This window comes from Mobula birostris, chromosome 24 (assembly GCF_030028105.1).
Source record: "Mobula birostris isolate sMobBir1 chromosome 24, sMobBir1.hap1, whole genome shotgun sequence".
Classification (NCBI taxonomy): Eukaryota; Metazoa; Chordata; class Chondrichthyes; order Myliobatiformes; family Myliobatidae; genus Mobula; species Mobula birostris.
The window spans coordinates 19,267,162-19,328,109 of record NC_092393.1 but is presented as its reverse complement, the minus strand read 5'-3'; the positions used below and the strand labels follow the sequence as shown (position 1 = coordinate 19,328,109).

Sequence of the window (60,948 nt, the reverse complement as noted above, 5' to 3'; positions counted from 1 at the left end):
TTTGATTTAATTCGGTAGTTTTGAAAATATGAGTGGTTCCCCACTGGACCCAACGGGAGATCTACACCCGCATTTCAGTCATGTTTCGGAGAATTCATATTAAGCGTTGCATTTACAGTCAATAGCTGTGTTAAGTATGAGCATAATGTTTAGCGGTGTTGCATTTACCGTCTGTTGTGGTGTGTTTTATGGTCTGGGAATTTAATTTGCAATAGCAATATCCACAAATTCTCCGAGAAAGTCTGTGCTGCCGACAGGAGGGTAGAGTGATCGGGGCAGTAAACATCTGAGCGCTGCCGCCCGTGTTACTGGGCGAGCTCAGCTCAGATCCATGATGTGGAGGCGGGGACTCGCTTTCTTACCGGATGTATTAAGCGAAGGTCAGACAGCGCTTTCGATGGCGCTGTCGGTGCGTCTGTGCAGGCGAGCTGCTGCTCTTTCTCGAGGGCTCGGCCGGGAAGTTTGGTGCGAGGTGGCCGGGGCGACCTCGTTCTCCAGGCGTGTCACGGACCGGCGTTGTAATTACCCGGCGGTGCGGGCAGCAAGGACACGATGCGGGGCGGCGGTGAGTTGCGCACCAGGACACGCTGTCGGCCCGAGATGTCGGGTTCACTAGGACTGAACATGGGCAGTGCGGGACACAGCATCGTGAACGAGTTATGAAATGATTTATTATCATTGAGCATTGGGTGTCGAGCTTGGGATCTGGAAAACAATTAACTTACGCTTCATAAACAACAGGAATTCTGCAGATGCTGCAAGTTCAAGCAACACACATCAAAGTTGCTGGTGAACGCAGCAGGCCAGGCAGCATCTCTAGGAAGAGGTACAGTCGACGTTTCAGGCCGAGACCCTTCGTCAGGACTAACTGAAGGAAGAGCTAGTAAGAGATTTGAAAGTGGGAGGGGGAGAATATCCATTCTGGTAAGTCTATCCATGGCCTCCTCTACTGTCAAGATGAAGCCACACTCAGGTTGGAGGAACAACACCTTATATTCCGTCTGGGTAGCCTCCAACCTGATGGCATGAACATCGACTTCTCTAACTTCCGCTAATGCCCCACCTCCCCCTCGTACTCCATCCGTTATTTATTTATATACACACATTCTCTCTCTCTCTCCTTTTTCTCCCTCTGTCCCTCTCACTATACCCCTTGCCCATCCTCTGGGTCCCCCCTGCCCTTGTCTTTCTTCCCGGACCTCCTGTCCCATGATCCTCTCATATCCCTTTTGCCAATCAACTGTCCAGCTCTTGGCTCCATCCCTCCCCCTCCTGTCTTCTCCTATCATTTTGGATCTCCCCCTCCCCCTCCCACTTTCAAATCTCTTACTAGCTCTTCTTTCAGTTAGTCCTGACGAAGGGTCTTGGCCTGAAACGTCGACTGTACCTCTTCCTAGAGATGCTGCCTGGCCTGCTGCGTTCACCAGCAACTTTGATGACTTACGCTTAATGTCTTTTTAAGAATCTCCAGACAAATTCCTGAATGGCGATCACAAGTTCGCGGCATCAAGTTGCCTGTCAGCTTTGCGGGTTCACCAGTTGTTTAGAGGGTTGAAGAATGAAACAAAAACTCCACCTAACTTTGGCTGTCTGTGAAAACTGAAGCTCAAGACCTCCAGCAGGGGAGGTGCTTGACTGGAGGCCTTGACCTTCAGTTTTCACAGACAGCCAAAGACTGGCTGTTCTCACTCAGAGTCAGCACCCAAAATATGGAAAATGGTTGTAAACAGGTGGAATTCTGCCGATGATTGAAGTCCAAAGCAACACACACAAAATGATGGAGGAACTCAGGAGGTCAGGCAATATCAGGGAATCGTCGACTGTGCATTTCCATGGATGCTGCCTAATGTGATTTCCTCCAACATTTTGTACGTGGAAAATAGTTAATGTTTTCCAGTCTAATTGTATATCTTTTATTTTGTGTGTGTAATGTTATACGGTAGGGATATGTTGCTGGAGGAACTTTAGTTGCTTGTTATTGTTCCACATAGGCCTATTGTTTTAGAAGACTTGAAAACGTTTCAAAAGTGTTAATGTTATCCTTATGTTGCAGCTCAATGGCCAGATTTGGAGTTTACAGGATTGAATTTGAACTATTTTCCATTCCTCCGCTAAGTTTAGCTCCTCCCAGTGAGAAGTTTACAAGATACAAGGGACAATATTGACTGAGAGAGGGGTTGGAACAATAAAACAGGCCCTGCTTGATCCCGCACTGCCCTGGGGTGGGTTTATGCTGGATCCATTATCCAGAATCAAAGTTTGCTTGCTTTCATATACGACTTGAATGGCATTGAGTTTTGGGGTGCAGCCAAATTTGAGAAAGATTTTGTTTTTAAATAGTTCCTCCATGGTAGAAGAAGAAAGCCCTTAACTCCGAGTGGAGTCATTAGGACGCCGTCATGACGGATTTTTTGTTTTTAGCAGGCTTTCTTATTTTGACGAGGCTGAGTTGCTAGCTCGGTGCTCAACCCAGCCAGATGGAAGGCGTGCAAGGGAGCTGGCTGGATTCAAACTCGGGAGCCTTTGCGCTGAAGTCTGGCACTGATGCCACTACGCCACCAGCCGGCTGTTCCTCCATGGTGACCAGAGCCAAAGGCTTTTGTAAAGTCACAAAAGGCAATGTATAGTGGACAATGCATTTCTCTTGGAGTTGTCGGGCAGTGAAGATCATGCTTTTTTTATGCCCCTTAATGAATGGAAGGCAGCCTACGATGTGGGGAGCAGCTCTTCTCTATAGGGAGGAAGTTATTTTCAGAGGACCTGAGGGTGGCGCAGTAGTGTAGTGGTTAGCACAACGCTTTGCAGTACAGGTGACCCAGGTTCAATTCTCACCACAGCCTGTAAGGAGTTTGTACCTTCTCCCTGTGACCACATGGGTTTCCTCCGGGTGCTCCAGTTTCCTCCCACAGTCCAAAGACCTATCGGTTGGTAGGTTAATTGGTCATTGTAAATTGTCCCATGATTAGGCTAGGATTAAATTGGGGGCATACTGGGCAGCATAGATCAAAGGGTTGGAAGAGCTTATTCCGTGCTGTATCTCAACAAAATAAAACCAGAAATAAAGACCCTGGCGATGACGTTCACTGTGCCCGACAGCAGGGAGACTGCAGATTGGTACCACAGTGTGCTTGTCTCTGTTCTTCAAGGTGGTCACAATTGTGGCATGTTTGAAGGCATATCGTCGTCGTCTTCCCAGATGAGGGAGGTGAGGCTGGATTTGTGACTTAAGTTCTAATTGAACCTCAGTAGGAGTACTGTCTAAACTAGAGGCCTTGTTGTTTTTTGATATGCAAGTTTCTTCAACATCTTGTTGACTAGGATGACAAAGTTATTCTGTGGAATGTGGTCAAAACAGCTTCTCAGATAAGGAGTTCTTAGAAGTTTTCCTGCTTATCGTCCTCTGCTTTTGGTGATCATTGGGGTGGGACATGAAAGCTTAGGCCAGAGACGCTGTAGTTATCTGCTAATTGCTGGATCTCCTGCACTCCCTCCATTTGATCTTTTGAGTCGCCGATTGGTTTTACCCTAAAAAAATAAGAGCAGGCCATTGGGCCCACTGAGCTTGTTCTATCACTGAGCAAAGTTGTAGCTGATCTTTGACCGTTATACAATTTTCCAGCACTATCCCATATAGTAATGTGTAGAAATGTATTGATCTTTGTGTTGAATGAACATTATGGAGCTTCCACAGCTGCCTGAGTTAGAGAATTCCAAATGAAGAATATTTTGATGAAGAAATGAAGCCTCTTTTAATGAAGAATATTTTTCCTTCCTCTCAGTCCTAAACATTATTTTCAATCTGTTTTCTTGTCCTTGAATCCTTAGTCACGAGTGGCACTTTCCCTGCATTTAACTATTAATCCCTGTAGCCCCCTGGTAAACCTCAGGTTCGCTCAGCTCGCTTTCATCTAGCCTTTGGCCCCGCCAAACTGGGTGATCAGTTTGTGTAGATGCTGTGTGACATACCCCACCCCGCCAAATAACAGACAGTACACCATATGCGATTAAATGATTACGCTGTATAAATCTTACTGGAACTATGTAATTAATAGAGATAAAATATAAAAGGAAAGTAAAAAGTGCCAAACTTATCAGAGTTCAACCACTTCATGCACAACCGTTGGAGCTCAATTAACGGAGTCTTCTTTCCACCATTCGCTCCCCTCTGATCTCCTCGGCCTGCCGCCTGGGACCAACCATGGTGGTCAACCAGACGCTCCACATGAGTCTGTCTTCGTCTCCTCTTCTCGCCAAAGACCCTGGGCCTCGGACTCCCACTCAGGATCCGTTCCGTGGCCCAGTTTACAGCATCGCGTCCCCTCTCTGTCCCCATCGCACCTTCTGCCCCAAAGCCCGCAAAAACAATAGCTTACAGACACACAAGAAAGAATAGCATCTATCCCAATTGGTTAGCAAATGAATACAATTCTCTCTATCAGTAATTATAACCCAAACAAGCTGCTATAGAGAAGCACTTTCTCAGCAGTTAACATAACAAAGAAGCCGTTTTATTCTAACATAACAAAGAAGCCATTTTTATTAGCCTTAGTAGTAACATAAAAGAGGAAACCCCTTACATCCCTTTTAAGAGTTTTGAAAAAGTTTCTGAACACCAAAGAATGTAATCTCTCCATCTCTCCATGTATAGTAAATTCACTGTCTTTGGAACCAGTTTACACAATCATACTGCATTTTTCTATTGCAAGAACATCTTTTCTTGGGTTAAAAGTATAAAACTATACACAGTAGTCTATATACAATGGCCATATGCAGTTTAATGAAGATATGTGTTACCCTCTGGTTCTGTGGGCTGTGTAAACCGAGGGAAGACGATCTCTGGCCCCACCAAACGTATGAGATTGAGGTGCAAAACCTTCTGTATGGGTGGAAGCTGCATGATGTGTTCCCATGTTACAGATCAGTACCACGAAATAGCAGCCAGTACACCATATGCAAGAAAACGACTTAGCTTTATAATTCATTTGACTAAAAGGTTAGTAAAGTAAAACAAAAAGAAAAGGGCCCATTTTAATGTAACAGTCTAATGTGTACGCTGGAGCTCACGGTTTCCCGTCCGTTAGTCCCCTATCGATTTCCCCCGGGTATCGTTAACTCCCGGCCCTACTCCAAGTCCACTCCTTTCTGGTGACTGTGACCTCTCCGTTCTGGCATCTTCTCTCTTCATCTTCCACCGAACAAAAGACCTCGAATAACTCGCTCTCAGGCACAAGATTAAAAAAAAACACTCCTCTCATTGGATGGCACACATTCCAAAGCCCCCGTTATCTCTAGTCATAACTCAATCACTGCTGCTACAGAACAACCATTACATAAGCAGTGAAACCCTTCCCAGGGCGTTACGTATGATTTGTAATCGAACTCTATAAATAAAACCTTGGATACCATTTATCCTCTTAATCACTTTTAGTTGCTGGTTGGCCTTCACCAGATCCTTTTGAAGATCAACACTTCCTAATCTCTGGTGGCTGAATACAAAGACTGTGATTTTGTAATATTCGTCAAAACATATTTGAACAACTTGTACCATAATTCCTTCTGACTCATTCAGCTTGTCCAGATCCCCCTGAAGTCTCTTCTAGTCTTCCTCTGTTCTCACAACCAACCAGTTTAATATTGTCAGCAAATTTGGAAAAATGGCATTTCATCTTCTCAGCCAAGGTATGGGTACCTGAGTCCCAAACTTTGATACCAAGATACTGTGTTAGTCTGGCAATCTGAGAAAGGCCCATTTATTCTCATTGTTTGCCTTCTGTTCAGTAACCAATTCTTTGTTTTTGATCAAACTCTCTCTTAAGATATCTTCAGCGCTTTATGCTCAGGCTAGTTGGATCCTGGCTCTCCTGATCATTCTCTTCAAATTGGCCCCATTGTTTTCTGTTTCATCTAAAATCCTGTTACCTGAATTCCAAATTTTGCCGAGATCTATTCATCTGCAACCCCTTTGCTGCCCTACAATTTTCCACTGAGCAGTATGTGGCTTTGTTTTCAGATCCTTTACATCTTCGCTCAATGATCCAACAGCCATTTCTCCAATTCTAGCTTTGTTTAACTCCTCTGCTATTGTTCCTTGAGAATTCCCTAATTATTCTTCCCTTTCTCCTTACTGTGAGAGTCTACCTTGAAACCTGCCTTCAATTCCCACCGCAGTCTGGAAAGAATTTGTACATTCTCCCTGTGATTGCATGGGATTCCTCCTAATGTTCCGGTTTCCTCCCAAAGATGTACTGGTTGGTAGGTTAATTGATTGTTGTAAATTTTCTCGTGATTAGGCTAGGGTTAAATCAGGGGTCGCTGGGTGGTGCAGTTGGAAGGGCTTATTCCACGCTGTATCTTAATAAATAAATAAACTTTTAGTTTGGGCACGTGGCCAAGTGGTTAAGGCATTCAACTAGCGATCAGAAGGTCGTGAGTTTGAGCCTCAGCTGAGGCTGCGTGTTGTGTCCTTGAGCAAGGCACTTAACCGCACAGTGCTCTGCGACGACACCGGTGTCAAGCTGTATCAGCCCTTTCCCTTCCCTTGGACAACATCGGTGTCGTGGAGAGGGGAGACTTGCAGCATGGGCAACTGCCGGTCTTCCATACAGCCTTGCCCAGGCCTGCGCCCTGGAGAGTGAAGACTTTCCAGGTGCAGATCCGTGGTCTCACAAGACTAACAGATGCCTTTATTTATAACATTTTAGGTTGCTTGCCCTAATGGCTTGGTGTCAAATTTTGTGAAGCATCTTTTAATGTCTTAGATAAATAAGAGTTACGATATAAGTGGAATGTTGATTAATTTTCAAAAAATAGGCATTTTACCCATCTATTTATACCAGTTTACTTTCAGGGACGCAATTATGTTGTTTAAAAAGTTACTTGGTTTAACTGAGAATTCAAAATCCGTCTCATTCGCTAACATGTTGCATTGTTTCCAATGGTCGCGAGCCTTAGGAAGGAAATGTGTATCTGTCTGGTTAACAAACAAAATTGCATTAATATATACAATTTCCTATGTGCTGATTAGCATATACTGTAGGTGTGTATCCCATTTTCCAAATAAGCCTGATGAGCCCACTTATAATTCTGACTCTAGTTATCGATTTGAGAAGGCAGAGGGGATTTACAAGGATCTTGTTGGGATTTGAGGGACTAAGAAAGGTTTGAGCAGGTTGGGACTATTTGAACTGGAGCATTGGAAAATGAGGGATGAACTTGTAAAGGGGTATAAAATCATGAGGAAAATAGGTCAGTGCATACAGTTTTTATCCCAGGAATGCAGAATTAAAAAAGGAGAGGGCTTAGGTTATGGTGAGAGGGGAGAATTTTGATAGGACCTTAGGAGAGAAGTATTTCATCCAGAGGATTGGTATGTGGAAAGAGCTTCTAGAGGAAATTATTGAGACAGATGCATTAACAACATTTAAAAGGTACTTGGACAAATATATGGATAGGACAGGTTAAAGGAATATAACAGCATAAATTCATGAGATATGGGAGCAGAATGAGGCCATTCAGCCCATTGAGACACTACCATTCAATCATGACTGATTTATTTTCTTTCTCAACCCTTAACCTTTGACACCCAAACTAATCAAGGATCTACCAAGGTCAGCTTCAGCTATACCCAATGACATCCTCCACAGTTGTATGAGATACTGAATTTCCACAGGTTCTCCACCCTCTGGCTAAAGTAATTCCTCCTTATCTCTGTTCTGGAAACTAGTGATTCTTGAAAGATCACAATTAATGTCTCTACAGTCTCTGTAGCTACCTCTTTCTGAACACTTGGGTACAGTCCATCTGATCCAGGTGACTTACCTGCCTTCAGACCTTTTAGCTTCTCAAGTATCTTCTCGTCAGTAATTGTGACTACACTCATTTTTGCTTCCTGAAACTCAAATTTCTGTCATACTGCTGGTGTCTTCCACAATGAAGACTGATGCAAAATTCTTACTCAGTTCATTTGCCATCTTTCTGAAAAATCTTTTAGTATCCCATTTTATATTATTGGCTAGTTTACCTTTAATTTTTCATCTTTTCTCTCCTTATTGCTTTCGTAGTTGCCTTCTGTTGATTTTTAAAAGCTTCCAATATTCTTATCTTCCCATTAATTTTTACTGTAAGGGGTTTCTTCTTATATGTTACTGCATAGTCTAATTAAAATGGCTTCTTTGTTATGTTATAATTGAAATGGCTTCTTTGTTATGTTATCTGCGGAGAAAGTCCTCCTGCTAGCAGTTTGTTTGGATCATGTTACTGATAAGAGAGTGAACAAACCAATTGGGATAGATGTTTATTCTCTCTGTGTGTCTGTAAGTTAGTGTGATGCGCGGGTTTTTGTGCAGAAGGCGGGAGAGAGAGACAGAGGATGGACAAGGTGCTGTAAGTCCGCTAACGGGGTCGAACCCCGAGCAGGAGTCCGAGGTCCAGGGTGTTTGGCGAGGAGAGGAGATGGACTCGTGAGGAGCGTGTGGTCGACTACTGTTGTTGGTCCCAGGCAGCATGTCGAGGTGGTCCAAGGGGAGACGCAGGTTGAAGAAAAAGGGTCCTGAGCTCCAACTGTTTGTGCACGATGAGATTGAACTTTGATAAGTGTGGCGCCTTTTATTTTCCTTTTATATTTTATTATCTATTAATTATCAAGTTCCAGTAATATCTATAAACTGAAACTCATTTAATCATATCTGGTGTATTGTCTGTTATTTGGGTGGTATATCACACAGCATCGACACAAACTATTACTCAGTTTGGCGGGGCCGAGGGCTGTTTCCCTGAACGACAGTGAGCTGAGCGACCCTGAGGCTGGCCGGGTGGCTACATTACTATATTGTATTCCATCTCCTTTGTTTTTATTCTGCCCTTGACTTCCTTATCAACTATGGTTGCCTCATCTTCCTTTTAGAATGCTGCTGCTGCTTCGCACCTTCTGAATTACTCCCAGAAACTCCAGCCACTACTGTCATCTCCTCCAGTCAACTTCAGCCAACTCGTCTCTTATTTGTAGTTAACTTTACTCCTCTGTAATACTGATACATTGATTTTATCTTCTCCTTCTCAAACTACAGGGTGAATTCTATCATGATCACCTTAAGCTCCCTAATCAAATCAGTTTCATTGCACAACACCAGATCCGGAATTGCCTTTTCTTTATGGGCTCGACCACAAGCGGCACCAAAAAGCTATCTCATAGGCATTCTACAAATTCCTTCTCTTGGGATGAGGTACCAACCTGACTTTCCCAGTCTACCTGCATATTGAAATCTCCCATGACCATCATAAAACTGACCATTGTAACAATGCCCTTTCTATCTCCCATTATAATTTGTACTCTACCACTTGACTACCGTAATTCCCATCAGGGTGTTGCAGTTTCTTAACTGTACACACAAGGATTCTACATCTTCTGATCCTATGTCACTTCTTTCGTAGGATATACCTTTGCTATATGCTCTTCTACCTCATTTCATATACCGCATGCATTCAAAAATAACACCTTCAGTCCTGTATTTACTACCCTTTTCAATTTTGTTTCCATGTCCCGTGAAGATAAATTCTTACCCCTTTCTAAACTTTCTCTCTTCTATTTCATTCTCGAGATGTCTGTAACCTCTCCTGCATTCTTCTTATTTTTTTAATTTTATCCTTCATTTCCAAGTGGTTGGACCCAACCACCCTACTAGTTGAAAATCCTATCCACAGCCCAAGTTATGCAGTTGGCCAGGACTTTGGTCCCAACATGGTTCAGGCGAAACTTGTCCCATCACATTGCACCCTCTTCCTCAATACTACAGCCCACCTCCCACAAATTCAAACCTACTTCTCCCACATTAATCTTTGAGCCACGCATTTACCTTTCTGAGCTTACTAACCCTGTGCCAATTCGCAATTGGCTCAGGTAACAATTCAGAGATTATTACCTTTTTTGGTTCTGCGTTTTAATGTAGTCCCAAGCTGCTCAAATTCCTTCAGCAAAACCTTTTGTCCTTCCAAGACATTTGTACCTACATGGACCATGGCAACTGAGTCTTTTCCCTACCACTCCAAATTCCTCTGCAGGTCAGATGAGGTGTCCCAAACCCAGGTACCTGGCAGGCAGTACAGCCTTTGAGACTCTCATTCCTTGCAACTGAAAGTTGTATCAATTCCCCTGGCTATACTGTTCCCAATTACGACTACATTCATCTTGTCTCACCCCCCCCCCCCCCGAATGGCTTCTTGAAATGGGATACCATGGTTTGGTTGCTCATGCTCCCTGATGCCCCCACTCCCATCTGCACAGGGAACAAAAATCTCAGATCTGTTGGACAAGGATTTGTGCCAAAGGCAGGCAGGTGGGACTAGTTTAGATCGGAATATTGGTCAGCAGCAACCAGTTGGGCCAAAGACCCCATTTCTGTGTTATATGACTCTTAACTGCTTCAAGGCTTGACCACAGAAATAGTGACTCCAAAACCTAACGCTGCATAATCAGAGGTGCTGTCTTTCTTGTTAGATTTAAACTGAAGTCTTCCTGGTAAAATGAAAGGGGAAATTTTCAAAACATTCTTTAAAGAATTATTTATGGTGTCAAGAACAGTTTTAATCCTTTAAAATTATCAAGACTTTGTCAGTCTCTCATCACATTAGCTATCTGGATTTGAATGAACAGCAGGTACGACAATAATTTACTGTGCTTACTAATTCAAAGTTTATTCTTTTTGTGTTGGAACAGTTAAGGGATGAGCTTTGCCCAACTTGGGCAATATCGTTGCCCAAATACACCAGTTTCCACTACTTCAGTACAATGCCTCCACCACCAACGGGAGCAAAAAGAAACCCTAGGACCAAGAAGGATGGGGTAAATAATTCAGTGTTAATGAGTAAAGTAGAAAATGTTGTTATAGTTGTAGCAACATAGGAGGAGGAGGAGGAGGAGGCTGTGTCAAGTATTTGAAAGGAACAGTTTCACTCTATTTATACAGTATATTAAGACTGATTACCAAATATTATTGAGAAAAAGATCATTAACAGTTTCCTACTTTACTATTCAATAATTGTGTGGTCACCTAATATCAAAACATAATGGTTCTAACTAAGCCTATGTTCCAGTGTGTGGTATTGTATCACATTTATTTAGACCATAAGATAGGATCAGAATTAAGCTATTTGGCCCATCCAGTCTGCTCTATTTCATCAGGGCTGATCCAATTTTCCTCTCTGCTCCAATCTCCTCCCTTTTCCCCATTACCCTTCATGCCCTGACCAGTCAAGAATCTATCAACCTCTGCCTTAAATATATTTATAAGACTTGGCCTCCACAGCTGCCTGCGGCAAAGAACTCACTGCTCACAAATTCACCACTCTCAGACTAAAGAAATTCCTCCTCATCTCTGTTTTGAAAGAATTGCCCCTCTATTCTGAGGCTGTGTCCTCTGGTCTTAGACTCTCCCACCATAGGAAACATCCTCTCCACTTCTACTCTATCAAAGCCTTTCACCATTCGATGGGTTTCAATGTGGTCACCCCTCGTTCTTCTGAATTCCAGTGAACACAGGCCCAGAGCCATTAAATGCTCTCATTTTCACCTGCTTCACGGAAATAATTTTAAAACTGTCTTGTTTATAATTTGTTCAATGTCTTTGTTCCTGAGACATTTTTTTTTCTCCTTAGTAGCCTGTCACATGGAAATCTTTAGCAGTCACTGTTGCTGTAGGAGGAGCACTGCTGGTCGTCATGAAATACATGAAGAAAGAAAAAGAAGAAAGTAAGCATTCTTATACTACTTTGGAACTGGAAATGGTACATTAGAGTACTTCCAAAATGGTGAGAGAAAAGAAACAGTGGATGTTGAAAGAGACTTGATGTGTATGTGCAAAGGAGGGGAGGAGAAGACGCAGTGCGCGCGGCCGCTCCGAAATGATATCGGCATTTGTTAAGTAGGTACTGTGCACAATCCTGATTTGATGGAGACGGACGTGAGAAGCACGGAGGAACATCTAGAGAAACTTCTGAAGTGCCTGCTTTGCTGCCGCTGCTACTGTGCGATCGAGAGTCTCCGGAGGGGAAGGCTCCAAATCCCCGGCTTTGTCAATTGCCTGTTGCCGGGGCCGGGGTTGAAACGCTTGGCAGAGATGGTGCTTGGTGTCAGAGGGCTGGTTGGAGGCTCGAAGTTTTCGGACGGACTGGAGTTGGCTGTGGTCGGGTGCTTCCAGGGTGCTCCATCGGCAAGTTTGTGGCGCTGGAGGTTCATGACAGGAAGAGAGGGCTTCTACCATCTGCGTGAGATGATGGGACTCGAGAGACTTTGAGACTTTTTTTTTTACTGTGCCCATGGTCTGTTCTTTATCAAATTATGGTATTGCTTTGCACTGTTGTAACTATATGTTATAATTATGTGCTTTTTGTCAGTTTTTTTTAGTCTTGGTTTGTCTTGTGTTTCTGTGATATCACACTAGAGGAACATTGTATCATTTATTAATGCATGCATTTCTAAATGACAATAAAAGAGGACAGCGTGGCCTCATAATCTAATCTAATTATCATTAGCCAGATACAAAGTTCAAGGTAAATTGTCAACATGTACCACCCTGAGATTCATTGTCAATATATCAACATGTACTATCTTCAGATTCATTTTCTTGCAGAACAAATAAATTCAATAGAATTAATGAAAGACTGACAAAAAGCCAATGTGCAAAAGAAGACAAACTATGCAAATACAACCCACCCCCACAAATAATAATAAATATATAAATAATGAATAGTATTGAGAACCTGTTGTTGTGTCCTTGAAAGTGGGTCCATTCTTTGTGGAACTAGTGCAGTGTTGAGGTGAGTGAAGTTATCCACGCTGGTTCAGGAGCCTGATGGTTGAAGGGTAATAACTGTTCCTAAACCTGACGGATGGGACCTAAGGCTCCTGTACCTCCTTACCAGTGGCAGCAGTGAGAAGAGAGCACGATGGCCTGGATGGTGGGGGTCCTTGACGATGGATACTGGTTTCTTGTTGTGGCAGTGTTCCTTGTAGCTGTGCTCAACGGTGGGATATGCTTTCCCTGTGTTGGAGTGGGCTTTATCTCTTACATTTTGTAGGTTTTCCGTTTCTGGGCTTTGGTATTTCCATACCAGGTCATGATACATTCTGGGGAGAAGCTGACAGCGATGCAGGTGGATGTTTCCCTGGTGTCATGGATTCTTGATTACCTGACTGGCAGACCACAGTACGTGTGCTTGTAATACCGTGTGTCTGACAGAGTGATCAGCAGCACTGGGACTCCACAGGGGACTGTCTTGTCTCCCTTTCTCTTTACCATTTACACCTCGGACTTCAACTACTGCACAGAGTCTTGTCATCTTCAGAAGCTTTCTGATGACTCTGCCATAGTTGGTTGCATCAGCAAGGGAGATGAGGCTGAGTGCAGGGCTACAGTAGGAAACTTTGTCGTATGATGTGAGCAGAATTATCTGCAGCTTAATGTGAAAAAGACTAAGGAGCTGATGGTAGACCTGAGGAGAGCTAAGGTACCAGTGACCCCTGTTTCCATCCAGAGGGTCAGTGTGGACATGGTGGAGGATTACAAATACCTGGGGATACGAATTGACAATAAACTGGACTGGTCAAAGAACACTGAGGCTGTCTACAAGAAGGGTCAGAGCCGTCTCTATTTCCTGAGGAGACTGAGGTCCTTTAATATCTGCCGGACGATGCTGAGGATGTTCTACGAGTCTGTGGTGGCCAGTGCTATCATGTTTGCTGTTGTGTGCTGGGGCAGCAGGCTGAGGGTAGCAGACACCAACAGAATCAACAAGGTCATTCGTAAGGCCAGTGATGTTGTGGGGATGGAACTGGACTCTCACGGTCGTGTCTGAAAAGAGGGTGCTGTCCAAGCTGCATGCCATCTTGGACAATGTCTCCCATCCACTACATAATGTACTGGTTGGGCACAGGAGTACATTCAGCCAGAGACTCATTCCACCGAGATGCAATACAGAGCGTCATAGGAGGTCATTCCTGCCTGTGGCCATCAAACTTTACAACTCCTCCTTTGGAGGGTCAGACATCCTGAGCCAATAGGCTGGTCCTGGACTTATTTCATAATTTCCTGGCATAATTTACATATTACTATTTAACTATTTATGGTTCTATTACTGTTTATTATTTATGGTGCAACTGTAATGAAAAGCAATTTCCCCCGGGATCAATAAAGTATGACTATGATACGACCAGTCAGGATATGCTCCACTGTGCATTTAGTGAAGGTAGTCAAAGTTTTAGATGGCAGGCCGAAGTTGCGCAACCTTTGAGGCTTTGATGTACTTTCGATGTAATGGCACTTACATGCGGTTCCTAAATATGATAACACCAAAGAATTTAAAGTTACTGACTCTTCTGATCCCCTGATGAGGACTGACTCACGGACCTCTGGTTTCCTCACCCTGAAGTCAATAACCAACTCTTGTTTTGCTGATGTTAAGTGAGAGGTTGTTGTTGTGGCATCATTGAACCAATCTTTCAATCTCCCTCCCAAATGCCAATTCATCACCACCTTTGATTTCACCAACGGCGATGGTGTCGTCAGCAAACTTGAACGCGGATTAGCCTCACAGTGATAAGAGTGAAGTTAGCAGAGCAGGGGGCTAAGCACACAGCTTTGTGGTACACCTGTGCCGATGGTGATTGTGGAAGAGATGTTGTTGTTAATCCCTACAGAGTAGGGTCTGCAAGTGAGGAAATTGAAGATGCAGTCACAAATCAGATTCAGTCAGGAGAATGTAATACTAAGTTTGTTAAGGGAACCAATTAGCCTAGGTTGTTTATTTCTGAGCACTATACCTGAAGCAGGAGTGTGGTGGTCTTGGGAGTGGAGCAAAGGATTTAGCAGAATGACACTTGGATGCTAAAGGTTAACTTGTGTGGGGATTACATGTGCAGGGTTCTATTCCTGGAAATTCAAGTTAAAGAGAATTTAGTTGTAGTTTCCAACTGATGGAGAATGACTATATTTCTAGTGGCTGCACCTCTGGAAACCTAACATTGTAATTTCGACACAAACTGTATACCCGCCTCTTCATGAAAAATGTATGGACAAAGGGAACTCTATTACAAATGGGAATTGATGTCAGTTCAGTTGTGAAGTTTATGTTATATTAAACAAAGTGATTAAATTATTTGAAGCAAAGGATGGACTTGGAGTTGAATGCCATATCTGCCGTGATCCTATCAGACATAAGTAGTGCATACGGAGATGTACTCTTGAACTCAAAAAGAAGAAAAGAGATTCTTTTGACAATATGTTTTTGATTGCAGTGCTGCTGTACTGATGTTAAACATCTGGGCTTGACTCCTTTAAGCAATCTGAGTCCCCTGCCTTGTACAAGTTGTGATAATGAGATCCTGAGAATCTACCTGATATCGCTGATAATATACTCATTTCTGATGAAGAAGGGAGCAAGAGTGATACAAAGGTGTGGCTGCAGTCAGCAGGAGTTGCCATTCTAGCAACTTGGGAGATCTAAGTGCAGTTTTTTTTAAAACTTGTGTTATTTGCTCCTGAAGATGTTTGAGGATGTAAATAAATAATGTTTAATAAATGGTGAGGAGAGTGGTTGCAATATGATGTAAAATCACATTCAGTCAGAACACTAAGGCTACGTCCATACTACGCTGGATAATTTTGAAAACGCCAGTTTCGAGTAAAAACAACAGGCGTCCACACTAAGCGTTTTTCAAAATATCTCTGTGCACATTAGAACGGATATTTGGGTGAATCTCCTCCTACTGGGCATGTGCAGAACACACAGAAAACAAGCGAAGAGGAAACGGTATACTTGGTGCGCGTTTGTCCAGTTACAGAGTAGAAAAACTTAAAAGGAATTGCTCTTGGTCTTGTGCAGGAGGACTTAAAACTGAGAGAAAACAAATACTGGAGCGTATGGAGGCAACCGACAGGGAGTTCACAGACAGTATGACCCAGCTGACGACGAACATTGAAAAACTGACTAACTCTGTTGCATTAATAAAGCACCTTGTTAAATGTATAAAACATGTCTGCATCAGTGTTATCTTGTATTTCCATACAATGTTACATTAGGCTGTTACACATCTATTGTCAGAGAAGTACTTGCATAAATAGGTAAACCACCTTCATACAAGCAAGGACAGAAAACAGGGCAAAGTGAGTGTACTTATTTATTCAGTAAGCTATGGGTCAAAGTATTTGGTGAGTACATTTCTAATTCTTCTAGCTTCAGTCCCATTGCTGTCTGTTCTGAAATTGTTAGGTTCTGCGAAGTGCAGAATCAAATATCACTGTGATGATTGTATGCTCTAGTATCAATTATTTGGCGACAATAAAGTAATAATAATAAGAAGAAGAAAACAATGAAATGCCGCACTGCCACCATCTGTTTCGGCACGTCATGACAGCATTTTTAAAAATCTCCGGTTTCCCCGTCCACACTGCAACAGGTATTAGGCGTTTTCAGATTTATTCACTCTGGAGACCGTTTCTGAAAATCTCCATTTTTGGGGGGATGAAGACGCCATTTTAGTGTGGACAGAGGGTCAAAACAAAGAGAAAGCTTCGTTTTCAAAATTATCCAGTGTAGTGTGGACGTAGCCTAAAATAAGATGGAGGAGTAGACGAGTTGGTCCCTTAACCATGCTCGTCCTTGAGTGCAATCACAGTCTCCATACTCCTTAATGTTAGTGTTGTTTCATTTGCTATTACGCTAATTGTTTAAATTTATTTAAAAGTAATTGCTTTGAGCCCTGTAATGAAAGTATACAAACTTAACTAATTGAGTCTGTGAGATAATGTAATAATGTGTTAATCTTTCTTCAATTGACTGTTAAGAGATTGAGAAGGAGCGAACTCGTAGCATTGGAAAAGCAGCACTTGGAGGACCCTTTTCACTGGTTGATCACAAAGGGCAACCCAAGACAGACAAAGACTACCTTGGACAGTGGGTATTGATATACTTTGGATTTACGCACTGTCCAGACATTTGTCCTGAAGAGCTAGAGAAGATGGTTGCTGTCATGGATGAAATAGGTAAAAATTTCCGCCTATCAAAATGATTTAAAATGTACATCGGCAGTCTGAAAAGACACTACAGTTCCAAGTGATTTTATTTTATGAGCTGCAAATTAGAGATGATCATATTCCCAGATAAATGAATTTGTAATTCCATTGCCTGTGCTAGAGCACAGGGCATAGAGTATGGGAGTTGGAATGTTGCAGTTCTATAAGATGTTGGTGAGGCTGTACTTGGAGTATTGTGTATAGTTTTTGTTAAGATTGTGGTACTGGGAAGCTGGGTGGCCATGAATAACACACACGAGAGACAAGAGGGGTGAGGAACAAATGTACTGTTATTTATTTTCACTTGTAAATCATCTACTCAGAGTGCCCTCTCACATTATGTTCAGTACATAACACGGAGGCTTGACGGCAAGCTGTAAAGGTCAAAATATATGTGAATGCATAACATATCCCTCCTTCCCCCCATTATTTTAATGATTTCTCCCCCTTCCCATACACAGACCAGCTGCTGGACTATTAATCTTCAAATTCAACCAACAAGAAAAAAACATTCTTTTTTCTAAACTACAGAAAGAGAGTCAACTGTTCCTATTGCCAGACATAACCCTGGGGATTATTCTGCCCCATGGGCTAAGGGTTAGTCACTAAACTAGAGATTCAGCCTGTCCAGAGGCTGCCTGTTCCTCTGAGGGTACCAATGACCTGGGGGTGATCCCAAAATTACTTTATCTGTTGGTGGTGCATGTATAGATCTTGGCTTGGGTACTGCATTGTCTATAGGGGGCACTTCAGAAAGCACAGATGATGGGGAAAGCACTGGCTCTGTCATTTGATCTTAACGAAGCTTCTGCAGTCGTTGTCTCAGAATCCTATCCCATTTCTACAACTGGATCTGAATTGGCCAGTTCGTGTTGGTGTTCATTAGTTTTCGAAGTGGACAGCAGCTGATCAGCACGCCTTCTCCAGGTGTTGTGGTGACTGGTTTGCCCTGTGTATGTCACAGGACCAGCTTATGCCACCACCATCACAGGTATCACTTTACTTCAGAAATGTAGATCTGGGCAAGTACTCTCTCCTGCTGTGAAACCTCTGTACTGCAGTTTGGCACATCTCTGTGCTTGGGTTTTCTGTTCATTTCGCACAAACTGTTTTATATTTGGGGGTCTAAGCAAGTCAAGCCTGATGCAAAGCTGTCATTTACAAGGTGTTGAGGAAGCACAAAACAGTTCAAGATGGAATGGACCGTAGCTCCACAATGCATTTTTCAGAAGTGGTGTTCATGATGGCAACCTGGAGCCATTTGCTGTGTGTGCCTACTACAACCAGGAACATGTGGCCTTCCACAGGTCCTGTAAAATCTACATGAATCCTCTGCCGTGGTTCTTCAGGCATTTCCCATGGATGCAGAGGAACAAGTTGGCTAAAAACTTGGGCAAGCTTTGGCTTTCTCTTCAATGGTTACATCCAGTCCCGACCAGCAGAATTAGCTGCATGCGATTTCTTTCATGTGCACCACGCCACAGCGCCTGCATTTAGCTCATCAAGCACTTGCTTTCTTAATGGTGGAGGAATGACAACACGGTAGCCCCATAGTGAGCTCCTTCTACTGAGCCTGGTAAAGTTTCACATCGATGGTGGCTCTCCTTTCCATTCATAACTTACCATATCCACCACAGGGTCAGTAAGCGAGCGTGTGCTTCTGGACTTGTGCCGCTGTAGTTATTTCCTTGAAGTGAAAGATCTCTTTCAGCGATGGCTGTGGAGCTGAACAGCTAAGGGGGGTTTGGACAGTCTGTCAGCGTTCGGATGGTGCTCGGACCTCCTGTGCTTTATATCGTACTGATACGCAAATAGTAACTGAGCTCAATACTGTATACAGCTAGCAGTCAAAAATTGACATCAATAGGCGATGATTTATCGGTAGTGTAAATCATCGCCCAAAGAGTATGAAATTTCTTAACTCCAAAGACAATTGTGAGTGCTTCCTGCTCAGTCTAGGCATAGTGGCTTTCTGCCTCGCTTAATGTCCTTGATGCAAAAGCGACTGAACACTCTTCACCCAACTGCATGATATGTAAGGTAACTGCCCTCACGCCATAGGGTGATGTGTCGCAGGGCAACTGTATGGGCAATGATGGGTGGAAGTGTGTGAGTGCTTCAGGCTGAGATAAAGCTGTTCTGGCCTTTTACAGTAATCTGTCCACTGCCAGTGTATTGCTTAATTTAAAAGCTCATGAAGTGGTAGATTAGGAACAAACTTTGCGTAGTATGTTAGTAAACCTAAGAATGATCTCAATTGACTTACATTCTTTGGTGATGGAGCCTCCACAGTTGCCTTCACCTTTGATGGTGCCTTGTGAAGCCCTAAGCTGTCGATCACATAGACCAAGTATTCAACCGAAGGTTGAAAGAACTCACACTTGTCCTTCTGTTCCCATTGCCCATATTCCTTGTGTCTTTGTTGTGTAGCATCCAAGTTTTATAGGTGTTCATGCTCATTTTTCCCAGTAATGTGTAAGTCAGATCTGCAAGTATGCTTGACACAAGTCAACCTTGCTAAATGTCTGTCCTCTGACCAATCCTGCAAAAAAGTTATCAGTGAGGATAAGAACCAAATTAACGGTTAACTTGAATTCTCCACAATGCCTTAACGACTCCCTAAAGTTGCCCATTTACTTCCACACACTGGTTCCAATACCTTACTGTGGACTAATTTTTCCAATTCAACCTCTCCCTATAGCTTGAGGGCAGATGGAGCAGGTCTTGCCTTCAAGCATTTGGGTGTTGACGGGTTTAACCACCAGTTTAGCAGTGATTCTATTCATACTACCCAGTTCTCCATTAAATACTTCTGTGTCTTTCTTCAATATCTCTTGTAGACGAGTGCTCCCAACAATCAAGTGCATTTTATGCCAGTTGAGTTTCAGCTGCTCCAACCACAAGTGGCCCAGAGGCACTGGATAACTACCTGTAACAATGTAGAGTGGAAGTTTCTTTCTCTGTTCGTTGATCTCCACTGTGACATGTAGTATTCCCCTCACTAAAATAACCTCACCAGTGAAAGTCTTAAAAAAGCCAGTCTCGTTCCTTCTGGGGTGAGATGCTGCAATTTCTCCTTGTAAGCTGTCTCCAACCCCAGTGATACTACAGCACCCCTGTCCATCCACATCCTCACTGTGGCACCATCCAACCGCGGAGCCACCCAATAGCCGCGGGGGCACATTAGCAATATTTAAAAGTCATTTGGATATGTATATGTATGAGAGGGCAATACGACTGGCTCGCTGGGCAATAAAGTCAGTAAGAAGGAATTGGTCTGAAGGGTTGTTTCCGTGCTGCCTGACTGTCATACTTTCCGTAATGGAAAGCCCTGAGTAGCTGAGATTGAACTAAAGCAGATCATTTGTAGTCAACTATTCTGTAAACTCTGCATTTCATTGGTGAATTTGTCAGGAGCAGGTATCATAGTTTATTTATTGAGTTTGGTCTCCTCATTTTTTTAAAAATAGACTTTTTCTAGTTAATTGGTTTTGTTTGCTGTTGGTCTGGGCATACAGCCACCACATCTGACTCATTGGCTGCCAGTGTGTAATTAAAAACTAGGATATGGTAAATAACCAACTTCAAAATGTTACAGTTGATTTACATTGTTGCACTGCGGATCTATAAATAGCTGCCATGAATTTATTCAAGCTACAGGACATATCTGGTTTACAAGGGATTATGTTCCTAAAGAAATTCTCATTAAATGAAGCATCAGATTAAATAAAACCTTTTGTTGTAGCAGAGATATAATAAGTGAATCAAGTATATTTTTAAAAGAAAGCTGGGCACGCTCAGCAGGAAAACACTTAGCATTTGTGGAAAGCAAAATGGTAATGTTCCTGATCAAAGAACTGACTGAAGAGGCACTGATGAACTTTACTGGGGTTGAGAGAGGCCGTGTGTGTAGGTAAACTTTTAGGAGCCAACTTCCCAATTTAATTGGGTAGTGGAGTGAGAAGTGTCTGCTTAAACCACATTATTGCTGCTGCCTGGAAAAATACAGCAACCGAGGAAAGTTGTGGGGTGGGGAAGGGATGCTTTTCTTGCCCAGCTATATAAAGAGTAAAAGAGAGTTAAGAGTGGACTTCATACCTCTGGGAATTGACACTGGAGAGGAAACAAAGGAATGGTGGATGAACGTAATAAGTATTTTGTGTCAGTCTTCACTGTGGGGAAAATGCCAGCAGCATGCCAGAAATTTGAGAGCGTCAGGGGACAGAAGTCAATGTAGTCACTATTACTAAGGGGGGGGGAGGAGGAATTTGCTTGAGAAGCTGAAAGGTTTGAAGGTAAATAAATCACCAACCAGATGGACTACACCCTAGCATTCTGAAAGAGGTTGCTGAAGAGACTGTGGAGGCATTAATAGTGATCTTTCAAGAATCAATAAATTCAACAGTAATTCTGGAGGACTGGGAGATCTTAGATGTCACTCTCCCCTTTAAGAAGGGAGAGAACCAGAAGATAGGCCAGTTAGCCTGGTTGGGAAGATGTTGCAGTTCATTATTAAGGATGAGATTTTGGGGTAGTTGGATGTGTATGTTGAAGTCACCATGATTCCTTAAGGGGAAATCTTGCCTGACAAATCGGTTAGAAATCTTTGAGGAAATAACAGGCAGGATAGACAAAGGAGAGTCAGTAGATGTTGTTAGGTGGATTTTTAGAAGGCCTTTGACAAGGTGCTGCTCACAATTCTGCTAAATGAGTGAGAGCCCATGGAATTTCAGGAAAGATAATGGCATGGACAGAATATTGGCTGAACGGCAGAAGGCAAAGAGTGGGAATAAAGGAGGCCTTTTCTGGTTGGCTGCTGATGACTGTTCTGCAGGGGCTGGTGTTTTATACTGCTTTATATGGGCTGAAGCTTTATAGAGGGTCAGACTACATTTGGAGAATTGTGAGCAATTTTAGAGCCCATATCTAGGAAAGGAAGAGATGGCATTGGAGAAGGTCCAGAGGAGGTTTACTAGAATGATAATGGGAATGAATGATGGGTCTGGACCTGTACTCACTGGAGTTGCCAAAAATGGGGATGGGGGTATCTCATTTACTGAATATTGAAAGGCCTGGATAGAGAGGGCATGGAAAGGATCTTTCCAGTCATGGGAGAGGCTAGGACTAGAGGGCATCAGAATAGAAGGATATCCCTTTAGAACAGAGATGAGGAGAAATTGCTTTAGCCAGAGGCTAGTGTGGAATTATTGCCACAAATGGCTATAGAAGACAAGTCATAGGGCATATTGAAAGCAAAGGTTGATGCATTCTTGACTAGTAAGGACTTTAAAGGTTATAGGGAGAAGGCAGGAGAATGGGGTTGAAAGGGGAAAATAAATCAGCCATGATTGAATGCTGGAACAAACTCGATGGACCAAATAGCCTAATTTTGTTCCTACGTATTAAGATCTTTTCGAGCAACTAATAGCACTCCTTTTAGACCATGAGAAACCATCACTCTCTGCAACATCACTCAAATTTCTGCTCTATCAGATCCCTCTCCCATCCAGTGGTGTCAAGGTGTTCTGCAGTTTCCACTCCTCCCCACAAGCCTGATTCTGATACCTATTCCCGTTTATAGCTTACAGGGCTAGAAGTTCACTGATAAATATGTGATGATCCTGTCAGGCCAAAGCCTCCAAAGCACAAGCACTTTTCCAAACCTAGCTTCCCAGTATTGCCTCTCATCCCTTTCTTAATCCAGTTATAGGCATGTCAGTTGCAGCAATTTTACCTCTTCTGTGTTTTATTTTACAGACAGGATCCCATCTTTACCAAATCTGACCCCTCTTTTGATCACAATTGATCCAGAGCGAGATAATGTCGAGGCCATGGCAAGATATGTCCAAGGTAAATTGGTTAGATATTTTTTTGAAGAAATTAAAATCCTGGGATTAGATAACAGACAAGCTAGTCATTAATGTTTTTGGTATCAACTCTCTTTACAGCTGTTCCATTTTTTGATCCTTGGCAAAATTTTTCTTTGTATCATTTCTTTTGAAAATCAGTTGAGATCTGAAGAAATAAAACAGGCATGCAGTTAGGTGAAAAATTTTTTAAAAACTACAGAATCTCTCCAAAATGGTAGAAATACTCAACAGATCAGGCACTATCTGGCAAGACAACCAGTTAAGTGTTTCAAGACCAAGACCCTTTGGAAGAGAGAAGAATCAAGTTAGCTTTCAGTAGTTGAGAAGGTTGTGGTTGAATTGAATGGAAGAATAGGAATACCCCTGATAGGGTGAGACCATATAAGTTAAAGAAGTTATGTATCTTTCTTTGCTTCTAACGTCCATATTAATTCATTTGTTCTCACTCTATCAAACATATTCTGTGTTGCTTAAAGTTAATTGGTATTCTAAATAACTTCTAAGTGATAAACTTTAATTATTCTGTCCAGTGTTTAAGAGTGAAGGGAAGAGGGATTGTTGCATTAGTGACCCATGTGATAGCTACACACATCAAAGTTGCTGGTGAACGCAGCAGGCTAGGCAGCATCTGTAGGAAGAGGTGCAGTCGACGTTTCAGGCCGAGACCCTTCGTCAGGACCATGTGATAGCTTTCTCTTCTGTTGAGGTTTCATGGAAATGTTGTGTTACTGTGCAGGAAGATGTCATGTAAAGCGGTAAAAACCACTATTGTGTTCCAATAGTAACCATACTCTGAGCTTGCTACTTTTAAAGTTTCTGTGTTTTCTTTCAACTGAATACCAAGGATGTGAAAAACAAACAATCACATTTGCCTCTTATAAAAGGAAATTATTGATGAATAAAAGAGTATCTCTTCTCTGAATATCTTCCGGGTGCAAATTATTAGTACTCTTAAATACAAATGCTAGTTTTCCAGTTTCACATTTCTAACATTTTCTGCTCAAAATTTGAGATGAGAAACTACTCCATTCTTGATTAGTTTCTTAACATGTGTGAATTTGTAAAAGTAAAACACTTTAATCATCCTGTGGATAGGAAAAGCGTTGTCTATGTGCAAGTTCTTTGTTTCAACATACTAGCTTTTGTTTTTAAAAGAGTGAATGTTGTAAGTGATTAAAATAAGTGTTTGATTATTCTCCAGAGTTTTCTCCAAAGTTAATTGGTCTGACAGGCTCCCAAGAGCAAATAAGCCAGGTGTCGAAGGCCTACAGAGTCTACTATAGCCAAGGGCCCAAAGATGATGACAATGATTACATTGTAAGTAAATTTTTTTTGTATTGGCAATTGGTTGTTTTGTTTTACAAAAAGTAGGGAAATCACTAGCTTGTACATTACATGCTCCAAGGGCCCAGTTCCTGTCACTTGCTAGGAAATAGACACCAATAGCAACAGGATATGATTGGAGAAAGGCAAGTCTTGCCTCCAGTCGCTGGTCTCTACAGCGTTCTTCCTAATCCTTGTGTGCTTCTGCTGGATGTCATCACAAGACACTCCTTTCAAGAAGTCGAGTCTGTCGTGATAATCCTCAAAGTGCCTGCAGCTGGCTCAACAAAAGTGGTGAAGGACCAGACATGACAAGAGCTCATCTCACAGAATGGGGTGTGTTTCTGGTTTGCATGGACTCTCCCTGCTGGCTGGATCACTTTTGTACTACAACCTGATAGGCCTGAAGCAAGGAGGCTTGTTTGCCTGCAGGTTCAGCAACCCCTCACTATTTTCCCCCCACTGCTTTTGCAAACTATTTGAAAAGCAAACTGCTTTTGATTACTTAATAGAAAAGTATTGTTTTTTTGTTGTTTGTCAGCTGGAGTCCATTTTTATTAAAATTTTCCTGTGTCCCCAATGAATGGTTGTTAAAATACAAAATTGAAGCATGGCAACAGGAAAGGGAGAGGCCTCTGGGTAATGGGTATCCTGGATACGGGTGAGGTCACAAGGCAGTTTCCTTGCTCTGTTATTCTTGTGTGTCTGCTTTCCTACAACGCATCCAACAAGAGCTTTTACGGTAATTTTTGAGATAACGTAATTCATACTGCTGTCCAAATAATTATAAATTATTTTCTTCATTGTGGTGATAATATACATTTATTTACTCAATATAAACTGTCCATTATCTTACTCAGCGGGGTCTGGGCCTTGTTGGGAATACCTCCATTTATTTCCTATTTTTACTTGCCCTTTGGAGGGTAGTAAGCAACCTGCTTAAACTTCTCCAGTCCTATAGTATTGATCGATTAGCTTCAGGATTTTGACCCAGTCACGATGAAGGAGCAGTGATATACTTCCAAGTCAGGATTGCGTGCGAGTTGGAGGGGAGCCTGGAGATGATGGTGTTCTCTGCTGTCAGTGTCCTTGATGTTAGAGGTCTTGAGTTTAGGGTGTGGTACTGGAAGACCCTGGCTGGGTAACTGCAGTGCATTTTGTGAATTTTTATGCTACAGAAAGTGGAGAAATAAATTGTAAAAGTACTGAATGATCAAGTGATCCTGCTTTGTCCTGGATGGTGTCGAGCACCTTGGCTGCTGTTCTTGGCAGTGCTCATCCAGACAAGCGGAGAGTATTCCAGGACTGTCTTGCCTTGTGGTTTTAGGAAGTGAATTGCTTGCTGCAAGAACAGGCCCTTCAGCCCATCATGTCTGGGCTGACCATAACTCAATTTAAACTAACTGTACTGGTATGCCTGTATTCTGTGTCTCCTGTCTAAGTGCTAGCTTGTTGAGATAAGGTATTTATGCAGTTTGTCTAGTTGAATTTTGGATCACTGATGATCCCAGAATCTTAATCTGTGGACACAGTGATCCTAATGTGATGATAACACAGTGCCAGTTATCGTTGTTTTGGAGACTTATACAAACATAGAAAACCTACAGCACAATACAGGCCCTTCGGCCCACAAAGCTGAGCCGAACATGTCCTTACCTGAGAAATTACCTCGGGTTACCCATAGCCCTCTATTTTTCTGAGCTCCATGTACCTGTCCAGGAGTCTCTTAAAAGACCCTGTCGTATCCACCTCCACCACCGTCGCCGGCAGTCCATTCCATGCACTCACCACTCTCTGCGTTAAAAAAACAACAAACAAACTTACCCCCTGTCATCTCCTCAGTACCTACTTCCAAGCATCTTAAAACTGTGGCCTCTTGTGCTAACCATTTCAGCCCTGGAAAAAAGCCTCTGATTATCCACATAATCAATCCCTATAATCATCTTGTACACCTCTATCAGGTCACCTCTCATCCTCTGTCACTCCAAGAAGAAAAGGCCAAGTTCACGCAACCTATTCTTATAAGGCACGCTCCCCAATCCAGCCAACATCCTCGTAAATCTCCTCTGCATCCTTTCTATGGTTTCCACATCACTCCTGTAGTGAGGTGTCCAGAACTGAGCACAGTACTCCAAGTCAGGTCTCACCAGGGTCCTATATAGCTGCAACATTACCTCTCGGCTCCTAAACCCAATCCCATGATTGATGAAGGCCAATGCACCGTATGCCTTCTTAACCACAGAGTCAACCTGCGCAGCTGCTGTAAGAGTCCTATGGATTCGGACCTCAAGATCCCTTTGATCCTCCACACTGCCAAGAGTCTTACCATTAATACTATATTCTGCCATCATATTTGACCTACCAAAATGGACCACCTCACAATTATCTGGGTTGAACTCCATCTACCACTTTTTAGTCCGGTTTTGCATCTATCAATATCCTACTGTAACCTCTGACAGCCCTCTACACTATCCACAACACTCCCAACTTTTGTGTCATCAGCAAATTTACTAACCCATCCCTCCACTTCCTCATCCAGGTCATTTAAAAAAATCGCAACGAGTAAGGGCCCAAGAACAGATCCCTGAGGCACACCACTGGTCACCAACCTCCATGCAGAATAAGACCCGTTACAACCACTCTTTGTGTTCTGTGGACAAGCCAGTTCTGGATCCACAAAGCAATGTCCCCTTGGATCCCATGCCTCTTACTTTCTCAATAAGCCTTGCATGGGGTACCTTGTCAAGTGCCGTGATGAAATCCATATACACTACATCTACCGCTCTACCTTCATCAATGTGTTTAGTCACATCTTCAAGAAATTCAATCAGGCTCGTAAGGCAGAACCTGCCTTTGACAAAGCCATGCTGACTATTCCTAATCATATTATTCCTCTCCAAATGTTCATAAATCCTGCCTCTCAGAATCTTCTCCATCAACTTACCAACCACTGAATTAAGACTCACTGGTCTATAATTTCCTGGGCTATCTCTACTCCCTTTCGTGAATAAGGGAACAATATCCTCAACCCTCCAATCCTCCGGATCCTCTCCCGTCCCCATTGATGATGCAAAGATCATTGCCAGAGGCTCAGCAATCCCCTCCCTCACCTCCCACAGTAGCCTGGGGTACATCTCGTTCTGTCCCGGTGACTTATCCAGCTTGATGCTTTCCAAAAGCTCCAGTACATCCTCTTCCTTAATATCTACATGCTCAAGCTTTTCAGTCCGCTGTAGTCTTCCCTACAATTGCCAAGATCCCTTTCCATAGTGAATACTGAAGCAAAGTATTCATTAAGTACCTCTGCTATCTCCTCTGGTTCCATACACACTTTTCCACTATCACACTTGATTGGTCCTATTCTCTCATGTCTTATCCTCTTGCTCTTCACGTACTTGTAGAATGCCTTGGGGTTATCCTGTCTGCCAAGGTCTTCTCATGGCCCCACCTGGCTCTCCTAATTTCATTCTTAAGGTCCTTCCTGGTAGCCTTATAATCTTCTAGATCTCTATCATTATGTAGTTTTTTGAACCTTTTGTAAGCTCTTCTTCTTGACTAGGTTTACAACAGCCTCTGTACACCACGGTTCCTGTACCCTACCATCCTTTCCCTGTCTCATTGGAACATACCTATGCAGAACTCCACGCACTGACCCCTGAATATTTGCCATATTTCTTCCGTACGTTTCCCTGAGAACATCTGTTTCCATTTTATGCCTTCAAATTCCTGCCTCGTATTTCCCCTTACTCCAATTAAACGCTTTCCTAACTTATCTGATCCTATCCCTCTCCAAAGCTATGGTAAAGGAGATCACTATCTCCAAAATGCTCTCCCGCTGAGAGATCTGACATCTGACCGGGTTCATTTCCCAACAACAGATCAAGTACAGCCTCTCCAAAATATGTAGGCTTATCTACATATTGTGTCAAGAAACTTTTGACAACACCTCTTGCCCACCTCACCCCTTCCACATACAGTACTCAGTTATTTTGTACCAAGAACTGCATGCAATAAGTATAGATTTGTTTTGTATTCTTGAATTGGAGCCGAGCACTATTCCCTTCGATCCCAGATGGTTAGGGTTTTGTAACTACAACAGATCAATTTAGAATTAACTTATATGCAGGATGTGGAAGCTTTAGAGAGGGTGCAGAGGATTTACCAGGATGCTGCCTGGATTAGATGGCATGTCCTATGATGTTAGGTTGGGTGAGCTGGGCTTTTTTCTTTGGAGAGAAGGAGGATGGGAGGTGTAGATACATTAGAGACATTTAAGAAGCTCTTGGACACATGAATGAAAGAGAAATGGAAGGCTATATGAGAGGGAGTGGTTAGATCTTGGGAGTAGGTTAAAGGGTCGGCACAACATTGTGGGATGAGGGGTCTTTACTGTTCTAATTTATAGCATTAAGTGTTTTTAGGAGGCTGAGATCACTTTGGAATGTGATTCATCAGGCAGTGTTTGAATTCCCTGTAGAATATGTTTGAAGACCTCTACCTTAAATGTGACACATATCCTGGGAAGGTGCAGGCCAATGAGGGAGCAATATGCATGTTTTAAAACACAGTTACGTGTGTTAGAGATCAATTCATGCTACAGGATTTACCTTAGGTCTTCATGGTTTACAGTTCCTCAATAAATAGTGCATTTAACCACCAGGGGAATGGTTGATATGTAGATTGTTTTAACAGTACATCCTATTCCTACCTCCAAATGATGATTCTTCAGACTGTTACGTACCCCGTAACTGGGTTGACAAACCAGCAGAAATGGACCAATTAGTTGGAGTCTGGATTACTGGAACTAAGAAAGTTTTATTAAAGAAATAAGTAACACAGTACTCTAATCGTAAGGATATAAATGCAACGGGTTAGCAATGATAAGACCATAAGACAAAGGAGCAGAAGTAGGCCATTTGGCCCATTGAGTCTGCTCCACCATTTTATCATGAGCTGATCCATTTTCTCCTATTTAGTCCCACCCCTCTGCCTTCTCACCATAACCTTTGATGCCCTGGCTACTCAGATACCTATCAATCTCTGCCTTAAATACACCCAATGACTTGGCCTCCACTGCTGCCCGTGGCAACAAATTCCATAGATTCACCACCCTCTGACTAAAAAAATTTCTTCGCATTTCTGTTCTGAAAGGGCGCCCTTCAATCCTTAAGTCATGATAAAACACACATGTACACAGAACTAGGATAATAGGAATCAATCAAGCTCTATCGCAGTCTAGGGGTAAAATGATCAGTCTCAAGTGACGCAGAGTTCAGTTCAGCTGAGTACAGTTCGCAGTAATCGCTGTTCTGCAGTTGGAGAGAGAGAGAGCGAATGATGATATGCAAATCGAATTCAGACAGACCTTGATGTTCCTCCGCAGTTAGCTTTCGGGCGAACCCTTTTTATTGTCTTCTGAGGTCACCGACTGTGACCCCTCCGTTCCGGATACGATCGTTCTTCCGCGGTGAACCCGGCACCCAGGCAAGGTCGGACACACACACCAGGTTCCTGCCGATTGTACCTTTTCACCCTGTGCATCTATAGTCGGTCCCACGATCAGCCCTCCAAAACTCCCACCAACTTGTGGGGGCACACTGCACTTCCAGGGTCTCGTTATCTCGTGATCTCGTGGTGTCTGTCTTGCCTTAGCGAACCTGTTCCTTTTATCCCCCTGCTGGGGTATCGCCTGTCCATCAAACTTCAAACAGTTCAGGTTCAAAGCAACTGGTCTGTCAATACTCGGAACTGTGTCTCTTTTCGTTAATCTCTCTCGTCTCTCATTAACATGTCTGAATGCTGCTCCATTGTCTCACTTATCTCTCTCATTAGCATCAATCTTCTGATAACTTGGTCTTTCGTCACACCCCTATCCTTCAAAGGATTTTTACCGGGGTAAAAATTATAGGCATGAATACATTATTAGATACACACTAATATACAGGGTCATCAGCTATTTGGCTAATACAGAGAACTTTAAGTTGTCAACACCTTGACAGACAGTCAGTAATCACCTTTCTGTTCCTTCTATATGTGTTATTTTAATAATCCTCTAAGACCAGACTCCAATTTAGCAAACTTCATAGTGGCCAAAAACACTAATGAGTTGTGATCAGTGTAACTTCTCAGAGGTTTCCGTCCCGGACAAAGATAACAAGGGTCGTCCCACACCAACTTAGCATTCTTTGGCAAGAGCTTAGTAAGAGGGAGGGTAATATCCGCAAAGTTTTTTTTTTGCAAAACTTCCGATAGTACCCCACCATCTCCAAGAACCTTCTCAGGGCTCCCTTGTCTGTCGGGGTGGGGACTTCAGAGATAGCCCGCACCTTAGCCTGCATCGGTGCCAGCTGCCCCTGTCTTCCCACAAATCCCAGATGTGATCTTTCCATGGCTGAATTCACTTTTTGCGAGGTTTACTGTCAGGCTGTCTTCAAACAGCTTTTTAAACAGCTCCTCCCATGTGTCACTCCTGACCACTACATCTCCAATATACGCTTCTGCATTCTTCAGCCCTTTTGTCACTGAATTAATCGTCCTATAGGGGTGTTGCTCACTAGGCTGACCTGATGTGACAACAACACCATGTCCCGGCTCTTTGCGTCGCCTCGGGACATCCGGACATACGTGTGCGTGCAGTTTAATTGGCTTTATCGGCATCTCGCTTTGTTCGGGGATTAAGTGAGAGAACTCATCAGCAAAGTTGGCCAACACAATAGAGTTCTCCCATCTGGTCGGCACCATACTTAGCTTTTCAAAATGGGTCTTCCCCTTATCAGGTGGCACCCTAGCCTCATTAATTTTCATGATAACACCGACTAGGTCTGCTTTCTGATCGTGGCAAGCTGTTAGCATATCAATAGCCTGTAATTGTGTTAGCTCACATCTACAATAGTCAATGGCATCCTTCCTCCTGTGAGGCCAGTAAAACTCTTTCATGATTCTATCGACTGTCTTCTTCACCCCAAAATGTCCACCGGAAGGTAACTTGTGGGCCAGGTTAAGAATCTGATCCCCAAAAATTTTTGGCACCACCCCCCGTTCCTCATCTGCAGGCACGGTACTTAGTCTCCATTTCCTCCTTAGTACTCCCTCCTCCACATAATAGCCCATTGGCCCCCTTTTTAATTCTGCTTCAGAGAGAGCTGTCTCCATCAAAACCATCAGCTCCTTGTCTCGCTCCTGTGCCTGTACAAATTCCTTCCTTGCTGATGGTAAGTCTACCTTAATTTCCGTTTCACTACACTGCTTCTCACTTTCTAACCCCTTCTGATACAAGGCTGGTAAAAACGTCTCAGCCAAATCCATATTCACTTCGGCAACCTTTCTGGACACAAGCCGAGTCACTGCACAAATGGGATAAACCTGTGAGTCCATGGGCGGGGCCTCAATGCTGGCAGGCTGGCTTGTCACTCTTACTGCTGGGTACACTTCTCCGCCGGCGAGGTCATTACCGAGTAAGACCTCCATGTCTTCCATCGGTAGTTCGGGCCTCACCCTGATTGTGACCAGTCCGGAGACCAAGTCGCTTTTTAGGTGTATCTGGTGCAAAGGTACTGCTTCAGTCCCTTTCCCAGTGCCTTTTATCACCTTGACCTCCCCAGTCTGGGTCTCTGAACTAAAGTCTAACATACTCTTTAATATCAATGACTGACAAGCTCCAGTGTCTCTCCAGATCCGTACTGGAACTGGGCTTAACCCCTCCTTCACCGACACCAATCCGGCCGAGATAAACCTCTCGCTCCCTTCCTGAACTTTATCAGACCTCTTCTTCCCTAGCGGTTTGTTTACCAGCTCAATACAGCCAGTCGGAACCGTCGTTTTCCCTTTCCCCGCCTCCTTCTTTGGGGCAAAGCACCTGGATGCAAAGTGTCCGACCTTCCCACAATTATAGCATATGACCCCAGGAGACTTCCTACCAAACTGCTCCCGGGCTACCTTATCCTTCTCACTAGTCCCCGGCTTACTTTCTGACTTTTCTGGCGGACTCTCTCCGCCGTCCTGACTACCCTTCTGGTAGCCTTTACTCGGGGCAAACTTCGTTTTATGTGTCAACGCGTACTCATCCACTAACTTAGCAGTTGCGGCTAAGGTGTCTGCCTCTTTCTCATCTAGGTAGGGTCTCATACTGTCAGGGACACAACCTTTAAACTGCTCAATCAGGATTAGCTGTAGCAGTCTGTCATAATCCCCATTGACCCCTTTTGAGGCGCACCAACGCTCACAATACATCTGCATCTCACGGGCAAACTCTAAATACGTGCGGTCCCACTGCTTCCTCACGTTCCGGAACCTTTCCGGTATGCCTCCGGGACCAACTCATAAATCCTGAGTATGGCCTCTTTCACCACATCATACCTCTGGGCATCTTCTGCAGACAAGGCCGAGTAAGCTTGTTTGGCTTTTCCTTTAAGTACACTCTGAAGCAAAACAGCCCACTTATCCCTTGGCCAGTCCTGACTTGCAGCAACTTTTTCAAAATGGAGAAAGTACCGATCAACATCGGTCTCGTCAAATGGGGGAACCAGCCTAACCTCCTGGGTCGCCCTGAACCCTCCACCTTGGTTCGGCATGGGCCCCTGCGCTGCCGTCATCTTTAACTTCTCCAGCTCAAATTCCCTTTCCCTCTGTTTCTCTCTCGCTTCTCGTTCCAACTGCCTGTCCCGGAACTCGTGCTCGAGTCTCAGTTTTTCAATCTGCAGCTGTACTGCGTCTCCACCAGGTTTTCCAATAGATACCACCTGCAGCTCCCCTTGGGGAAACACACCTTTAGATACATAATGCTCTATGATAGCTCTGTGCATCTCCACTCTCCTCATTGTCGACTTCCCTTTGAAAAGATTCAACCGTTTGGCCACAGCTGACAATTCCGCTTTCCTGGCATCCTCTAATGCCTCCAAGGTCGGCGCCTTTAGAAATTCCTCAATCTCAATTTCTGCTGTTTGCCTTTTCTTTCTTTCGGGAATATTAACCCAATCAATTTACCCCGTCCCAAATTTAGCGTTCGAAATCGCGGACGAGAACCCCACTTATGTTACGTACCCCGTAACTGGGTTGCAAACAAGCAGAAATGGACCACTCAGTTGGAGTCTGGATTACTGGAACTAAGAAAGTTTTATTAAAGAAACAAGTAACACAGTACTCTAATAGTAAGGATATAAATGCAACAGGTTAGCAATGATAAAACACACATGTACACAGAACTAGGATAATAGGAATCAATCAAGCTCTATCGCAGTCTAGGGGTAAAATGATCAGTCTCAAGTGACGCAGAGTTCAGTTCAGCTGAATACAGTTCGCAGTAATCGCTGTTGTGCTGTTGGAGAGAGAGAGAGCGAATGATAATATGCAAATCGAATTCAGACAGACCTTGATGTTCCTCTGCAGTTAGCTTTCGGGCGAGCCCTTTTTATTGTCTTCTGAGGTCACCGACTGTGACCCCTCTGTTCCGGATACGATCGTTCTTCCGCTGTGAACCCAGCACCCAGGCAAGGGCGGACACACACACCAGGTTCCTGCCGATTGTACCTTTTCACCCTGTGCATCTATGGTCGGTCCCGCGACCAGACCTCCAAAACTCTCACCAACTTGTGGGGGCACACCGCACTTCCAGGGTCTCGTGATCTCGTGGTGTCTGTCTTGCCTTAGCGAACCTGTTCCTTTTATCCTCCTGCTGGGGTATCGCCTGTCCATCAAACTTCAAACAGTTCAGGTTCAAAGCAACCGGTCTGACAATACTCGGAACTGTGTCTCTTTTCGTTAATCTCTCTCGTCTCTCATTAACATGTCTGAATGCTGCTCCATTGTCTCACTTATCTCTCTCATTAGCATCAATCTTCTGATAACTCGGTCTTTCGTCACAAGACATTTTTGAAATGAGATTTTATACAAATTAGCAAGATCATCATGTCTCTGTTTATTTGATTTTATTTAAGAAATAAGCTTAAATCTGCTTAAATCACTTTAATCTGTCATTCTATTGTCTATTTGTTTCAGGTTGACCATACAATAATCATGTATCTTATCAGCCCCAGTGGAGAATTTTTGAACTACTATGGTCAGAACAAGAAGAGTACTGAGATTTCTGCGTCTATAGCTTCACATATGAGAAAATTTAAAGCTCAGTAGTGCAAATATCTAGCTGCACTAATAACTGCTAAAACCTGGCTCTGCAATTTCTGTAAACATGTGCAGTATTTCAATTAAAAGAAATGATGCAAAGTTCTTTGGGCTGGAATGTAAGTTCATACATGTGCCTCCTGTTTATGGCAATTTAAATGTGGATCAAAGATAAAATTTGGATAACGATATAAGAATTATAAGAAGTCAATATCAGCAAAGAGAAGATACGATGCTTCGGGTATGTTTCCTTCATCAGGGCTCAAAGATTACAGTTCAGATGTCCCAAAGAATGTTTCACCAGTGTTACTACCCATATGAATGTTTATTTACTTACTGAGATACTGAGTGGAATGGGCATTTCCCGCCCTTCAAGCCAAACCATCCGACAATCCCCCAATTTAACCCTAGCCTTGTCACAGGACGATTTACAATGACCAATTAACCTAGCAGTGGACTGTCGGAGGGAACCCATGAGGTGACAGGGAAAACGTACAAACTCCTTATAGGCAGGGGCAGGAATTGAACCCGGGTCGCTGGTACTGTAGAGCATTGTGCTACTGTGCTGCCCCATATATCTCATTGAATTCATCTCTTTGCCCTCATTCGAGATATATTTTCCAAATGAACACTTAATTTGCTTTTAAAGGAAAGGATAGGCTTTGTTGTGATTATTGGTTCTGGCAGAGAATTCCTATTACTTGGATGAACTTGTGACCTCAACCAGCAGAATGAAGCTGCTTCTCTTTTTGTTTCCCTAAGGTATTACAAACATAAAAATGTTGTCGTGTCAGATTACTTCTTGTCTAGTCAAATGGTTTCAGTCTAAATACAAATCCTTACTTGACACCTCCACTTGTATCCAGATGATTTGAATACCTGCCACCGTAGCTACTCTTTTCTACCAATCAGCCATTTTTCTAAACGGGTAAGTTGAAAAACAGGGCTTCGATTATAATTCAGCTGTGTGCTTGAACCTACTTTGGAGTTTGAACCAGTAGCCTTCTGATTCTGCAGCACAGAAGAGACTGAGTTAAAGTGATGCATGATAACACTGAAACAGAAAACCTTCAGCACAATACAGGCCCTTCAGCCCACGAAGCTGTGCCGAACATGTCCTTACCTTAGAAATTACTTAAGGTTACACATAGCCCTCTATTTTTCTCAGCTCCATGTACCTGTCCAGGAGTCTCTTAAAAGACCCTATTATATCCGCCTCCACCACCGTCGCCAGCAGCCCATTTCACACACTCACCACTCTCTGCGTTTTTAAAAAAAATACTTAACCCTGACATCTCTGTAGGTACCTCCAAGCACCTTAAAACTGTGCCCTCTCATGCTAGCTATTTCAATCCTGGCAAAAAGCCCCTTGACTATCCACACGATCAATGTCTCTCATCATCTTCTACACCTCTTCCAGGTCACCTCTCATCCTCCAATGCTCCAAGGAAAAAAGGCCGAGTTCACTCAACGTATTCTTGTAAGGCATGCTACCCAATCCAGGCAACATCCTTGGAAGTCTCCTCTGCACCCTTTCTATGGTTTTCACATCCTTTCTATAGTGAGGTGACCAGAACTGAGCACAGTACTGCCAAGTGGGGTCCATTATAGCTGCAACATTACCTCGTGGCTTCTAAACTCAATCCCACGATTGATGAAGGCCAATGCACCGTCTGCTTTCTTAACCACAGAGACAACCTACGCAGCACCTTTGAGTGTCCTATGGACTTGGACCCTAAGATCCCTCTGAATCTCCACACTGCCAAGAGTCTTACCATTAATGCTATATTCTGCCATCATATTTGACCTACCACTTCACACTTATCTGGGTTAAACTCCATCTGCCACCTCTCAGCCCAGTTTTGCATCCTATCAATGTCCCTCTGTAACAGTCCTCCACACTATCCACAATACCCCGAACCTTTGTGTCATCAGCAAATTCACGAACCTGTCCCTCCACTTCCTCATCCAGGTCACTTATAAAAATCACGAGGCACACCACTAGTCACCGACCTCCATGCAAAATATGACCCGTCTACAACAACTCTTTGCCTTCTGTGGGCAAGCCAGTTCTGGATCCACAAAGCAATGTCCCTTTGGATCCCATGCCTCTTACTTTCTCAGTAAGCCTTGCAGGGGTACCTTATCAAATGCCTTATTCCTTGCTGAAATCGATATACACTATATCTACCGCTCTACTTCATCATCACCTTCATCAATGTGTTTATTCACATCCTCAAAAAATTCAATCAGGCTCTTAAGGCATGACCTGCCTTTCACAAAGCCATGCTGACTATTCCTAATCATATTATGTCTCTCCAAATGTTCATAAATCCTGCTTCTCAGGATCTTCTTCCTCAACTTACCAATCACGGAAGTAAGACTCACTGGTCTATAATTTCCTGGGCTATCTCTACTCCCTTTCTTGAATAATGGAACAACATCCACAACCCTCCAATCCTCCAGAACCTCTCCCATCCCCACTGATGATGCAAAGATCATTGCCAGAGGCTCAGCGATCTCCCACAGTAGCCTGGGGTACATCTCGTCCAGTCCCAGTGACTTATCCAACTTGATGCTTTCCAAAAGTTCCAGCAAATCCTCTTTCTTAGTATCTACATGCTCAAGCTTTTCAGTCTGCTGTAACTCATCCCTACAGTCGCCAAGATCTTTTTCTTTAGTGAATACTGAAGAAAAGTACTCATTAAGTACCTCCGCTATCTCCTCCTGTTCCATAAACACTTTTCCACTGTCACACTTGGTTGGTCCTATTCTCTCACGTCTTATCTTGCTCTTCACATACTCGTAGAAAGCTTCATGCTTTTCCTTAATGCTGTCTACCAAGACCTTCTCGTGGCTCCTTCTGTCTCTCCTAATTTCTTTCTTAAATTCCTTGCTGCTAGCCTTATAATCTTCTAGATCTCTATCTTTACCTAGTTTTTTTGAAACATTCGTAAGCTCTTCTTGACGATTTATGACAGCCTTTATACACCGCGGTTCATTTACCCTACCATCCTTTCCCTGTCTGATTAGAATGTACCTATGCAGAACTCCATGCAAATATCCCCTGAACATTTGCCACATTTCTTCCACACGTTTCCCTGAGAACATCTGTTCCCAATTTATGCTTCCAAGTTCCTGCCTGATAGCCTCATATTTTCCGTTACTCCAATTAACGCTTTCCTAACTTGTCTGTTCTTATCCAGATAGAATTGTGATCACTATCTACAAAATGCTCTCCCACTGGGAGACCTGACTCCTGACCAGATTCATTTCCCAATACCAGATCAAGTGCAGCCTCTCCTTTTGTAGGCTTATCTACATATTGTGTCAAGAAACCTTCTTGAGCGCACCTAACAAACTCCACCCCATCTAAACCCCTCACTCTAGGGACATGCCAATCGACATTTGGGAAATTAAAATCTCCCACAACAACCCTGTTATTATTACACCTTTCCAGAATCTGTCTCCCTATCTGCTCCTCTATGTCCCTGTTGCTATTGGGTGGTGCATAAAAAAAGCACCCAGTAGAGTTATTGACCCTTTCCTGTTCCTAACTTCCACCCACAGAGATCCGTAGACACTCCCTCCATGTCTTCCTCCTTTTCTGCAGCCTTGACACTATCTCTGATCAACAGTGACACGCCCCCACCTCTTTGCTTCCCTCCCTGTCCTTTCTGAAACATCTCCAGCCTGGCACTCGAAGTAACCATTCCTGCCCCTGAGCCATCCAAGTCTCTGTAATGGCCACAACATCATAGCTTCAAGTGTTAATCCATGGTCTAAGCTCATCCGCTTTGTTCATAATACTCCTTGCATTAAAATAGACACATCTCAAACCATCGGTCTGAACGCGTCCCTTCTCTATCACCTGCCTATCCTCTCTCTCTCGCACTGTCTCCCAGCTTTCTCTATTTGTGAGCCAACCGCCTCTTCCCCACTCTCTTCAGTTTGGTTCCCAGCCCCCAGCAATCCTAGTTTAAACTCTCCCCTATAGCCTTGGCAATCTTCCCCACCAGGATATTGGTCCCCCTGGGATTCAAGTGCAACCTGTCCTTTTTGTAGAGGTCAAACCTGCCCCAAAAGAGGTCCCAATGATCCAGAAATCTGAATCCCTGCCCCCTGTTCCAATCCCTCAGCTATGCATTTATCCTCCACCTCACTCTATTCCTATACTCACTGTCACGTGGCACAGGCAGTAATCCTGAGATTACTACCTTTGTGGTCCTGCTTCTCAACTTCCTTCCTATCTCCCTGCAGTCTGCTTTCAGACCTCCTCCCTTTTCCTGCCTATGTCATTGGTACCAATATGTGCCACAACCTCTAGCTGTTCTTCCCACTTCAGGATATCATGGACGCGATCAGAAACATCCTGGACCCTGGCACCTGGGAGGTAAACAACCATCCATATTTCTTTCCTGCGTCCACAGAATCACCTGTCTGACCCCCTAACTATAGAGTCCCATATTACTGCTGCCATCCTCTTCCTTTGCCTACCCTTCTGAGCCACAGGGCCAGACTCTGTGCCAGAGCTGTGGACACTGTTGCTTCCCCCAGGTAGGCCGTCCCCCCCAACAGTAGTCAAGCAAGAGTACTTATTGTCAAGGGGTACAGCCTCAGGGGTGCTCTCTAGCCTCTGACTCCTGCCCTTTCCTTTCCTGACTGTCACCCACTTATCTGTCGCCCCAGGCCCCGGTGTGACTACCTGCCTATAGCTCCTCTCTATCACCTCCTCACTCTCCCTGATGAGATGAAGGTCATTGAGCTGCATCTCCAGTTCCCTAACGTGGTCCCTAAGGAGCTGCAGCTTGACGCACCTGGCGCAGATGTGGCCGTCTGGGATGCTGGGAGTCTGCTGGATTTCCCACATCTGACCCTGAGCACAGAACACCGGCCTCACACACATACTTCCTGTCTGTATTCTGCACAGATAACCTACCCCACCTCAACCGTTATCGCCGAAGCCCCGTTGAGCCAAACCCTTCCTACTCTGTCTCCCTCCTCTCTGGTGCCCGCTCTGTAAAGCTGTCTCCTTTTAAACTCTTCTCGCTGTTCTCTCTGGCTGACGTCCATGCGTTTGTGCGATCATACCCTGATAACATTTTTAGTGTTTGCTTCTCTTTAGTTTTTCTCTCTTGTGAAGACGTGGCATCAAATCAGATTGCAGCCCAGAATGAAGAAGCACTCCAAGGCTACCTGTTGTCTCACATTAGCAGCTTTAAGCAATGTTACAAGCATGAGTTGCTGCAGTTCAGCTCTTGGACATCAGGTTTACTGCTCTCTACTCCCATGTTGTAGCATTGAGTGTACAAGTACTTGGAGAGTCCCTGATCTTTGGGCGTGCTTGAATTAATGATGTCTTAAGACCTGAACTCAGATGCGGATGAGCAAGCATACATTGCGGGGAATGAGAAGTCTGTGGCAATGGCTCCATCATGATGAACTGCACCTTTGGAAAACAGAATCCACTTTTATTTTGGAAGATGATAGAACTCCAAAGGTGCAGAATGTACCAGGTAGACATTGATATTGCACAGTCAATGCAAGCTCTGCTGGTCATGTCTTGGCAAAGGGGACTATGATAACTTTACCACTAAACATATATTTACCCCTCCCCCCACACACACACCCTGCTCCTCTTTCCGCAAGGATCGCTCCCTCCATGATTCCCATGTCCATTTATCCCTCCTCACTAATCCCTCTCTTGGCATTTATCCCTGCAATGACCTAAGTGCTAAATTTGCCCAACAGCTCCTCCCTCACCCCCATTCAAGGCCCCAAACGGTCCTTCCAGGAGAGGCAAATCTTCACCTGTGAATCTGCTGGGGTCGCCTATTGTGTTCGGCGCTCCCAATGTGGCATCCTCCACTTTGGTGGGCCCCGTCGTAAGCTGGGGAACTGCTGCGTCGAGCACCTCTGCTTCATCTGCCTAAAGTGGAGCCTCCTGGTGGCCAAGCATTGTAATTCCCATTTTCATTCTGACATGTCAGTCCGTGGCCTTCTCTTGTGCCAAGATGAGGCCACCCTCAGGGTGGAGGAGTATTTCCTTGTATTCTGTCAGAGTAGCCTCCAACCTGATGGCATGAATATTGATTTCTCCTCATTCATTTCTATGGATGCTAACTGTCTTGCTGATTTCCTCCATCATTTTGAGGGTGTGGCATATGATAACAGTGTCTCAGTTTAGTGCAAGCTGAAGTTATGCGTGGGTAAACTGAGATGTTACTGCCAGTCTTTAGGCACTTTAGGATGCTTTAGCCTAAATGACTGAGAACACTTGCTGTCCCTTTCTCTGGTGAAGATACCCACAGATCCTGCATTCTACCTGATGCTGAGTTTGTCCTCATTCTTTCAACTTTGTGGGTACCTGTTAGCACTGTGAAATGTGAACGTTGTTCTTTTCTTGGTGGCTAGAAAATATGGGCCACTTTCACTACTTTTGATTACAATTCCAAAGCGTCAGCACCATTTTGCAATTAAGTGCATTATATTGCATCAAAATTAAATTCAGATTTCTCCAAATTCCTACATGATATGAATAGTCTGAAATAATATTTGTGTTCAGCATCAAGTGGTCTACCATAACCACAAAAACATTCTGAGGAAGCAACACTTCTGAAAATTTTGCTGTTATTTTTTAATTCATGACTATTGTTTCTTAAATTTCAGATTTATTTAATAATTATTTAAATTCCACTACTGGGATGGTGGGTTTCGCACACATATGCTTTGAAATAAGTATTACTTTATTAGAATTTTTTTTGAGTTGAAATGTGCTTTTAATGATTTACTTGTCTGTATCCCAAGAACCATTTACTCCTATATTTCATACAGACTTTCGTTTTCCTTAGCATAGAAGATAATTCTGTTTCAAGCTCACAATTTTGCATTCATCTGTTAATCGCCATTTCATACTTAACCATACAGTCTGCAAGTGGTCTACTGTCTTCCAATGTATGTTCCTTAGTTAGGCTACCAGTCTGGATTGCCTGCAAATTTTGAAATTGAAACATTGATGGTAATTCAAAATATTTGACCTGTGTGCAATACCTCCTTCATTTTCAATATTGCAGGAATGATTAAGTCAGAAGTCAAAGTTGAGTTCATTGTCGAGTACAGTACACAAATACATGTATGCCCAGGCGTAATGAAAAACTTGTCAATAGCATCATAGGCACATGGTATTATATAAGCAGATTCACAAGACAATTTTTTTTTACAATAAAGAACATTATTTGAAGAAAAAGATCCATTTTAGCACAAAGTAATTAAAGTGGTCATACCGTTGCTAAACTGTAATAATTAAGATTGCTGGTTGGCTCAAGAACCCAATATTTGAAGGGAAGTAGCTGTTCTTAAACCTGGTAGTATGGGACTTCATGCTTCTGTACCTCCTGTTAAATGATAACTGTGAAAAGATGGCATAACCTAGACGGTGGGCATCTGATGATGGATGTTGGTGCAGATACCACGAAAGAAGGCAAAGATATTGTCGATGACAATGCTAGTGTCTATGCAATGCTAGTGTTACCTTTGGAACAAAGGTTAAGGAGTAACTTAATGGAGGAGCCAAGAGTTAAGAAGAACCAAGTTTCCTTAACAGCAGAGTCAAATTCCAGAGCAGAGGAGTGTCTATCTGTCCATCTAAAGTTAAATCTCACCAATGCTGTTTGCCCAAAAAACAACAATCTCAATTTCCCTGCATAGTGACAACGTTGAAGGAGGTCTCTATTTACCCAGGGAGGTTGCTGTGCGTTAGTCCACAAAATAGTTTCTGGAAATCCTTGAACCTAACATAGATTCAATTTGCTGTCGACTGTAAAACACATGACATGGAAATTGAAAAGCATGAGAACGTAAGCAATAGGAGTGCACAAAGGCAATCCAGCACTTCCAACCTGCTCCACCACTTATTAGCACTAGTGTTGGAGCCATTGCATCTGTTCTCTATTTGCTTTGTATTCTGTGTCGCATGTTTATTATGGTAACTAGTGACATGAGTGGGGATGTGGTAAAAGCAAAGAGAATAAGTGGCATATTCTTGCTTATTTCGTGGCAGTTTGTGGCTTGGGACTGGCAGAGGTTATATCTTTGCTGACTACTTAGTATCACTTCAGATTGTATGCCTGCCAATTGCTAATGGAGGATCAAAGTAAGGAATTTGACTCTTTGGGGCAATCATTTCATTGGAGCTGAGGGTGCATCATGCAAGCATTACAACCCTGTGGCAGTCGCAGGCCGCCACGTTTGATTTTGGATTAGTCTTTGCCACTACATTTAGGCTTAATCTCTTGGAGTAGTACCATTTATAGCACTATTCCAATAACATCGGATTCCCTTAATAATCAGGAATCTATCTATCTGTACACTGAATACACACACAGATTTATTATCACACAAAATTTATTGTTTTGTGGCAGCTGTACAGTGCAAAGACAAATCTATAAGTTAGAAGAGTGTGTGTGTGTGTGTGTATAGTTAAAATGACATATTGTTCATGGGTTTATGAACCATTTAGAAATTTATGGTGTTGGTCTTCAGACTCTTGTACATTCTTCCTGATGGTAGTAACAAGAAGAGGGCATATCTGGGATGGTAAGGGTCCTCAATGATGGATGCCATTTTCTGGAGGCACTGCCCTCTTGCAAATGTGCTGAATGGTGGGATGTTTTGAGTCCATGTTGCAATTGGCTGTGTCTACAGCATTCTGTGGTCTCTTGTGATCCTATGCATTGGAAGCTCCATCCAGGCTCGAAGCAACCATTCAGAATGCTCTCCATCGTACAGCTATGGAAATGAGTAAGAGTCTCTGGTGACAAACAAAATCTCCTCAAACTCCTAATGAAATATGATTAAGTACGACTAAACCTCCACATCCCTCTGAAGTATAGAGATCCAAAGGTTTATCACCCTATGAGTGAAGCAATTTCTCCTCATTTCAGTCCTGAATAGAAAACCATTATACTGAAACTGCTCCCTAGTCCTATACTCCTGTTTTCCTGCTGGTAAGTCCTTCAAAGAATCTTGCATATTTCAATGAGATTTTCTCTCATTCTTCTAAATTCTAAAGAATACAGTCCCATTCAATCTTGTATCAATGACAAATCATTAACTCCAGAACCCATCTATAAAATTTTACTGCATACTTTCTGTAGCAATTGTATCCTTTCTTAGATAAGGAGAGACCAAAACAGTATGTAATACTCCATGTGTAATCTCAATGATTTAGTATAGAATCACAAAGACATTTTCTTCTGTATTCAAGTTCTGTCTAAACACGGGCTAACAACATACCATTTTACCTCTTAATTGCCTCTGTACCTGAATGCTGGTCTTTCAAGACTTGTATCCAAGCCCACCTAGGTCCCTTCAGCAATATCCAGTCTCTTTGTTTTTCCATTATGTGCATCAGACTAGATAGCTTCATATTTTCCCCCATTAAATTCCATTTGTTATGTTCTATGAACAAATAATAGATTTGTGGACAGCATCTTCACACCCTAAAGTGATGCAGTGGGCCTGACACTCCTCAAGACTTGCCTTTTCTACACCTTGTAATATTAGTGTCTGCAGAAGATGATCTAGCCTGAAATAGTTTCAGATCAGATTATCATGGATTTTTAAGTAAACTTCGAGATAAAATAAACTTGAACCCTCTTCTTTGGCTTAACTATGTATTTTTCATGCAAGACATATCCACATTGATCTGGAATTCAGGAAGTTCATCACTGGGGAGGTTTTTTGTCCTTTCAAGATCTGAAGTTTATGCTCTTGTTGACAATGTTCTGGTGGTATCTCTTACAGACAGTGGTAGATTTGGCCCTCCATTACATCTTTGGAAGACGTGTACTACTTGGCCTGCTGCTGGAATTTAAATTCAATATTTAGCTATAATTGGGAGAATACAATCAAAGTATTATCCGCAGTTGTATCTTAGCTGATTGAGTATAGAGATAGGAGAGTCTGAGGAAGACATCAAGCTCCTATAGAATCCAATAGTCTTCAGTGTGACTTATCTGAGTGGCATGTATGGTGAGTTTCATCTACATGGGAGCACCTCCAAGAAGTGAAAATGGACTTTGGACTAACATTTCTATTATTGCTTCTGAAATATTTATTGTGATTTCTGTTGCCCAGTAATAATGTACTACCTGTGTGTGTGTGTGTGTGTGTGTGTGTGTTTGTGTGTATGAGTATATATATATACATATATAAAACCTAGTAACATTATGGAAATACTTGAGCACAACAAGTTCTTCCCAGGCTGTGCAAAAGCATCCAGTTCCTATGAACTGCATCTACAGACTGAGATTTCCCCATAGCAGGAGATACCTGCAGTCCCGCAGTAGGGCAACCCCATCCTTTTTATTTCTTTTCATTGAGATGACAGTACAGAATAAGCCCTTCCTGCCCTTCAAGCTGCGCTTCCCGACAATCCCCCAACTTAATCCTAGCCTAATCACAGGACAATTTACAATGGCCAATTAATCTACAGTATTAACCAGAATATCTTTGGACTGTGGAAGGAAACCATAGCATTTGGAAGAAACCCCCACGATGACAGGAAGAATGTACAAACTCCTTATAGACAGCAGTAGGAAATGAACCCGGGTCGCTGGTACTGTGAAACCACATGCTAACTATTATGCTCCCGTGCCCATCTCCCAAATGCTCTCTTATATGGGTGTGCTGCACATAAGTTAAGGCTTCATAACCAGGGAAGGATCTGCACTGGCATGTGGGTAGCACCCCTTTAACTCCATGGTAATTGGTTTATCATTGTCATATGTACAAGTTACAATTTAAGTTCTGTATGCCATCCATACAAATCATTTCTAAATGCAAGTACATCAGGAAGTATAATAATAGAATGTAGAATATAGTTACAATCACTGTTACAGAGTAGATAATTAAAGTGCAAAGATCATGATGAGGTAGACTGAGGTCAAGAGTTCAGCTTTCTCATATGAGAGGTTTGTTCAAGAGCCTTATAACAGCAGGAGAGAAGCTGTCTTTGAGCCTGGTGACATGTATTATCTATCTTCCAGTCTTTCAGCACCTCTATTCACTCTTATCTCCCTTTTATTTTTTATATACTTGAAAAAGCTTTTTCTATCCACCTTAGTATTGTTTCCTAGCATGCTTTCATATTTCATCTTTTCCCTTCTAAGGACTCTTTTAGTTGTTTTCTGTAGGTTTTCAAAAGCTTCCCAATCCTCTATCTTCCCACTAATTTTTGTTTTGTTGTATACCTTTGACATTAGCTCTGACTTTCCTGTCAGCCACAGTTGTACTATTTAGATATTTGAGTATTTCTTTGTTTTTCAAATACTTCTATTCTGCACTTTTCTAATTTTTTCCTAGAAACTCAAGCCATTGCTGCTCTGCTGACATCCCTGCCAGCATCTCCTTCCAATTTACTTTGGCCAACTCCTCTCTCATACCACTGTAATTTTCCTTACTCCACTGAAATACTGCTATGTCAGACTTTACTACTTCCCTATCAAATTTCAAGTTGAACTCAATTATATTGTGATCACTGGCTCCAAAGAGTTCCTTTACCTTAAGCTCCCTAATCACCTCCAGTTCATTACATAACACCCAACCCAGTACAGCTGATCCCCAGTAGGCTCAATGACAAACTGCTCTAAAAGGCATTCATAGGCATTCAACAAATTCACTCTCTTGAGATCCATTACCAACCTGATTTTCCCGATCTACCAGCATGTTAAAATCTCCCATGACTATCGAAACATTGCCCTTTTGACACACCTTTTCTATTTCCTGTCGTAATCTGTAGTCCGTATCCCAGCCACAGTTTAGAGGCCTATATATAACAGCCACCGGGGTCCTTTTACCCTTGCTGTTTTTTAACTCAACCCACAAGGTTTCAACATCTTCCCATCCTCTGTTCATCTTTCTATTGATTTGATGCCATTCTTTACCAGCGGAGCCACACCACCCCCTCTGCCTACCTTGCTATTCCTCTGATACAATGTGTAAACTTGGACATTCAGCTCCCAACTACAACCATCCTTCAGTCACAATTCAGTGATGGTCACAACATCATACCCGACAATCTATAAAAGTGCAACAAGATCATCCACCTTATTTCTCATACTTTGTGCATTGAGATATAACACTTAGAGTACACTATTTGCTACCCTTTTTGATTCTGCACTGATACTCACCATGATGGCTGCAATTTTGTCCTATTATCTGCCTGCCCTTTCTGACAGTCTGACTGCACACTATCTTTACTGTTTTACCACCTGTCCTATCCTGAATCTCTTCGTTTTGGTTCCCAACGCCCTGCCAAATTAGTTTGAACCCTCCCCAACAGCTCTAACAAACCTGACCAGGAGAATTCTGGTCCCCCTTGGGTTCAGGTGCAACCCATACCTTTTATACTTGTCATACCTCCTCCAGAAGGGATCCCACTGATCCAGGAACCTGAAGCCCTGCCCCCTGCATCATCTTCTCAGCCACACATTTATCTGCCAAATCATCCTGTTTCTACCCTCACTGGCGTGTGGCACAGGTAGCAATCCAGAAATTACTAGCCTGGATGTCCTGCTTCTCAGCTTTCTGCCTCGCTCTCTTCAGGACCTCTTTGCTTTTCCTTCCTATGTCATTGGACCCAATATGTAAGAAGACAGCTGGCTGCTCTCCCACCCCTCCTGCGGGCACGATCCAAGACGTCCCTGATCCTGGTATCTGGGAAGCAACATACTATCTGGCTGTTCCAATCACATCCACAGAATCTCCTGTCTGTTTCCCTGACTAACAAAGACATCCGTTAGTCTTGCGAGACCATGGATCTGCGCCTGGAAAGCCTTCACTCTCCAGGGCGCAGGCCTGGGTAAGGTTGTATGGAAGACCAGCAGTTGCCCATGCTGCAAGTCTCCCCTCTCCACGACACCAGTGTTGCCCAAGGGAAGGGCATTAGGACCCATACAGCTTGGCACCAGTGTCGTCGCAGAGCAATGTGTGATTAAGTGCCTTGCTCAAGGACACAACACGTTCCCTCGGCTGGGGCTCGAACTCACGACCTTCAGGTGGCTAGTCCAATGCCTTAACCACTTGGCCACGTGCCCACTCCCCTGACTACAGAGTCCCCTATCACTACTGCTCCCCTCTTCTTCTTCTTTCCTTTCTGCACCACGGACCCATGCTCAGTGCCAGTAACCAGGTCTCCATGGCATTCCCCTAGGAGGTCATCAGTATCCAAATCGGTATTCTTTATTATTGATGGGAATGGCCACAGGAGTGTCCTGGGTCTAAAGTAGTGCTTTCCTACTAGTTAATGCCTGGGAAGCGAATGTGACAGTCTGACAACACAGGACCCAGGTAACTGTGGCTGGCCATGGCGGTATCTATAACACAGTGGAAACAGGCACTCATTCATGTACCCCATTGTCTTTCCTGAGTAATTTGACTTCCATTTTGGCTCATTCTCGTACTGAATATGAGAAGACAGTGGAGTCCAACATGTATATTTAGTGGTGTGGATTGCACCAATGGATGGACAGGGGTATAAGAAGAAATATGCACAAAATTTGGTTGGCCTCTGATGCACAACTGACAGTACTATTGGTTCATGTTACAGTCATGCTGCTGGCTTGCTACAAAGTCTGGTCCTTGATGATTTGTGCTATCAGGTTGACTATACAAATTATATTGATATTTTTAGAGAAAATAGTTGTAAAATCTATTCTAAACACTTTTAATGACTGAATATGGATGCCACTGCATTTTCAGCATCAGTCAAAACGATCCATCTTACTCCATTTTACACAGCCATCCTGAATTTTGGCTGCATCAATAAACTTTAGGAGTAGCTGTTCTAAAGAACTCAACGAGTGTGAGAAGGAACAAACTGAAGTACAGAGCAAACTGTTTGATGCCAGAATATTTTTGACTTCAAACCGACCCCAGTGTAGTGTTCATAAAACGGAAAAGAGCCACGCATTAGAGTTACAGGTGGAAAAAGTGGATGAATATGGCGCTGAATTGCAACAAGTTTAACCTGTTTGAATGCCAGCTTTAAAACAAAAAATAATTACTTTAATTATGTTAAATATTTCAGAGAGTCATTGTAAAACCTCTTGAAGTTTTCCCAAGGAATCCTCCAAAATATGTTAATATTAGCAGTAGGCCATGACAACTCACCTGAATGAGCATGTTTTTTGTATTTCTCAAAGAGCAGTACTGAATTAACATCACAAAGTTCTCATATTGATCAATTCTTATTTTCATTTAAGACCTTTTCCGGCTTGTTCTTTGTCACCGTGAAGCCGTACAAAAGTTACAGACACAAAAGGCCGGAGAAACTCAGCAGGTCACACAGCATCAATGGAAGTTAATAGATAGTTGATGTTTTGGGCCGAGACCCTTCTTCAGACCGTACGAAAGTTGTAAATGCACAATGTGGAGACTGTGGCTGGTTACTAAGGGAAGGAACAACAGATCTTCCCTCAGCTTCTCAATCTCTGATTGTTTATCAATTCATGTTATCGTTTAATTTGCTATATAATCTATAGAATATTTTTATCCGCAATGGAAAATGTGCAGTGGAATATTTCTTCTAACAATGGCTCTCCCTTTAATGGCTTACTTTATTAAATGTGAAAGCTAGTTTGTTCTGGTTAAGTGAGTGAATCAGTCATAAATATGGATAAAGGCCTCTTGCCATTGATCACTGCTGATTACACTAATCACATTTTATTCTTTTCACATTAGCATCAACTCTCAGCCTTCTCCCACTTCTTCCACCACTTACCTACAAACTCGTGGCCAACCTACATGTTCTTGCAATGTGGGAGCACAATGCAGCACCCAAAGGAAATCCACATGTTACAGGGAGAATATGTAAACTTTGCAAAGGTAGCACTAGAGGTTCGGGTTGAACCTGAGCAACTGATACTCTGAGGTCGCAGCTCCACTTCCTGAACCCTTCCTTACTTTAAGATGATCCTTAAAATCTGTTGTGGTGCATCTTCTATGTTCCTGACACTTGTGACGTTCTTGTGATATTTTAAAATGTTAAAGCTACAATATCAAAAAATGCATTGTAATAAAACTGGATTCCCAGCAATTGCAAGAAAATTTGAACAAATCAATGTTTTTACTTTCGGGATGACCAAACTGAAGAGCTCAGTTAACTGTATGTTCACGGTTTCTGCCCAATCTGCAGAGCTTGAGCCGGAGATTGAAGATGAGCATACAGAGCTTGCTAAGGCGGCAAGCAGAGGTCTGAGAAGTTCAGTGGGAGACTGGAAAAAGTTGGTGGGGCAATTGCAGCTCAGACTGAACTAAATAAGAAATGAGAGGGCCAATTTCAGAAACTGCGCCGTGGTCCGGAAGAATCTACCTTCCTGCATGAAGTCACAGTTGCTGCTCTTCACAAGGAGCAGGCTGACTGTGTTGCAGAACTAGGGGAACAAATCGACAATTTGCAACATTGAGAAGGAAAGTGGAAAATGGAAATTGATGGCCCTGTCAGCAATATGGAATTAGAACTTAAGCCAAAATAGGAGCAAAATTATTCATTTATTATATATAGAAGATGTGATTTGATGAACTCATCTGATGTGTGCTTCAAAGTGTGCCAGCGTTCTATTGGAAATAGAAAAGGCCAGCTATATTCTGGCAACACACATCAAAGTTGCTGGTGAATGCAGCAGGCCAGGCAGCATCTCTAGGAGGAGGTACAGTCGCCATTTCGGGCCGAGACCCTTTGTCAGGAGGGTCTACACTGAAGAAGTTTAAATCTTCTCTTCAACAGATGCTGCCTGGCCTGCTGCGTTCATCAGCAACTTTGATGTGTGTTGCTTGAATTTCCAGCATCTGCAGAATTCCTCGTGTTTACATTTTTAAATTCACTAATGCGAAGCCTCTTCCGTGATGCCTACACTGAAGAAGTTTAAATCTTCTCTTCCTCTTCCTAGAGATGCTGCCTGGTCTGCTGCGTTCACCAGCAACTTTGACGTGTTGCTTGAATTTCCAGCATCTGCAGAATTCCTCGTGTTTAAGCTATATTCTGGGTTTTGTTTTGGCAAACATGAGTTCTCACCAGTGAGCTAATTATTTACAGGGATTTTCTAAACTGGCTTTGATTGATCTCAGGATACTCCAAAAAATGCTCTAGTTCTGCACATGGATTCCATGAGCACCACCTGAGAGAGGTAGACCAAGTTAAACAGAGCTCTGACTTGGTATTAAAATATCACACCCCTGCTTCAATTCCTGCTCATGAACTAATACAATGGGACTTCTCATAGCACTAAGCTTTCAGTGCAGGTAAAACTACATCAAAGAGAAAGGTTTACTATGAGAATTAGTAGAGAAAGAGTGCCATCTAGAGCCATCTAACAGCAATACAACAATTGTCAGCAAGGTCTTTTCAAGTTTCCTGAACTTATTAGAAATAATATTACTTGTTACACCACGGCCTACACTGCACCAGCTCGCTTCTAGATCTGCTACATTTTCAGTGCAGCAAAGATCTGGTCTCCTCTAATTTATTCACATTGTCCAAGTTCAAGGGGAATATTAGAGGAAGGTTTTTTACTCAGAGAGTGGTTGGTGCGTGGAATGCATTGCCTGAGTCAGTGGTGGAGGCAGATACACTAGTGAAGTTTAAGAGACTACTAGAGCCATCTAACAGCAGGTAGGGGCTTATATGGGAGGCAGGGTTTGAGGGTCAGCACAACATTGTGGGCCGAAGGGCCAGTACTGTGCTGTACTATTCTATGTTCTATGTTCTATATCTACTCAAGCTACTCTCTGCTTATAGGCTGACCTTGAGTGAGCACCAGGTTTTTACAGATGAACAGAAGTTGCTTTTATCAATAAGTCAGAAAATACACAAAAGTCATGAAATGTGGTGACCACACTTTCAATGCATGGCATCTGAAAGCAGACAAGACTGATAAAAAAACAATTACTAAAACTGGAAAGAACAAGAGATGAACCAGTTTACCACTTGTAGGAGTGAACATATGAACATGCAGTACATATGTTGAATTTTTGAATTTAATAATATTTTGGAAGCTTTGGAAGATTTAAAAGGGCAGAAATCCTGCTTCGGGTTTGATTCGAAGAAGGAAGTCTGAGAGCCGGAGTGGGAGTGCCGAGAAAGACATTTTTGAAATTTTCGTTTTTTTTTCTCCAACGGCGTTCAGAGAGGCGGGACTGTGCAGGCGTGTGACGTCGGGCAGTGCAGCGCGGCAGATTTAAAAGGAACAGAGCCTCATAGAGCGGGCAGCGTAGTTTGCGGGCGGCGGAGTGAGCCGGGAGCAGAGTGAAGACTTAAGGGTTTCAGCTCAACGGGCTTAGGCGGAAACGGGCGAGGCGAGGAAGGTTTGGCATTCATTCTCTGTTGTTATTTGAGGAGAGGGGCAGTATGAGTGTGAGGGCAGTTTGCTGTTCTCGGTGTCGGATGTGGGAGGCCCTGGAGTCTTCGAGCCTCCCGGACGTCTACATCTGCGCCAAGTGCATCGAGATGCAGCTCCTAAGGGACCGCGTTACGGAACTGGAGCTGCAGCTCGATGACCTTCGTTTGGTCAGGGAGAGTGAGGAGTTGATAGAGAGGAGTTGCAGGCAGGTGGTCACGCCGGGGCCACGGGAGGCAGACAAGTGGGTCACGGTTAGGAGGGGGAAGGGGAAGAGTCAGGTAATAGAGAGTACCCCAGTGGCTGTGCCCCTTAACAATAGGTACTCCTGTTTGAGTACTGTTGGGGAAGCGACAGTGGCCGTGCCTCCGGCATAGAGTCTGGCCCTGTAGCTCAGAAGGGTAGGGCAAGGAAGACGAGGGCAGTTGTGATAGGGGACACGATAGTAAGGGGGTCAGATAAGCGATTCTGTGGACGCAGTCCAGAGACCCGGGTGGTAGTTTGCCTCCCTGGTGCCAGGGTCCGGGATATTTCTGATCGTGTTCAAGATATCCTGAAGTGGGAGGGTGAGGAGCCAGAGGTCATGGTACATATAGGTACCAATGACATAGGTAGGAAAAGGGATGAGGTCCTGAAAGGAGAATATAGGGAGCTAGGAAGGGAGTTGAGAAAAAAGACCGCAAGGGTAATAATCTCGGGATTACTGCCTGTGCCACGCGACAATGAGAGTCGGAATGCGATGAGGTGAAGGATAAATGCGTGGCTGAGGGATTGGAGCAGGGGGCAGGGATTCAAGTTTTTGGATCATTGGGACCTCTTTTGGCGCAGGCGTGACCTGTACAAAAAGGACGGGTTACACTTGAATCCTAGGGGGACCAATATCCTGGCAGGGAGACTAGCGAGGGCTACTGAGGTGACTTTAAACTAGAATGGTTGGGGGGTGGGAATCAAATTAAGGAGGCTAGGTGAGAGGAGGTTAGTTCACAACAGGGGGATGGGAACGAGTGCAGAGAGACAGAGGGGTGTAAAGTGAGGGTAGAAGCAAAAAGTATTAAGGAGAAAAGTAAAAGTGGCAGGCTGACAAATCCAGGGCAAGCATTAAAAAGGGCCACTTTTCAACATAATTGTATAAGGGCTAAGAGAGTTGTAAAAGAGCTCCTGAAGGCTTTGTGTGTCAATGCAAGGAGCATTCGTAATAAGGTGGATGAATTGAAAGTGCAGATTGTTATTAATGATTATGATATAGTTGGGATCACAGAGACATGGCTCCAGGGTGACCAAGGATGGGAGCTCAACGTTCAGGGATATTCAATATTCAGGAGGGATAGACATGAAGGAAGGGGAGGTGGGGTGGCGTTGCTGGTTAAAGAGGAGATTAACGCAATAGAAAGGAAGGACATAAGCCGGGAAGATGTGGAATCGATATGGGTAGAGCTGCGTAACACTAAGGGGCAGAAAACGCTGGTGGGAGTTGTGTACAGGCCACCTAACAGTAGTAGTGAGGTCGGAGATGGTATTAAACAGGAAATTAGAAATGTGTGCAATAAAGGAACAGCAGTTATAATGGGTGACTTCAATCTACATGTAGATTGGGTGAACCAAATTGGTAAAGGTGCTGAGGAAGAGGATTTCTTGGAATGTATGCGGGATGGTTTTTTGAACCAACATGTCGAGGAACCGACTAGAGAGCAGGCTATTCTGGACTGGGTTTTGAGCAATGAGGAAGGGTTAATTAGCAATCTTGTCGTGAGAGGTCCCTTGGGTAAGAGTGACCATAATATGGTGGAATTCTTCATTAAGATGGAGAGTGACATAGTTAATTCAGAAACAAAGGTTCTGAACTTAAAGAGGGGTAACTTTGAAGGTATGAGACGTGAATTAGCTAAGATAGACTGGCAAATGACACTTAAAGGATTGACGGTGGATATGCAATGGCAAGCATTTAAAGGTTGCATGGATGAACTACAACAATTGTTCATCCCAGTTTGGCAAAAGAATAAATCAAGGAAGGTAGTGCACCTGTGGCTGACAAGAGAAATTAGGGATAGTATCAATTCCAAAGAAGAAGCATACAAATTAGCCAGAAAAAGTGGCTCACCTGAGGACTGGGAGAAATTCAGAGTTCAGCAGAAGAGGACAAAGGGCTTAATTAGGAAGGGGAAAAAAGATTATGAGAGAAAACTGACAGGGAACATAAAAACTGACTGTAAAAGCTTTTATAGATATGTAAAAAGGAAAAGACTGGTAAAGACAAATGTAGGTCCCCTACAGACAGAAACAGGTGAATTGATTATGGGGAGCAAGGACATGGCGGACCAATTGAATAATTACTTTGGTTCTGTCTTCACTAAGGAGGACATAAATAATCTTCCAGAAATAGTAGGGGACAGAGGGTCCAGTGAGATGGAGGAACTGAGCGAAATACTTGTTAGTAGGGAAGTGGTGTTAGGTAAATTGAAGGGATTGAAGGCAGATAAGTCCCCAGGGCCAGATGGTCTGCATCCCAGAATGCTTAAGGAAGTAGCCCAAGAAATAGTGGATGCATTAGTGATAATTTTTCAAAACTCGTTAGATTCTGGACTAGTTCCTGAGGATTGGAGGGTGGCTAATGTAACCCCACTTTTTAAAAAAGGAGGGAGAGAGAAACCGGGGAATTATAGACCGGTTAGCCTAACGTCGGTGGTGGGGAAACTGCTGGAGTCAGTTATCAAAGATGTGATAACAGCACATTTGGAAAGCGGTGAAATCATCGGACAAAGTCAGCATGGATTTGTGAAAGGAAAATCATGTCTGACGAATCTCATAGAATTTTTTGAGTATGTAACTAGTAGAGTGGATAGGGGAGAACCAGTGGATGTGGTATATTTGGATTTTCAAAAGGCTTTCGATAAGGTCCCACACAGGAGATTAGTGTGCAAACTTAAAGCACACGGTATTGGGGGTAAGGTATTGATGTGGATAGAGAATTGGTTAGCAGACAGGAAGCAAAGAGTAGGAATAAACGGGACCTTTTCAGAATGGCAGGCGGTGACTAGTGGGGTACTACAAGGCTCAGTGCTGGGACCCCAGTTGTTTACAATATATATTAATGACTTGGATGAGGGAATTCAATGCAGCATCTCCAAGTTTGCGGATGACACGAAGCTGGGTGGCAGTGTTAGCTGTGAGGAGGATGCTAAGAGGATGCAGGGTGACTTGGATAGGTTGGGTGAGTGGGCAAATTCATGGCAGATGCAATTTAATGTGGATAAATGTGAAGTTATCCACTTTGGTGGCAAAAATAGGAAAACAGATTATTATCTGAACGGTGGCCGATTAGGAAAAGGGAAGGTGCAACGAGACCTGGGTGTCATTATACACCAGTCATTGAAAGTGGGCATGCAGGTACAGCAGGCGATGAAAAAGACGAATGGTATGCTGGCATTTATAGCAAGAGGATTCGAGTACAGGAGCTGGGAGGTACTACTGCAGTTGTACAAGGCCTTGGTGAGACCACACCTGGAGTATTGTGTGCAGTTTTGGTCCCCTAATCTGAGGAAAGACATCCTTGCCATAGAGGGAGTACAAAGAAGGTTCACCAGATTGATTCCTGGGATGGCAGGACTTTCATATGAAGAAAGACTGGATGAACTGGGCTTGTACTCGTTGGAATTTAGAAGATTGAGGGGGTATTTGATTGAAACGTATAAAATCCTAAAGGGATTGGACAGGCTAGATGCAGGAAGATTGTTCCCGATGTTGAGGAAGTCCAGAACGAGGGGTCACAGTTTGAGGATAAAGGGGAAGCCTTTTAGGCCCGAGATTAGGAAAAACTTCTTCACACAGAGAGTGGTGAATCTGTGGAATTCTCTACCACAGGAAACAGTTGAGGCCAGTTCATTGGCTATATTTAAGAGGGAGTTAGATATGGCCCTTGTGGCTACGGGGATCAGGGGGTATGGAGGGAAGGCTGGGGCAGGGTTCTGAGTTGGATGATCAGCCATGATGATAATAAATGGCGGTGCAGGTTCGAAGGGCCGAATGGCCTACTCCTGCACCTATTTTCTATGTTTCTATGTTTCTATGTTTCACATGTAGGTAGTGTCCGTAAGTTTTATATGCTGAATATCAAAGGACCATTCTATATTTACAATGCTTCCTTTGAATTGCATATAATTTTCACATCTCCTTCTTTGCACCCACACTCCAGACTCCCAGGATGAATGTTAATCAGCATTGTCTGGTTTTTCAATTACCTGCTGTCCACAGCTCTAAGAACCTATTGTCTGGGACTGCATTTTAAACTTACAATCCACATTTACATCAAAAGATTGGTTGCTGAAGTTAGTATTTCCTGTCTGCCCTAATTCCAGAATATTCCCTAACAGTATTTCCTTAACCAGCCACATTAGCATGCCGATCAAAGACTGAAGCAGAACATTCCATTTAAATAATCAAATCAGATATAGAAAACAAATTAAAGGAAAAGATGTTTTAGCACTAAGAGACAAACGTAGAAATGAATAAGAAAAATAATAACTATAGTATATTTAGTTTTATAATTTTTAACAAAACTGAGATCATATCTGAGATCATAACTGAGTACAGAGGAACACCTGGAGAAACTTCTGAAATGCCCGCTTCGCTGCCGTGCTACTGTGTGGTAACCGGAATCTCCGGAGCAGAAGGCCCCGAATCCACGGCTTTGCTTGTTTTGGCAGCCGGGGCTAGGTCGAAGGCACTCGGTAGAGAATGGCGCTCGGGAGGCTGTATCGGAGGGGCTGGTCAGAGGCTCGAAGTTTTCGGATGGACGGACTCAGTGTTGGCTGTGGTTGGCTGCTTCCAATGCATCGGCAGTTGTCGGTGCCTTGGAGGTTTATGGCAGGGAGTTTCTCCCTTTTGCCACCTGCTATCGGGGACTCGGGAGTCGATCGGGACTTGAGACTTTTTTTTACCGTGCCCATGGTCTGTTCTTTATCAAATTATGGTATTGTTTTGCACTGCTGTAACTATATGTTATAATTATGTGGTTATGTCAGTGTTAGTCTCTGGTTTGTCCTGTTTTCTGTGATATCACTCTGGAGGAACATTGTATCATTTCTGAATGCATGTATGCATTTCTAAATGACAATAAAAGAGGACTAAGTGTTCTCATAATCTAATATACTGTATGCTACATTGCAACAGCAAAATGTATGCAAATAAATTATACTTACTGTATTGCATACAATTTACTTCTTATCTATGGAGAACAATTATTTTTTTTCTGATCAACAGTATTATTCCATTTATATCAATGAAAAGATACATTTTCCTCTAGTTTCTGAAGAAAACTGGCACATCATTAACAACTTACACATTTCTGGGTTTAACTTCAAATGCATGGTCCAATTGACACTTTATTTCCCGTGAGAGTTATTTGCCTTATTATTATTATTTCTAGAACAAAGTCTAGCTCTTTATTTGATAGCAAAAGCAATCTACTGTGAATAAAACAAGTTAATGTGAAGATGCAGTTTTCCTGGTTTGGATCTGGAGTTGATAAGATGTTTACTAAGAATCAGCACCTTTACAGGAGGACAAGTCAAATCTGTGCACGTGTAAATTCAGGAAGACTCACAGTGAGCTAGGAGAAGCCAAGCAGTAAGCAGATATCATAGATTCAATAAAAAATTCAATACTTTAAGTTAAAGCTTAAAACCATATTTTTATCAGCAAGATAGAATTCCTTCCTGAATTTCTGGCTATCAATTTAATATTTTTAATTCAGTGGCATAGCTAATACCATAGTCATATTCCCTCTCGGAGAAAATATAAAGAGTGAATATCAAGTAGCACCACAGAAACGTAAAGAGTTGCACACAAATTGAACCTTTATCATGTTTTGTATCATGTTTTGTTATGGGGAGCAAGGACATGGCAGACCAATTGAATAATTACTTTGGTTCTGTCTTCACTAAGGAGGACATAAATAATCTTCCAGAAATAGTAGGGGACAGAGGGTCCAGTGAGATGGAGGAACTGAGCGAAATACATGTTAGTAGGGAAGTGGTGTTAGGTAAATTGAAGGGATTGAAGGCAGATAAATCCCCAGGGCCAGATGGTCTGCATCCTAGAGTGCTTAAGGAAGTAGCCCAAGAAATAGTGGATGCATTAGTGATAATTTTTCAAAACTCGTTAGATTCTGGACTAGTTCCTGAGGATTGGAGGGTGGCTAATGTAACCCCACTTTTTAAAAAAGGAGGGAGAGAGAAACCGGGGAATCATAGACCGGTTAGCCTAACGTCGGTGGTGGGGAAACTGCTGGAGTCAGTTATCAAAGATGTGATAACAGCACATTTGGAAAGCGGTGAAATCATCGGACAAAGTCAGCATGGATTTGTGAAAGGAAAATCATGTCTGACGAATCTCATAGAATTTTTTGAGTATGTAACTAGTAGAGTGGATAGGGGAGAACCAGTGGATGTGGTATATTTGGATTTTCAAAAGGCTTCGACAAGGTCCCACACAGGAGATTAGTGTGCAAACTTAAAGCACATGGTATTGGGGGTAAGGTATTGATGTGGATAGAGAATTGGTTAGCAGACAGGAAGCAAAGAGTGGGAATAAACGGGACCTTTTCAGAATGGCAGGCGGTGACTAGTGGGGTAGCGCAAGGCTCAGTGCTGGGACCCCAGTTGTTTACAATATATATTAATGACTTGGATGAGGGAATTAAATGCAGCATCTCCAAGTTTGCGGATGACACGAAGCTGGGTGGCAGTGTTAGCTGTGAGGAGGATGCTAAGAGGATGCAGAGTGACTTGGATAGGTTGGGTGAGTGGGCAAATTCATGGCAGATGCAATTTAATGTGGATAAATGTGATGTTATCCACCTTGGTAGCAAAAATAGGATAACAGATTATTATCTGAACCGTGGCCGATTAGGAAAAGAGGAGGTGCAACGAGACCTGGGTGTCATTATACACCAGTCATTGAAAGTGGGCATGCAGGTACAGCAGGCGGTGAAAAAGGCGAATGGTATGCTGGCATTTATAGCGAGAGGATTTGAGTTCAGGAGCAGGGAGGTACTACTGCAGTTGTACAAGGCCTTGGTGAGACCACACCTGGAGTATTGTGTGCAGTTTTGGTCCCCTAATCTGAGGAAAGACATCCTTGCCATAGAGGGAGTACAAAGAAGGTTCACCAGATTGATTCCTGGGATGGCAGGACTTTCATATGAAGAAAGACTGGATGAACTGGGCTTGTACTCGTTGGAATTTAGAAGATTGAGGGGGGATCTGATTGAAATGTATAAAATCCTAAAGGGATTGGACAGGCTAGATGCAGGAAGATTGTTCCCGATGTTGAGGAAGTCCAGAACAAGGGGTCACAGTTTGAGGATAAAGGGGAAGCCTTTTAGGGCCGAGATTAGGAAAAACTTCTTCACTCAGAGAGTGGTGAATCTGTGGAATCAGGAAGCAGTTGAGGCCAGTACATTGGCTATATTTAATAGGGAGTTAGATATGGCCCTTGTGGCTACCGGGATCAGGGGGTATGGAGGGAAGGCTGGGGCGGGGTTCTGAGTTGGATGATCAGCCATGATCATAATAAATGGCGGTGCAGGCTCGAAGGGCCGAATGGCCTACTCCTGCACCTATTTTCTATGTTTCTATGTTTCTATGAAAGCAGCAAAATTCCAGCATTGTAGGGAAAAATTGGAAACGAAGCATAGAGCTATCCTTTTTGAATGGTAAAATTTCTGATTATCATTAAAGCAGGAAGAAGAAACCTTTGCCAAATTAGTAGCAAAAGCAGAATGTTGACTGCATAAAGATGCAAACAATTGCTCTGCTGTTCAGTTAGATTTGTTTTTGATATTGTACATATTGTTAACTTTGCCAGTTTAATAGGTAACCGGTTCACTAAGAAATCTTCATTGATTTGAGAAGTTGAAGGGAAATGGATTTTCACTGACATGTTGAAGAATATTTTTGAGATAACTCAAAATGGGATCAGTTTCATCTAATCCCCTTCTGAGGACTGTGTGGTCCGTCCATATTAATGACAATAATTTTATCTTCCATGGAAGACAGACAAAATGAATTAACTTTGGAAAAAGCAGCTTCTCGATTGGTGAATCCATCCGGAAAAGAATATACATTTTTCTCTCATCGACATAAATCCTACTCTAGAATAGATACTTTTCTAATATCTAACTCCATTGTTGAACAGGTGATAGACTGTAAAATTGGCCCGATGGCATTATCAGACCATGCACCAGTTGAAATTCAAATTGATTTAATACTGAAAGGAGAAGGAGGGGTAGGTGGCGAATGAATACTATGCTGTTAGAAGATGAGGATTTCAGTGATAAGCTGGCTGAGGATCTGACTTCGTTTTTTGAATTGAACATAGGGACCACAGTAAAGCTGTCCTCGGTATGGGAGGCATTCAAGGTATATAAGAGGAAAATTAATAGCACAGACATCTGAAATGAAGAAAGAAAGTATGGAGCAAATAAAAAATCTAAAAGCAGAAATAACCACATTGGAAAAGGTTTTAACAAGACAATATACCGATGACTTATACAAAGATCTGTGCAATTTGAAATTCCAGCTAAATAACATATATAACAAAGAAGCAGAATATGCATTATTTAGAATAAAAACAAGTTTCTATGAAGGTGGTGACAAAGCTGGTAAGCTGCTGGCATGATATTTAAAGCAGCAGTATGCGAATAGTGTTATACCTGTAATTAAGAAAGGGGATACATTCGCGTCATCATCTAAAGAAATAAACAAAGTCTTTTGACAGTTCTATGAATGTTTATATGCATCACCAGGAGGAGCTGAATCAGTTTTTTTCTAATTCTAAAATTGCCTACAGTATCCCCACAACAAGCTGAGTCCTTGGATGCCCCAAATACTGAGGATGAGCTATTGCAGCTATGAAAATGGGGAAATCTCCAGGTATGGATGGCTTCCCAGTTGAATATTATAAGAAATTTCTGGACATATTGGCTCCTACTCTAACAAAAATCTATTCAGAAGCACTTAATTTGGAATCTTTACCGAATACATTTAATGAAGCATTAATATCATTGATCCCAAAAAAAGACAGGGAGGCAATAGATCCCTCCAATTAAAGGCCTATAAGCTTAATTAATGTGGACTGTAAGATACTGACTAAAACACTGGCTTTGCGATTAGAGAAAGTATT

At 43.0% G+C, this 60,948-nt stretch overlaps 1 protein-coding gene across 2 annotated transcripts; it reads left to right on the top strand.

Annotated features, from left to right (window-relative positions):
* The first annotated feature begins 354 nt into the window (after positions 1–354).
* Positions 355–34,477, top strand: LOC140187042 (protein SCO1 homolog, mitochondrial-like). Of its 2 annotated transcripts, none has more exons than XM_072241929.1 (7): positions 355–565; positions 10,712–10,837; positions 11,653–11,743; positions 16,836–17,033; positions 22,821–22,913; positions 24,135–24,250; positions 34,250–34,477. In XM_072241929.1, the coding sequence occupies exons 1-7, from the start codon at positions 398–400 to the stop codon at positions 34,379–34,381; spliced, it is 924 nt and encodes a 307-aa protein (XP_072098030.1). In that variant the 5' UTR covers positions 355–397; the 3' UTR covers positions 34,382–34,477. The 2 variants fall into 2 exon arrangements, with proteins under 2 accessions (XP_072098030.1, XP_072098031.1); XM_072241930.1 differs by lacking the exon at positions 355–565 and adding an exon at positions 2,668–3,205.
* Positions 34,478–60,948: the final 26,471 nt, after the last annotated feature.

Coding starts and splice junctions, on each gene's coding strand:
- LOC140187042 (XM_072241929.1), top strand. CDS start 398: ATGGCGCTGTCGGTGCGTCTGTGCAGGCGAGCTGCTGCTCTTTCTCGA. Junction 566..10,711: donor GGACACGATGCGGGGCGGCG/GTGAGTTGCGCA, acceptor GTGTTGGAACAG/TTAAGGGATGAGCTTTGCCC. Junction 11,744..16,835: donor GAAGAAAGAAAAAGAAGAAA/GTAAGCATTCTT, acceptor TTGACTGTTAAG/AGATTGAGAAGGAGCGAACT.